Source organism: Solanum dulcamara, chromosome 5 (assembly GCF_947179165.1).
Source record: "Solanum dulcamara chromosome 5, daSolDulc1.2, whole genome shotgun sequence".
NCBI classification, from domain to species: Eukaryota; Viridiplantae; Streptophyta; class Magnoliopsida; order Solanales; family Solanaceae; genus Solanum; species Solanum dulcamara.
The window spans coordinates 3,346,227-3,418,315 of NC_077241.1; the positions used below are offsets into that span (position 1 = coordinate 3,346,227).

General features: G+C 33.8%; 4 protein-coding genes across 16 annotated transcripts; all 4 read left to right on the plus strand.

Moving 5' to 3' along the window:
- The first annotated feature begins 1,987 nt into the window (after positions 1-1,987).
- Positions 1,988-6,001, plus strand: LOC129888803 (disease resistance protein RPM1-like). The gene is made up of 2 exons (XM_055963817.1): positions 1,988-5,024; positions 5,713-6,001. The coding sequence occupies exons 1-2, from the start codon at positions 2,222-2,224 to the stop codon at positions 5,715-5,717; spliced, it is 2,808 nt and encodes a 935-aa protein (XP_055819792.1). The 5' UTR covers positions 1,988-2,221; the 3' UTR covers positions 5,718-6,001.
- A 5,026-nt stretch (positions 6,002-11,027) lies between these two features.
- On the plus strand, positions 11,028-13,339 carry LOC129888804 (CAX-interacting protein 4). Its single transcript, XM_055963818.1, has 2 exons — positions 11,028-11,164; positions 11,994-13,339. The coding sequence occupies exon 2, from the start codon at positions 12,017-12,019 to the stop codon at positions 13,004-13,006; it is 990 nt and encodes a 329-aa protein (XP_055819793.1). The 5' UTR covers positions 11,028-11,164; positions 11,994-12,016; the 3' UTR covers positions 13,007-13,339.
- Positions 13,340-24,212: 10,873 nt separating this feature from the next.
- LOC129888805 (protein Brevis radix-like 1) lies at positions 24,213-34,412 on the plus strand. The gene is made up of 6 exons (XM_055963819.1): positions 24,213-24,553; positions 26,612-26,777; positions 30,577-30,965; positions 31,683-31,812; positions 32,860-33,173; positions 33,774-34,412. Exons 2-6 carry the CDS (start codon positions 26,670-26,672, stop codon positions 33,850-33,852), a joined length of 1,020 nt encoding a protein of 339 aa, XP_055819794.1. The 5' UTR covers positions 24,213-24,553; positions 26,612-26,669; the 3' UTR covers positions 33,853-34,412.
- A 21,429-nt stretch (positions 34,413-55,841) lies between these two features.
- LOC129888806 (uncharacterized) lies at positions 55,842-68,554 on the plus strand. Of its 13 annotated transcripts, XR_008766719.1 has the most exons (7): positions 55,842-56,471; positions 57,308-57,452; positions 58,488-58,573; positions 59,104-60,549; positions 62,285-62,335; positions 63,371-63,456; positions 63,987-64,199. XR_008766719.1 is itself a non-coding variant. In XM_055963829.1 (6 exons), exons 4-5 carry the CDS (start codon positions 59,355-59,357, stop codon positions 62,305-62,307), a joined length of 1,218 nt encoding a protein of 405 aa, XP_055819804.1. In that variant the 5' UTR covers positions 55,842-56,471; positions 57,308-57,452; positions 58,488-58,573; positions 59,104-59,354; the 3' UTR covers positions 62,308-62,335; positions 63,987-64,199. The 13 variants fall into 13 exon arrangements, 10 of the variants coding, with proteins under 10 accessions (XP_055819804.1, XP_055819803.1, XP_055819795.1 ...); XR_008766718.1 differs by lacking the exon at positions 62,285-62,335; XM_055963829.1 differs by lacking the exon at positions 63,371-63,456.
- Positions 68,555-72,089: the final 3,535 nt, after the last annotated feature.

Here is a 72,089-nt window from a genome sequence, read left to right on the forward strand (position 1 = left end):
TAATCAATTATATATAGCAGATAACTTATTTTATTTTTCAGATTTCTATTAAAGTTGGACACTATTTTTCATATAGTTATCTTCTATAATGATGTCAATCATCTTGATAAGCTTTCAAAGTCATTTAGGAAATTAGTAGAATATTATCTTCTAGTTTTAAAAAGAGATAAAGGCATTGGACATACTTAAATTATGAAATTGTCAATTACATATATAAATTATGTTGGAGTTTTATGACTTTCTTGAATTACCCCCTCCACTAATATTTATCTGATAAAAAAAAAGTAAAAATGTAGCATAAGCAGACACGGGCTTATTCAATACTAGAAAAAAGCTTCTTAATGATTTTTTTTAATTTGATTCTTTCATATCCGTTTCATTTGTAAAATTTAGAATTTCATGACAATAACTATTTTTTAGTTATAGGGATTGAAAAGTGACAATTTAATTCGTGAAATTTACCTATTCAAAACTGGATAGATGATGAGTCCACCCCTTTATCGTTCTCCACTTAAATATCATATTTTTAGCTGCAATAGGGTTCGAAATTATGACATGCACTTAATCTACATATCAAACATTGTGCTCTCACCACTTTACCAAAGCCTTGGGGGTTCTTATGTTACATTTTATCAATAGCGTTAAGATGGTAATTAGGTTTTCATCCCAACTCTTCGTCATGATTTACTCTTTATCAAACAACTTTCCTATTTTGGGGTTTCTTAGTTCTTGTTGAGAGCAAGAAGGGTCCAATTCCAAAAATTGGATGTCCATTAACTCATCAAGCTGGAGAAATGATGAGTTATGTTGCTCGGATTATTTTAAAATGTGGATGAGCTAGCGCACGTTGTCACTAGGAGTGTATATAGATCTGGTTGGTTTAGATATTTTAAATACCAAACAAAATTATTTGTGTCGAATTTTTAAATCTCTAAACCAAACCAAACAAATAAAATTTGAATTTTTCGACCTCAGATTTTTTCGGATTTTCGGATTTTTTCGGTAAAGTATTCATACAAATATATATCAACTTGTGTTTCAAATATTTCTTTAATCCTACCCGAATACAATTATCTAAGGTGTTTCTTAAGAAAATAATACAAATATGATATGAGTGATGACACTAGAATATTCAACAAAAATAATAATGTAATTGCATAAAACAAATATTGCAAATACATAAGTCAAAATAAAAATGATTATAATTTTAAAGTAATAAATCATGTTAAAATAAATCTAATAAGTATTAATTATATGTCTAAACATTAAAGAAAACTAAATTAGGTTATGTATTTTAATTATCCAAACCAATATATAACTAAAGAATAAATATTTAACATTAATTATTGTATTCTTAGTATTGGGTTGATTTCCTTTGTTAGCAATAGTATTGATTTGATTTTGATTTAAGTTTTATTAGAGTTACTAATATCTATGTAATATAACTTTTATTGGACTAATCAAACTTGAAATAGTATTGTTAAAAGATAAAAATTATGAAAAAGTATAAGAAATATTTATAAATTATATCAAAGTAAATATTTTTTAAAAAATTATATGTATGACGTTAGGTTGGATTGGTCTCAGATTGACTTTTTAAAGCTAAACCAAACCAATTCAATGTAGTCGGTTTTTTTTTCTCGGGTTGACTCGATTTGTGATTTTCGATTCGATTTTGTTCACCCTAGTTGCCAGTATTAAAAAAAGTCAGATACCGACCTAAAAAGGTCGTTTTTTGAAAAACGGTTTTTTAAAATTTGTTAATTTTTAACTCCAAAAATCAGGAAAATAAAAACCTACCTGGATTTCACAAAAATAATAATTAAAGAAACAAGCACAAATATACAATATATACTAGTGGTAGAAAAGCATCCTACTATAGTAAAGATGACATTCTATCCTCGAGTGATGCATTTTATAATTGTGTAATTTTAAAAAATCATTTTTTTACAGGCTTTAATCTTAGTTCCCTTTTTAATAGTGGCAAGAGAGTGTGACATTTTTTTTGGAGTGTGATTAGTGTTATATGGGCCATTGTGATTATAAAAGAATGGAAAGAAGATATTTATTCATTATTTGTGGAACTTGGTGGAGTTAGCATTGGTATTTTTTCCCCCAGTTATATAGAATTTATACATGTAAATGAACTCTTAGCTTTATACATAAGTATAAGTATTTGTCTTGTTCCTTTTGAACAACAATTTCTGATAAAGAATAAAAAATGGCTGAATCTGCCGTGAAAATCTTGATAATGAGCATCGAGTTTGTTCTTGACAATCCAGGATATGTGATTGGAGGAGTTCGTCGAGAGATCTCGAAGGTGAAACTTGAGCTAGAGAGCATAGGTTCATTCATAAAAGATGCTGAGAAGTGCAAGGACCAGAATGAAGGTGTGTGTGTTTGGGTAGTACAGGTTAGGGATGTAGCATTTGAAGCTGAAGATATCATCGATGAGTTCTTGTATCATGTGGATAGCATGAAAAAGGGCGGTTTTGGAGGGCGTCTAGCTGGTGTGTTTTACCTTCCAAAGGTACTATGGTTGAGGTACAAAACTGCCCTGGAGTTGAGTAGAATCAGATCTGAGATTAAAGACATTGCGAAACGAAGCAAGAGGTATGATCTAAGTCACATGGAAGCATCCTCGAACGTTGGATCAAATTCACATAATTCTTGTAGTTGTGTGCAAAATATTGGAGAATCTTCACTTTTCATTCAGAACGACGAAGTTGTAGGGATTGATCATGTGAGAGACTCATTGCTATCAAGTTTGGAGGGAGAGGAAGCTCACCGTATTGTCATTTCTGTCGCGGGTATGGGTGGTTCAGGTAAGACAACTTTAGTCGCGAAAGCCTATACTAGCCTGACCGTGAAGAAGAATTTCGACTGTTGTGCTTGGGTTTCTGTCTCACAAAATAACACAATTGAGGACCTGCTAAAAAAGCTGATCTCGGAGTTTTTCGATGAGAAGGAAGATCTGATCCCGAAAAACTTGAAGTCAATGGACTATAGGCAGTTGGTTGAGACTCTTGTGAAGTTCTTGAACAAAAAGAGGTATATTGTTGTATTTGATGATGTATGGAACAATAATTTCTGGAGACAAATAAGTGTTGCTCTTCCGGATGATAAAAACCGAAGCAGGATCATAATAACAACGCGAAATGAAGATATTGCAGCTTACCCTTATGGTCCTGGTGGCACACATGTTTTTGGTTCTAAACCTTTAGCTGATGACTATGCGTGGATGTTATTCTGCAACAAGGCTTTTTCGAGTCAGCCTAATTGCAAGTGTCCTCCTGAACTGGAGAAAATAGGCAGGAAATTGGCGAAAACATGTGAAGGTCTACCATTAGCACTTGTTGCTCTTGGAGGACTAATGGGGTCTAAAGATAGGTCGGAAATGAAATGGAGAGAAGTTTACGATAGCTTAAGTTGGCATATCAGCAACAATAAGTTATTGGATGAGGTTAAAACTGTTATGTTGTTGAGTTTCAATGATTTGCCTTACTATCTTAAGAACTGTTTTCTGTATTGTTGTCGTTTTCCGATGGGAGAATGGATTGGAGCTGGTAGACTCATTAGAATGTGGATGGCTGAAGGTTTTCTGGAAGAAAAGAACAGCTTGAATCCGGAAGAAGTCGGGAAAATCTATCTCAAAGAACTGATTTCAAGGAACTTACTCCAGGTTGTAAAGCATCAGAGTTTTATAAGGCCCAAGGTTTGCAAGTTGCACGATCTGATGTGGGAGCTAGCTCGTTCGATCTCAGAGAAGGAGAAATTCTTGTCTATATGTAGTGAAGTAGAATTGGAGAAAGACGAGATAAGAGCACGTAGATTGTCCGTGCACAATGTTGATGGAACACTTAAGATGAACGGTGATCTAACACATGTTCGATCTTTCTCCATGTTCAATTTCAAAGGGGAATCTAAGTTTTTGTTGGATGATCTTTTATCCAGGTTTAGACTACTGAGGGTGTTGGAGTTGAACGAAGCCAAAGTTGATACTTTACCTAACGAACTAGGTAAATTGTTCAATTTAAGGTACTTAAGTCTGAGTGGTACTGGAATAAAAGAGCTTCCAACGTCTGTGAATCGACTGAGGAACCTACAGACGTTAGATATTAGACGAACAGAAGTGAATGTACTCCCAAATGGAATCACCGAGCTGCATAATCTGCGACATCTACTGGCATATGGTAAAGAGATAGCAGCGGAACATTTTGCATACGTTAGAGGGGTGCAAGTTCCAGGCAAGCTGTGGAAGCTGAAGAACTTACAAGTACTTAATTGCATAGAGGCAAGCGCGGATATAGCACATAAGATAAGGAAAATGACTAAGCTTAGAAGGATTGAGCTCACAAATGTCAAAGAAGCATATATGAAGAATTTATGTTCGTCCATCGACAAACTTAAATTCCTTCACCATCTACTTTTGATGACAGTGGATGCAAATGCAATTCTTAAATTAGACGATCTCTCTGAGACTCCATTAATTTTCCGGAAGGTTACTTTGGTTGGAAGAATGTGCAAAGTGCCTCGTTGGTTTTCTTCGATGCCCAACGTTATGCATTTGCATTTGCATTGGAGCCAATTGCCAGAAGATCAGGATCCTATTCCCTGCATCAGTCAGCTTCCGAGTTTGGAGCATCTTGTGCTGGTTAATGCCTACACCAGCAAGAAACAGCTGCTCTTCAAATCAGGATTCCAAAAGCTCGAGGACCTACACGTTTCGTGCTTACCAGAGTTGGATAAAATGGTATTCCTGGAAGGAGTTATGCCAAAACTCGCTCGCCTGCATATACACGATTGTCCTAAACTGAAGGAGGTTCCTCAAGGACTTGACTATCTTACCCATTTGGAACAGATGAATCTGAAAGCAGCTTCATTAGAACTCGTTGAGAATATCCGTGGCAAAGGAAGTAGCAATCGTTCAAAGGCTGGACGGATCCCATCCATCAAACATTACTATGAGGTAGATGGTGTTAATTCATATGAAAGCCTGGCCTCTAACACATTGTGTCCAACAGGTACTTCATTTTCTTCTTCAATTCATATAGCATTCTGAGAAACTGATTGTTAAGAGTTAGGTGCTCCATTGTATTTTCCCATTGAGGCCGAACCTAAACTTGTGCTCGAAAATAGCTATACACACACTCATAAGGGATGTATGGATTCTCGAGAACAGACGAGCCATGGATAGCTATCTTAGTTGCGTGCACGTGCATCACACAAGTCTATGTTGCATCAACCTATACTAATGACTTGATAACAACAATTAATCGTCAGCACGTGCATTACACACAACACGTTTTCTCTTGTTTTTCGCGTAATTTGAAGTTCACAATCAAGGCATATAATCATGTTGTAACATCCAAGCCTCATAACTTAAAATCTCTTTTACCAATCTACTTTAAGCTTGCTCTGTGTACTTATTGAAAATTCAAGCTTCTCTTATCACCTAATCACAAAGATAACTTTCGTGGCACAAACTCTACTAATGCACTATGTTGTTCGAACATTTCAAAAATGTTACTATACTCATGTTGGATACTCCAAAAATGCACTATTTTTGAACTATCAGATGTACCTCATAGAATTTTTGAAGAGTCCGAGCAGCATAGCTAATGCATATCAAAAAAAAATTTTCAATGACGTAGTATGTGTAGCCTCATTGCTCGAGATATGTTAGCTCTGACAATTTGTTGTAACATACAGATTGACGCGGAACATTGCAATAAATCTCCAACATCTCTTATGGTGAACGCGTCGTCCTTCCTCTGGTTTTAGAAGTGCCCTTCTATCTATTTCTCTAGCAATAATTCTTGAAATTGGTTGTTCTTCCTGGTGTTTATTTAGGTGAGGTACAGTGGTGCTTGTTGGGATCGGCCATATGAATCCTCACTGTCCATGTTACTTTTCTATTTGCATTTATAAGTAATACTAGTATGAGTTGTATTATGAACAATTTGTTGCATAAAACATGATGAATCATTTGTTGCTGCAAGCCTGCAACTGTCAACATGCCTCTGCCAGGGGCGGATTTAATGTGTCTGTAGTGAGTTCATCTGAACCTAGTACTTTTAACACATAACATAAATTTATGTGTAAAAATTCAATAAAATTGCAATTAATATATATGAAGCCGTAACTTTTAACAATATATAATGAGTTTGTTGCTAAATCTTAAAGATTGAACCAATAGAATTACCACTTTTTTTTGTAACCTAGAGAACTTTACAACAAAATGTAGCATAATTATTAATTGTTGAAGTTTCAACCAAATTCTCAGAGTTTGTCTTTTATCTTGTAGATGTTTCTGTCAATTGCAAGTTTATCAAATAGGACTAATGTTGCCTAATGATGATTAATGTGTTAAGAAAGGTTTCATCTAGAGCATTCAAGGTGCAAGACCACTTCTTTGCAATTATGACATTTTTACGTATCTAACCAGAGATATCGGGTTCGAGCTTTTAAAAATGGAATTTTTTTTGCTGTGGGCGTCGCCCAAATAGACATAACATGAATTCAGATTAGGTCGAGCCTGAATACATATACTAAACATTGAATCAAAAAAATCAAAAAAAGACATTCATTTATCAGACACTCAATCAAAAAAAAAAGGACATTCATTTCATAAAATTTAAGTGTCTAATATGAAAAGATCACCATAGAGTTCATCATATGATCACATAGTAGGTAAATTCCTCATAATTTTCTGACTTGTTCACCATTGGTGATATGTCACTAAAGTTTTAAGTTGTTGTTTGGCCACAAATAAATTTGGAAAAAATCTAGAAAATTTTTGGGAATTAGTATTTTGGCCATATAACTTGTCATAACTTGACAAATATATTTGGCAAACATCATAAGTTCCCAAGTTCTACAGAAAACTAGAATTTGGGCAAAATTTTAGTATTTGAAAATTTATAAAAATTTATAAATTACCTCAAACTTTTGCATTTTATAAAAACATGCATCATTTATAGTTTAAGACTAAATTTCAGCCCTATTTTGTTGTACAAAATTTATACCGTTATATACATATTTTATAAAAAATTTGTCCAAGCTTGCTCTCCGAAGTTACTTCCTATTACAAGTAATAATAGTAGCTTCTCGTATACAAATCAATGGTATTTTCCCTTTATTTGCTTCCTCTTTTTTTCAAATTCATATTAATTGTGTTCGTTTTCATAACTTTCACGAAACTTATTCATTATAAAATGATAATGCAAATTTATGGATATTTTTAATAATTTTTAGAACGTATAGATATAAATCATATTTTTTTTAAAGTCAAATATTTCTCCCAAAATCTATGGTCAAATGCATGGTGAAATTTCACCCAAAACTTCACCCAAAAATACTTGCCAAAAATATTTGGAAATTTATGGCCAAATACTAACTAATTTTTGTTCTTAGTGATAAATGACTTAACACGTTTAAACTTTAATTTATTAATGTGTGCTTTTGGGTATCTTTATATAAGAAATATATTACACTTAGATTAAATTTAGAATTATTATATTTTTAAATATAGAGTAACAATACAAGCTAACATAAACATTGGGTAGACGAATGCTGACATGGTATATGATTTGTTAAATTTGTGATGATTTTCTTGGATCAAAACCACATATTTCAATTAATTAAAGATTAAATATATTTAATCATTTATTACATAAACACAAATTAGATTTTGTCAATATTTGAGGAACAAAAGGTGTAAATTCTCCTATTTGAATTCATGACCTTCCATTCTAATTGTAGCGTCTTAGCTAGATAAATGATTATCCGCTTAGATTGTTTACATCAATTTAATAAATATATGGCAAATCACCGCAGATGTCATCACAAAATCATAGCTATCATTGGTCGATTCGTAGTCTAACTCTTGAATTGTTATTTTTTTTCCGAGTTTCACATCCTAACTATTAGTTATTTTCTTTTTCTACCTAAACTATTATCATTTATATATAAAAACACTCCCCAACTATCAATTATTCTATTTTCCTACTAAACTATCACTATCTATAAATATAGTAGTTGTATCATTTTCCTATATGAACTATCACCGGAAAAAGAGAACAACTGTTAGTTGAGGTATACAGCTCATGAAAAAATAATAATTCAAGCGTTCTTTTTAATCGTTAACTCACACATAAAAAGAGAAAGTTTGCATACGTATAGAAATCAATTTATGATTTCTTCTTTTAATTTCTTATAGCAAGATTTTTTTTTAATTTCTCACTCGATATATGATCCTCGTATGAGATCTTACTAATTTGAATTTCCATCAAAGAATTTTATTTTTATTACAAAAAAATGATTTCACTCTCAACATTCCAATCTGAGATCTCCTATTAAAAAATGGGGAAAAGGGTCTGATATATTTCTCTACTTTGTCATTTAAGAGTTGATACATAGGGCACACATATATCTACATTTTTATAAAAGTGGCTCACATATACTCCTACCATTATAAAAGTGGTTCACTTATACCCTTTTCATCTAACGAAAATAAAAAAAATATTTAAATTTGTTTTGATTTTTATTTTTTAAAAAAAAAATCCATGGAGGGTTTAAAATAACGGAAAAGGGTCAAAATTACCCCTGAATTTTGAAAAATAGTTTATTCATGCCCTTCGTTATACTTTAGGGTCAATTATACCCTTATTATTATACTTTGGCCAAATATGCCCGGAGTATAACAGAGTGTCACGTGTCGGCCTCTCAGTGGACAACTTATTTTCCCTTTTAAATGTGTTTTTTTATTTGTTTTTAAATCTGTTTTTTATTTGTTTTTAAATATATTTTTAAAATTTATTTTTTTAAATCTATTTTTTTAAAATATGTTAATTTTAAAAAAACAGATTTTTTTTTAAAAACGATAAAAAAAAGATTTTAAAAAAAGAAATATTTTAAAAACAAATAAAAAAACATATTTTAAAAAATAGATTTAAAAAAATAAATTTTAAAAACAGATTTAAAATCTTTTTATTTTAAAATCTGTTTTTTAATCTTTTTTTTAAAAAATCTGTTTTTTATCTTTTTTATTTTAAAATCTGTTTTTTTATCTTTTTTTTAAAAAATCTTTTTTTTAAATCTGTTTTTTTATCTTTTTTTTAAAAAAATCTGTTTTTAAATTAACATATTTTAAAAAATAGATTTAAAAAAATAAATTTTAAAAACAGATTTAAAAACAAATAAAAAACAGATTTAAAAATAAATAAATAAACATATTTAAAAGGGAAAATAAGTTGGCCACTTAGAGGCCGACACGTGGCACTCTATTATACTCAAGGGCATATTTGGCCCAAAGTATAATAATAAAGGTATAATTGGCCCTAAAGTATAACGAAGGGCATGAATAAACTATTTTTCAAAGTTCAAGAGTAATTTTGACCCTTTTCCGTTAAAATAATCCATCTAGTAAAGTCTGGAGGTATACTTGATCTTTTTTACACATGAATTGATTTCTTTGATTATCATTATTTGAGTTATTTTTATTTTTTTTTTATTTTATTTTTTAATATAAAAATTAAAGAAAAAAGTGTGAATGGATAAAAAGAAAAAGTAAGAAAGAAATTTAAATTATTATGTAATGAAAATAAAATATTAAAATCAAATGGAAAAAAAGCAAAGATAGAGAAAAACACAAAGTAGTAATTATTTTTGAGCGTACTGTATTGTGGAATGTCCATATAATTATAGGCATAGGATGACTTGGAAAACTTATATTTCTACGGTAGACTAGACATCGGTGCCCGTGCTAGCACGGCCCAATATATGTTATTTTTGTGTTTAATCTATGTGATATAAATAAAATTTAGAAAATTAATTAAATTTTAATTTGATTTTTAAATATTTTAAATTATTAATTATTGTGAATTATAGTAATTTTTTACTTAATTTTTAAATAATATATGTTATTCTCCTTGTCTCAATTTATGTGGCACTGATAAAATTTTGAAAGTCAAAATTTTTTATATGTCTTTTAATTTTTAATTTTTTAATTATCGTGATTTTTATTACACTTATGTCATTTTTAAACAATATATGTTATTCATCTATTTCTATTTATGGGACACTGATTCGAGTGTTAGTTAAATTTTTTATATGTCTTTTAAATATTTTAAGCTGTCAATTATTGTGATTTATTGTATTTTTTAGATATATTACTATTGTTAATTATCTAGGTTTACAATACTTTTTACATAGTTTTCTAATTAAATAATACATATTGCTTCTTTTGTCTCATTTTATGTGACGTCGATAGATTAATTTCAATAATCAATTAAATTTTTTATTTATTTTTAAAATATTTTAAGTTGTCAATTATCATGATTTATAGTATTTTTTATACTTTTATGTAACATGTTTTAAAAACTATTTAAGTTGTCAATCATCACGAGTAGTATTTTTACACAATTTTTAAATATATAAATCATTAAAAATAAGACAAATAAATTAAAACAAAAAAATTATTCAAAAATTATAAATATATCCTCAAACTGCTTAAGCAAATATGTCGATTTACTGCCTGAGCACCTCAAGAAGCAACGTGATAAGCAAGCATGACGATGAGTCAACAGAAACTCCTCATTTTTACTTCTAATATAGTAGGAAAATAGTAGGGCCCATTGCAAGGCATCCACAAAATACATTATTTACAATATAAGTTTTTTTTTTGTTATATTATAATTTAAAATTAGTTTTTTTCGTAATTATATTATAATTTAATTTTTTTATTTGTAAAAAAACTGGGCCATCTATAATAAACTTTACAAAAAAATTAGTGAAAAAAATTTAATTATCAAAATAATAAATTAAAATTATTTGTTGAGTCAAAAAAATATGTATATCGGAAGGATCAAATATATTTCTAGATGGATTTTTTTAATAAAACATTTGTTCCACTTGCGCTGGGAAAATGATACATGTGACATGTGAGACACTTTATTAACTAGAGGTATATGATGACAAAGTTTAGGGGTATAAAACGACGTCGTACCCGGGTCATAAAATCTATTTAATTCGCGATGAGATTCCTTCGATTCTCCTCTGTTTTTCATTATTTGCAATTTCGAAATTGAGAGCTCCGACTCAAAATCACCGGACATAGGTTTCAGATCGTCGCCGGAGAAAAACTGATAGAATCGCCGGAAGGGTAAGTTTCAGATCCCAAAATTTCACTTTATATCTGAAAAAACCTAGAGAAATAACTGAAAACCCCGATTTTGTTGTTTCGTTCTTTTTTTTCATTTTTTTAATTGATTGTGCAATCATCGGTAGCTTGTTTAACGGGAGATGGAATGGAATTGATATTTGATGATGAGCCGAATCGAAGTAGTTTGAGATTGAGGTGAAATTGTGTAATCTGTACCTTTACTAACCCTACTAGTTTGAGATTGAGGGAAAATTGTTATTGATGATTGTGATGTAATCTGCACTTTTATTAACAGATCATATATGGAAAACCTTGAGAAAAAGCATAAAAAGGCACGATTTTATGAATTTGAAAGCTCATCTAATATTCTGGTTCAAATTGGGAATTGGTTAAAAGCTAGGGCTCTAATTTTTTTTTATGCTTAACTATTGCCTTTTGGTGTACACATCCTACTACTGTTCTGATTTTAAGATCCGCATTTTGATCTTCGAAAAGATAGGGTTGGGAATGTTGATGATGCTTACGTTGTGATCTTCAGTGTAAACAGACACTTAGGATTTTTAGCTCTGAATATGGAGCTCTGAAAGGCTGCTAAGGTTTGGAAGTCTGGTGTTTTAATGTTAGAATTTTAGTGAATACAGCTTTTTCACATCTGATTTTAGCACCGAATTTGGAGCTTTAAAATGCTTCCAGGTTTGGAAATTTGATGCTTACATGTTGATTATGTATATACAGCTATTCAACTTCTGATTTTGGCTCTAAATTTGTTACTGTGAAACTATTCTTTTTGAATGTTGATGCTTAAATATTAATTTTTTGGTGTATGCAGCTTGCTGGTGAAAAACAGTAAACATGCCGGCCACAGCAGGTAGGGTTCGCATGCCTGCGAACAATAGGGTTCACAGTAGTGCAGCCCTACAGACGCACGGCATCTGGCAAAGTGCTATTGGTTATGACCCATATGCTCCTAGCAAGGATGAAGACAAGAAATCATCTACCCAGAAAGCGTCGTCGGCTGCAGATCCCGAAAATGCTTATGCGAGCTTTCAGGGTTTGCTTGCACTTGCTCGAATCACTGGATCCAATGCTGATGAGACCCGTGGAGCATGCAAGAGGTGTGGGCGGGTTGGCCACCTCACTTTCCAGTGTAGGAATTTCGTGAGTGTTAAGGATGACAACAAGGATAAGGATGCAGAGGCAATTGAAGCTGCTGTGTTGTCTGGATTAGAGAAGATTAAGGGACATTGTTCTAAGATGAAGGGGAAAGCAGAAAATGAGGAGAGCACTGAAGAAGAGGAGGAGAGTGAGAGTTCTGATTCGGATTACGATTCTGAAATGGAGAGGGCAATTGCTGAGAAGTATGGTAAGAAGGTGAGTAGTAAGTTAAAGTCATCATCTAAGAAGCACAAGAAGAAAGATTCCGATGATGATGATGATGACGAGTCAGACTCTGGAAAAAGGAAAATGAGGGGTAGATCAAAGAGGAGGAGGAGTGGGAAGAAGAGAGGACACAGTGATTCGGAGGATGATGATGAGGATAAGGAGCGCAGGAAGAGGAGGAGGGAAAAAAGGAGGAAACGGGATGACTCCTCAGATGAGGAGGAGGATCGTCGAAGGAGGAGAAAAAGTAGGAAGGAGAAGAGGAGGAGGAGAAGTCATAGACATGTGGACAGTTCTGCTGAATCAAGTGATGAATCTCCTCCAAGGCACAAGCGTAGGAGCAGAAGAGCAGCAGCCTCAGCGTCTGATTCTGATGCCAGCAACTCTGATGATGCACGAGTAGGCAGGGACAAAAAACGTTCTGAGAAGAGGAGCAGGAAACGACATGATGATGAAGAGTAGTAATGCACTCGTGAAAGGAGATTTATTGTCTACTATCTGGATTGCAGGTCCATTCCTTTCTATGGAACTGCCTAGGTACTTTGTGTGTATCTGTCAATGTCTATTTTCATCGTTTGCCTCAACGAATACTCGTCTGCTTGTAATTTTCCCTTCATGGTCTTGAGTATTGTTCAATATTGCATCAGTTATTCAGGATATAGCTATCCTTGAACTTGCATCATGTTATCCTTTTGAAGGTTTTGTGGAGTGACTAATTGCAATCCGTAAATTGTGCAACTTCTTAAGGTATTAAGTTGAAGTGATATATGAGCCTATATTTACCATAGCCTTTAACATTTGTCTATGCAACACCCTTTTTTATTTTGTTTCACATTTCAGGGAATTGTATTTGGAATATGGTTTATACATGCTGATTTCTGGTTATGCTCAATATTGTCTATTGCCCAAAAACCATACGTCAAAAATAAATGATATGATCGTAGGCTCGAGTTGGCCAAAGTTGCTGGAACACACCACTCCAGCAGTAGAACAGTTCCCTTAACAAACCAAAAGCCAGAAACTACTTCATTTGCATATATGGGAGTTGCAAAAGAAGAGTAGCTTGACACATCAACACTTCCAGACACCCAAAATAAGTCTTCTTCCCTTCTCTTCTGTAGCACTTCTCCAGTCCTGGATCTGTATTCTAGCCGGAGTCAACAAAAACTGATATCTTTCTAATTAAGTCTATAAGTGGGTGCATACTTTAAGAGACTGGGGTTAGAATTCCTACAACAGGTTATTTCTTCTCATATGTTTTTACCTTGGTAAGTTGAATCAGTCGTACCTGTGTTGGTGGAAAGTAACAGGTATTTGGTGAAATAGACGAGGTGTGGGGTTTGGAGCCACCTATTAGGAAGGGGATTCAAAATTAATATTGTTATAGGGTAAAAAACAATCTCTTTGTGTTTGTGTAGATGTTGAATCATCTTGACGTCAGGAACTTCTAGTGTTTTGGTAAAGGTGGTTCAAAAATTACTTTAAACAGTAGGTTGAGATCCCGAGCGTGTCAAATCTTATACAAGTATGCGCAGCCGCAAACAAGGAAGAGGATTCAATTGAATCCTTTTTATCGGAAAGTTATACTGCGTAAGTAGGGTGAAAACAAAGTTTTAAAGTCATGAAGCCCCCCCTAACATAAGAGAAATACAGGTCCAAATATATCACATGTAACATTTCTGGATTATTTTTTTTGGAATTCCCTCGTCAGAATTCCTAGTTCCGCTACTGCACAGTGTAGTTCAAGAGCTTCAAGCACTTGGTCATGAGTTAATAAGTGATTCTTTATGCTTAATGTGACTTGTAATCTCCTTGTCAATACCCAAAGTAGTATAAACTCTTCTTCTTACACGCAGTATGTTGAAGTACATTACTTTTCTTTGTCTATAGAATCAGAGATCTTTTCTAAGAATCTGGACACCCTTCAACCAATACACCAACATACTGAGTGTAATCTCACAAATGGGGTCTGGGGAGGGTAGGAAGGATGTACACATACCATACCTCTACTTTTGCAGGGTAAAGCGGTGGTTTCCAATACTACACCCTTTAACCAATGTGGGACTTAAATATGAAATTATTCTTTAACCTTATATTTGTATTAAGAATTTCATAAAGTATGTATAAATAGCTAATTCAAAACCCATCATATACAACTGTGGGTCATTTATGTTGCTTTCTGAGAGCTACCTTTTTACATGCAGAAAGTAAAGGAACATTAGAGAAGATTTATATTAGGAAACTACGTAAATATACAATATTAAGAAAATATTTACCATCTATAGCAATTAAAAAAAATTCACTGAACACTTATAATACATTTATAATATATATTGAAGAGAACTATTTATAAAACATATATAATACAAGTTTTATAGATGGATAATACATTTATCACATACTTTAATAGACTTATAATACATTATGTCAGTTTCTTACTACACAAACATAATATATATTTTAAAACACTTATAATACATTTATATTGTATGCATAATTCACTTTTAATACAAGTGTATATTTATCATAATATTGTTATGTATTGCTATAAATTGTAATAAATAAAAAATATCGTTAAAATCAATAATTAATTTTTAAAAAGCACTCAATTAAGTAATTTTTCCTTTATATTAATGTTACCAATAACTAAAGCTCTGGGTTCAGTAGCATGCTCAGAACTTCTAATCCTTGTTCCGCCTCAATCGTAGATATAGATAGGTTAAAAGGTCTACTAGTTAGTACCACTAAATGGAGTAGCTTAGTAGTTAATGAAGTGGATGAAAATGATATGTGAGTTTTTCCCATCTGCCTTCTTCATTGATTTGGGGGAAAGGGAACCGTCTACCAGTTGGGAAGCTAGACATCAAGGCCTAAGTACCTGATATCTATGTTGGTGGAAGATAGCACGCGCAACTGGCCTCGATACCACCACCATAGCATTTCTTCAAAAAAAAAGTTGACTAGGCCTAGGCCTTACACCAATTTGAAGAGTATAGTTTGATTAAGCCCAGTTAACCTTAAAGAGCAATCACCTAAAAGCTTAATTGGTCCAAACAAAGTGGAAAAAAACAGTCTTAAAGTTGGAACAATCTTAACAAGCAAGATCTTAAAAACTAGTTAGTTGCTACAAGAACAAAGTGACAAAAGAGAAAAAGAATTAATGGCACCTGGTCTCTTCTTTTAACAATGTTTGTGCATTTTTTCTTTTATAAAAAAAAAAACAGAAAGAAAACCAGAAAAAGAAGCTAAGAATATAATCAAAGTGTAAATGAAAGAAACCTTGGAAATGGGGAAAGGACCAGAGAATTTGAGAGATCAATTAAAAGGGATATCTTATTATATACTTTACAGTTTGATGATCAATGAATGGCTTTTCAAATATAAATCACTTTTTTTCAAACTTTGCATACAATTGTTTTTTATCTTTGTTGCAGTATTTCTAAGCATTCCTAACGTTAGAAGATAGTCTAATCTGTCTATTCTCCAATTGTTAAACTTTATGTACTTTTTTACAATTTAGGAAAAAGGCTTCTTCTAAATCACTTGTTGATTCTCCTTTGTTTTTTTTCTTGTTCATTTTTGAGGTAAACTAAGAAGTAACTCCCACCCCCATCGTGAAGCTACGGTGGTGTCAGGGTGATTAGTGGAACACCCTTTGCTAGAAAATTATATTGTATACATAGGTTAAATATTACTTTATATTTGTATATATAACATTTTGAACACCCTTTGGCTCAGCGGTCAAGGATGTTCATAGAGCTCCTGGACACAGGATGCTCAGGTTCGATTCCTCGCGTGGTCCACTCTTAGTTATATTATTATGTACAACAACAACAATATATCAATAAATTCCACTAAGTGGATTTGATGAGGATAGAGTGTACACAAACCTTACCACTAGCTCGTGGAGGTAGATAGGTGGTTTTCAAGAAACTTTGGGCTCAAGTGCATCAAATCCAAGTAACAGAAGAAGAAAACAATGGAGAGAGCATAGTAATCAATAAGAAAAGCAATGAAGAGTTACATTATTATGTAACCTTTCAATATCATAGTTTATTTACTATTCAATGGTTGAACACCCTTTGTGAAATTTTCTACCACGCTTGATTGCGCTCAGTTATTCAATGCAGGTTATTTCTTGTAGCACAAAGTATATGGTAAATTTGTTCATCAAGACTTAAACAGATAAGAAGATATCTCTTGGTGCTCCTTTTTGCCCTCTACTATAATTTGAACATTTTTACTTTTATGAATCAATGAAATACCTATGATTTGATACGTAATAAATCATTTGTTGTTTTCTCTATAGACAATAGACTTATTTGGTACAAGGGATAAGAGATAAGTAATTTTAAGATGAGTTTATTCTATGTTTGATTAGGAAATCGCGGAATAACTTATCTCGAGATTGTAGTGTTATTTTTATTCCACATTGAGAGTGCGATAATTTGTTTCCCAACCAAACAAGCCCTAAGAGTTAAATTCTTCTGAATCTTCATCATATCCGAATTTCGTTATCTTGGATTTATCAATCGAAGTAAGAGAAAATATACCTTGATATTTTTTATCATACTTTGATTCAAAATATCGTTCTATCTCAATTGAAAAAATAAATAATGTTTCAATGTCTTCCATAATTTTCATCGCACTTCATTGACCATTACATTCACACCCTTAGGTGCATTGATAATCTATTGTTTAGATATCTATACATATATAATAAAATAGCAAAATCATGGAAAACTTCTGTTTTTATATATATATATATATATATATATGTAGTAAAATAGCAAAATCATGGGAAAACTTCATCCTAAAGCAAAAAAAAATAAAAATTGATCAAAATGTTGAGGTGATCAGGGGAATAACTATAAATTGAGGGGAGAAAGGGAAGTAGAATTAATGAAAAACTTGATCAAAATGTTGATCCAAAAGCTCTATTTTATAAAATATTCATGTACAAGCAGAATGAATAAAGCTTTAACAACAAAGAATGCACCATAATCAGTTAATCACTAATAATAAAAAAAGATAATTTGTAACTTTCGTGTAATTTATGATATGACGCTTAATCCCTTGTTTTAATTTTTATATAACATTTTATTAACTTATTTATTATTAATATAAAGAAATTATGATGTGACTAATGTGTCCTTATATTTATAAAGATTTTTCTCATAACACATATTCTTTGTACTATCAATTACATATTCATATTCCGGAAATATAAAAACAAAGAAATTCCACGATCAAACTATCAAAAAAAATAGTAGAATGAACTAAATCTTAGAGCTCTTTGTTTTATTTGAGCCGGGGATCTATCAAAAATAACTTTTCTATTTTCTCAAGGCAGAGAGGTAAGGCTGCCTACACATTACTTTTTCAAATTCTACTTGTGAAATTACACCAAATATATTGTATAAATAAAAGTTATAAATGATTCATGGAAACGTTCTTTGATTGGGAAAGTTCACATCATTACTTAATGATTGTGTTAAATTACTACTACTTGATTGTGTTTAATAATTAGCCAAAACCCGATGTTTGAAACTTTGAATTAAAGGCATTTATTGGCATTTGCTGCAAAAGCATATAATATATGGCTGAGATTATTAGGTCCCATTTACTAATATATTGTTTTGTCTTTGCCACACATTATTGGTCACAACACTTTGCCACAAATCTAGACAAGACAAAGAAGCATTTTCTTTTTTGATTATTCACTCGGTATTTGTTATTTGTATTAGAGATCGATTAAATTTAAATTCTCGTCCTATAAGGTCTATTTTTGGGTTTTTCATTCCCAATGGCTCGAAACTTTAACCATCTCACTATAATACATGTTGGTCAAAGAAATATTTTTTTTAATTTTTCACTCCATATTCGATATCTGCGTTAGAGTCTAACAAAATTTAGATTTACTCATTTCAGGATATATTTTTGGAGGAGGCATTTTCAACAAAAAATTTTCATTCCTAAAAATCCAATCTCGAGACTTTTAATTTAAAAAAAAAGAAATTTCAACAATTTCACCACAACTTATATGGGTCAAAGAACCATTTGATAAAGATAATGTGAATTTGAAAAAATAGTATATTTTTTTTTCCATCTCTTTCTCATTCAAATAATTGTTGGATTTGAACTAAAATGGTAATGTTAGCTAGACAAAGAGTTGAGGATGTCTGAAAGAAATATACTTTGTGAACTTTTGACTATGCTTTTCTTCTTGCCTAAGAAGATCTTGTATGAACCCTCTCTTTAGAGACAATAAAGCGTAAAGTACCATCACACATGTTGCTACGTGGCGTAAATAACTTACTTGTATTCGATATTTCTATCAATTCTATAATTATAAAATTATTACAGTATCGAGCTTTAACGATATTTATCATGTACTTGTGGAACCTGAGACACTTCTCCGGATTATCATGAGTTTTCAAAATAATTATAAAATTAAATACGTTTTTTACACTTTTAAAAAAATATTCTTTAATTATAATTAAGTGATATGTATTACGCATAAAAACTTTTATTTCATTACCATAATTAGGTATACTTATTATCATTTTAATCTGTCACTTTTATGATATATTTTTGTGACTTTATAATAAGCTCCTATTTAACTATAGATTTTGGAAGTTTCTTTTTGAAAAAGAATTGAAAAAATATTGTTTGCAATGAAATTTGATCAATTTATATTTTTAAAACAATGAAGTTTCAAAAATTGATTCTGAATCGTTTCTTTCGCTCATAAAATTTTAATTTTTTTTTCAAATAAAATATATGTCTAAACATAATTTCAAGTTTCAAAAACTATTTCTAGCACAACTTGAAAAGCTCTCCTGTTTTTTTTGTTTTACAAAATCCGTGAACAAACGCTAGCTAAAATACTTGATTTGGTGTTAACATTGGATTGAATAATTGGCCGTTTGGTTATGAATATTTTCTACTTTTTTTATATTTGAATTTTTGAAATCATGTTTTGTCATAAAAAAAATAGAAAATTCCAAAATTCAACTTGAAATTAAGTTTTGAAATGATTCCAAATTTGAAAAATATCAAAAGGTTATTTTCATTTTTTCCACTTCAAATCACACACAAAACTTCAAAAACAATTCTAATTTATATCCATGATCAAATACAAATTGATTTTCAAATATCATTTTTACTTTAAAAATAAATTATTATTTTTTAAAATTTCATCATTTTCATAATCAGGCGTTAAATATATATTGTTAATGCATTGACACATATGGGAAAATTAACACATGGGGATTGAAACTTCTAGATCTTTTGGACCCCAATATCTTGAATTCTGAAAAGGAACTGAAAATCATCATTAATACAAAATGTACAAATAGCACTTGTATAGTAATTTAAAAAAGGTCGAAATTAGAATTTTGAATTTTAAAATTCATGATAAATATATTAAAATTTTGTTGAATCCAAACTCTATATTGTATTTCAGCCCTTGAGTTCAGAACTTGTTTTTTGAAAAATTGTTAATAGAATTATCTATCGTTTGTTCATAAATTTTGTTTGAGAAATTTGAAATAATATTTGGAGATTATTGCAAATCAGTGTTTGTTTATCGAATGGTCTTTATTATTGAAACTCCAAACTTAAAATATGGAATATTTGAAGTTTAAGAAAAAGGTTTTAGGAAATTTTTCAAGTTTTCAATCATAAAACCTCAATTATATTTTCATTTCAAATACAAATTCAATTTTTAAATATCATTTTTTCAACTTAAACCTATTTTGAATAACGTTTTTATCGAGTCGAGAGCCTATCAGAAACAAAATATCTACATCATAAATGTAGGCCTTAATCCACGAACACCCCACTCTTTCAAACAACACGCATGAAATTATACTAAATTGTAAAAAAAAATTCAACTTAATTTCTTTTCTTTCAAATATCAATTAATTCATATTCAAACGCCTACAAAAGCAATCATCATATATAGTATTAGTTTGAAATATACAATATATTCAGTGAAATTTCAAATAAATTAAAGAAACATAGTAATATGAAAAGAAGAAAAACAAATCAATAATATATACATTACATATAGGGATTTTTTTTCCTTTTTATTATTAAGTTAGGGTAAAGTTATATCACTAATGTTTTAATTTAATGACTTATGAAGAGGGGCATAAATTTCAAACAAGTTTGGTAGGAGGTTTATGAGTCCAAGAAAGTTTGGTGGCCAAGAAAAACAAAGTGTTGATGCTAGTAAAAAAAGATTAGTACTACCTTCGTCCATATTATGGACACTTTCAACTTTACATGGTGATTAAGAAATTATTAAAATATTAGAGGACTTTACCATTTTGCCCTTTGTTTATGTCAATGCAATATACATAGAGTATAGAAATAGTTAGTATTGAGAATTGTTTACATTCAAAAGGTCATATTAATTGTAGGGGTAAAGTACGAAAAATTTAATTAATACTATTTTGATTTAGTAAGTGATCAAGGAATATGGGACAGACATTTTTAATAAGTTGCCCATCTAATATGGGATGGAGGTAGTATTATTAGTAGATAATTGAGTTGTGTGTAATTTTATTTTATTTTTAGTATTATTAGTATTGCTTTTTTAATTATTTTATTCTTTGATTTATTACTATGTGTTGTTTATATTATATTTTGCTTCGGCCATCATAATATTTTTCATTGCTATTTTTATTTTCTCCATTATTTTTAACATGGCTTCTTTATTACTGTATTTCTTCTTCATACTATTTTTTATATGGGTTACATCGGTCGAGCGTTTATTTCTCTCTACAATCACAAGATAAGAATAAGATTATGTACACATTACCCTTTCAAAATCTCATTTATTAAATTATACTAAATATGCTATTGTTGTTAGTGTGTTTGTGAATGCTAATGAAAACGGGTTCATACATCAAAAAAATCTTGTAAGTTATTCATGTTTTATTATTTTCATACTTAAATTATAAAGTGTTGTTATTATTCTTTTGAACTATGCCTAAAATTTATCTAGCTTTTGGTCATGAATGTAGTTGAAACATGAAAAAATATAAGTTTTTGAAGTTGTGTTTAGATATGTATTTTCTTCGAAAAAATATATATTAAATTTTATAAGTGAAAGTAAAATTCTATCCAAAAATTATTTTGTGTGAATTTTTGGAACTTAAATCTTTTTAACATAAATTTTCAAAAAAACTAGCCAAATTTCATAAACAAATAATATTTTTCTTTTAAAATCTACTCCTAAAATTTATGGCCAAACAGAAACTTAGGCCATAAAAAACTCCATAAAGAAAAATACATTTATCACATGAATTACTTACTTTTCACGTATTTTTATTCTATAATTTATTTTTACATAAAATAATATATAATTTTATAGATGCTAGTTAATATCATCATCAAATATTACATCAATCATACGAAGATTTTCTTTTCATGTGAAAACTATACATTTGTATTATCTTACTCAATATTCTATGCTAGATTAATTAATCTAATATAATCAACCAAACGTGAAATAATCCCTAGAAAGAAGGAAACTTGATTTTCTGTAAATTTGGAATATATATATAAACCACCATTACGTATCTTATTGTAGCAAGAATGATATTAGTGAAAAATATTAATTTTGATTATAAATCACCAATCATTTTGGCAACAATAGAAATAAATTTTCAAATTCATCCAAGATGATAATAAATATCTCTTTCTAGCCATTATTTATAGTCAGAAATTTCAAGTTCGAGACTTGAACAGAGTCATTATTGATAAAGAACGTTTTATTTCTCAAAATAAAATTTTTGAATTTAAATTTAAATTAATTAAATCTCATAGTGGATATTATCCTTTCAATTTCATTATTATTCTTAAAATCAAAAATATATTGAAAATTTATATCCTAAAATTTATGCATATTTTATCTTCATATTAAATATATTATTATCATTATTGTCAAAACGGATACCAAATATCCGATGAAAACAAATTTGTTAGATCCCCTCATGGTTGACGAAAAGTGAAATATTCACCCTCATAGTTTTACACCACTCAGATGTTGCCACGTGTTCATATGTTTTAACATTATTTTACCAACTAGACAGGTGGGTCCATTTGGTCCACCCCAATCAAGACCACATATATAACCTAATAGTCCAATTATCAACTCCACTTGAGAAAACGTCCAACCTCTTAAGAACAACGTACAATCAACCAATGCACAACTCCCAACCCTCCCCTCAACAATAACTTATTCAATATAATCTCATATGTGAGGTTCTAAAAGGATATGAGAACATACATTTTATTATTATCTTCATGATGGTAGAAAGATTTTTTACGCTCGAAACAAATATAATCAAAACATGATAAAAAGAAAAATAGATAACAAAATAGCAAAATAAATAAAACAACAGATAATCGTGAAAATTAAGAAAATAACATAACTAATTAATACACCCTCCGTTCATTTTTATTTATTCATTATAACAAAAATATTTTTTTCACTTTTATTTATCATTTTTAATATATCAAGAAAACATAATTGTATTTCTCATGTTTTATCCTCACTATTAATTATTTATTCTTAAATCATTTTCAAGAACTAATACTAAACATACGGTGGGGAAGCGATACAACTCAGCAATAGTGTGTCACCTTAACGTGGTGAAAGCCATCAATTCGAGTCTAATTTTTTCTAACCCTTCAATTAATATTTGTATTACAGTAAAATACTCATATCAATCATTATTTCTTAAGAGACAGACGTGCAAAATTCAAAATAAACAAATAAATAAAAAAAAAACTACCTATTATCCTTAACCCCCCCCACCCCCACCCCACCCCAACCTCATCCTCATATCCTAAAATACCTCCGTTTTATTTATATGTCACCATTTGAAATTTCACGTTCCTTGAAAAATTAAGTAAGCTTACCATTATACCCTTATTTAATATTCTCTTGAAGTTAGTTTTCAATAAATGAACATAAATTAATTTATTTTAATTAATAAAATTGACCAATGAATATGAATTAATCATATAGCTTTTTTATGCTGGTGAAATTCATACTTTCAGAGATAATAACCTTTAAAGATAAAATAAAAAAGAATAATGTTATTTATATATTATTTTTTGTAAAACGATAGATATTACTCCGTCCGTTCATCTTTACTTATTCACTATATTAAAAATAGATGTCCAACAATATTTGTTCAATTTATGAAATGAAGAGATAATTTAAATTTAGTAGTCATTTTTTTATTATATTTTTAAAAATATTGTATTTATTATATTTAAAGAATTATATGATAAAATTACTTTTTTATTTAGAGTTTTTTAAGAATAATGCAAAGTCAAATAATAAATAAATAAAAATAGATGAAAAAAGTAAAAAATATATATATTTTTTTGTAAGAACGATATATAAATAAAATCGCGGCCGTGTATATAAAATACACATTTTCCTTTCGATAACGACACAATCACACTTCCTTTCTTTCTATAAATACCTTAAACATTATCCCGTCTTCTTCTCTACTTTGTCTCCATTCTATATTTGTTTCCTTCTCAAAATTACACACACAAACACACTCACTGTGGGTATTCTATATATATTTATATATATATAAATATAAATTATTTATATATATAAATATAGTATCTGCAGATTCTGATTTGTCACTGTAAACGTAAAACCTGGAGGAAAGAATCTGATTTTTTTCCCGATTTCAAGAGCAGTAGAATCTCTACGAAAATTCGCCGGCGGTGAGTTGCGACGGCGCCGGCGAATATTCCAATTTTTTTGCTGAAGATTCGTTGGAAGGGATTTTCCTCACAGCTCATTGATTTGATTTGATATTGTTTACGATTTACTTAGGGTTTTGGGTTTTCATTTTTGGCTCATAATACCAGAAAACAGAGAAGAGAAGATTAGAGATTTGAATGCTAAATTCAACTGATTTCGAGTGGATTTTGGATGAATTAGAGCTTTCGTGACCATTCGAGGTATGAATTTTGTGATTAGTTTGTTTTTTTTGATCAAATTCAGCTGGGTTTGAACCATTTTTGTTGGAGAAGAGTACTGTTTTTGTTTTATCTGTTTGTTGTTTTCAATTAAATCACTCGAAAATTTTAATAGCTTAATTGATTAGTTAACTTTTGATTTCTAATCTTATAATCTTCTCCGCATTTATAAGAAGAACAGTTACCATAACAATTAATACGATAAATAATTTTTTAAAAATTAAAATAAAAGAATAAGGTAATATTAAACTTTATTTACTTTTCCTTTCCACTAATACTTGCATATGTATAAGCAATCTACGTCATATTGCGACTTATTTTCAAATTTTGCGTGAAAATAATATGTTTTATTCGAGATTCTATATTTTAAGTTGAATTTGAAAAAAATAGTATTTGTGCATGAGTTTCTCTAGAAAAAAGATAATTATAATTCTCTGTCTCAATTTATGCAATATTTTTTATATTTCTAAATTCAAATTATATAAATTTTTCAAGCGTGTTGACATAAGAAGATTTTTCTTCATGTTGAAAATTAGTTAAATTTATTTTAATTTTTAATAATTAAAATGGGTCAGTTATATTGAAACGAATAAATATTTTATAGAGTCATTTTAAAAGAATGTAGAAAGATTTCTTGCTGTTTTATTTTATTAATTTAATTTTAGTCTTTGCTTTTTTTATTTTTTATTGGGTGTCTATAAAGCACATAGGAAGTCACTTTGGGATTGGAATTCAACAAGTGACTACTATTTCAATCTCTTCTCCCAAAAATTCCAATTCTTCTTTTTTTCCCCTTTTAATATCACTTCCTCGAATTTTGAACTTTTTTTCCTTTTTTTAATGCTGTTGTGATAAAATATTCAAATCAAATTTCCTAACTAGTAGAATTTTCATCGAGCGCATTATAAAATTTGTCTATTGTGATTCATCTCTTTTATATGGTATGTACGTTATTATATTGAAATGGTATTTATTTTATGCATATTTAAAAAATAGTGACTATCGACTCTCTTGTCATAAAAATAATAATTTATTTACTAGTAAAGTACAAAATAAAGGGATTGCACTAGCATTGGATTTCCACACTTCTTTTCTTTGTGGAAATAATTTGTTTTTTGGTCTTTTTTTCAAAAAAATATTTTTCCTTTGTCATGTTGACACCACCTTTTGAATTAAAAGCTTTAAAAACTACATATTCATTTCACATATTTTTTTAGGCAAATTGTGGTTTATGTTATATATTCCGTCAATGTTAAAGAATTTACACTATTGAATTATTTTTATTTGTTATAACAAATAATTTATCGAATTTTTAAAATTATGAATCTTGTTTTTTATGAAGATTTACTTTTAAATATCTTTTGAGGATGACATGATAATATAAATATTTGTTTGCTGATAATATGTTTACTAGAATTGGCACATTCAACAAAGAAAAAAAAAAGTAATTCTTGCTCTCCTTTTTTATTTTATTTTATAAGAATACTTGTTCGAGACAAAAAGACAAACTCTTAAAAAGTGATATGTGTTGATAAGAATAGTGTTAATTTTTCCCTTTATTTCCTCATATTGATTTGTGGATGGTGACTTCCTCTTGAATAAATATTGTCTCTATATTATTTTTGGGTACACATTTAAAGCCTTATATTACAAGAGGTGTCATATCATTTCACATTTCTTTTTGTATGTTATTAAAATCTATTATACATTAAATTTTTCAATAAAAAAGAAAAAGGTGTGACAAATTTTGTAAAATCAATAATCTTTTCCTAAGAAATCAAACCAATATGAACATACAAATATTGATAAATTATTGTGTTTCTCCGGTTATCATATTATATATGTTGCTACTATTTTTTTTCTCTATTATTTTTAACATAATTTTTTATTACTATACTTCTTTTTTATACTAATTTTGTTATGCTTTATTTGAATTGATGGTTTATCAAAAATAACTTATATTTTTCTATTTATGAAATACACTAAATATGTTACTATTATTATTATTGATAATTTAATGATTAATTTTTTTTTTTGCAGGTACCAAGGAAAAGAAAGTAAAAATAAAAAAATAAAGTAGAAGAATAAATAAAGGGAAATGCTGACGTGTATAACTTGTAAGCAAAAAATAGATGATGATGGAGGAGAAGAAGGTCCACGTGGGACCCCCAATACTAAAGAATCAGTCAAAAGCTTGACTGCCCAGGTTCGTACTAGTTTGATTATTTCAAATTCGCATAATTAAATTTATTAAATAAATAAAATGATCTTTTAAAATATGAAATAGAAAATCTATTTTTCAAAATTTAAACTCGAGTTAGATAAAGAGTGCTGAGATTTTAATTATCCCAAAGGAAATTTGCAATTGTGTTATTTTAAACATGTCGATTCGGCATTCAAGTGTGGTCTATTGATCAATAAAATGGATTAAAAACTATGACATTTTAAGTTTAAATTTCTGTGAACACAAAAATATAAGGTGATTTCTTTTCATATCTTGGTTCTTATGTTGGTTAGATGTAGTAGATATTCCATTAAATTATTTGAAGTGTGCCGTGTGCAAATTAACCTGGACACCATCGTTATAAACTCAATTGAGTTTAGGCTATTTTTGGAATAGAATGAAAACTTTGGGCTACTTGGGTAAGTGTGGGGAGGACCATTGAATGTGTTTGATCCCAAGAGGTCCAAAGATCAATAAAGGCTTTTATTTGTAGGCACTATGATATCAATAAAAAAAATTGATTTATTTTACCCTACAACTAGGTCCATTTTTATTTGTTTTTGAGATCATAATTATGCTATTTCTTGGATCATGTGTTTAATTTTTTAAATTGGTCCCATGATGTTCTAACTTTAGTTTTTCTTTTGATTTTCTATTTCTTTCTTTTCATCATCATTCAATTATAAGAGTCTTCGTCTCCATTATTTTCTATTTTGAGATGAGATACTCGAGCTGAGCATATTTTTCAAATAGTTTTTTTATCTTTATAAAGTAAGAGTAAGATCTGTATATATTCTATCTTTCTCATATTTTACTTGTGAGATTTCACGTATGTTGTTGTCTTCATTATTTAATGGGCAAGTTAAACATTTAGCCTTTAAAATAATTACATTCGCTAGTTAAATATATAAAAAGTGTATATTATTTTGTATCAATAATGTATATTTTATGAATATCATGCAATAATAATATTATATATGTGTGTGTGTGTTAGTTATTATTTTGATGTATGACTATTTATGTCAATTTCTCTTATATAATTTTGGCCACAATGTTCTTTTTTTATTTTTATTTTGTGGTAGACTATATAATATTCATGACATAAAATTATTTATTGAAAAAGATCTTAGTTGGAAGTATGTCTTATAAAGTATTCACTAACCCCAAATATCTTATCAATTTAGAGTCTGTAATTCGAACTATCGTATCACGGGTTTAATTTTCAGTAATCACAAGATAGTTTTCTTTTAAGAATAGGAGTTTTGATGGAATTGGTAAAGTACTAAAGTTGATGTTATGTGATGAGAATGTTATAGGTTCGAGCCGTAGAAATAGCCTCTTGTAGAAATACAGAGTAATATTAGGTATAATAGACCTTTGTGGTTTGATCCTTCCTCTAGATTCTGCGTATAGCGAAAACTTAGTGTACTGAGCTGTCCTTTTTTCAGATCCTCGATTTTTATTTTTATTTTTATGGATTTAACTCACACCTATTAATATTTTTGAAAAATCCTAACTACATAATTTAAAATCACTTTTTTTTTAAAAATAATATATATTCTAAACAGTCATCATTAACTAAAAAACACAAAATAGGTTGTGACGTGACAAATTAACAAATAAATTGTAAGTTGATTTAACTGGACTATTTAAGAATTAAATAGTATTACGTGGTGATTGTGTTTTCGAGATGATGTAGACAAAACATAGTGCCACCTGTGTGAAAGTCTAAATCAAAAAGAGATTGATAGCAGCACATGCTACACACTCTTTTTTTTTTCCTTCTGAAAAAATAAGATAGTGTTGGGAATCAGTTTTCACACATTTTATATTTTATTGAGTATTTTTCATATTTTATTAGATGTTGAATAATTCTATTTACTATGATTAGATATATGAAAAGAAGCAGTAAGTGTTTTAATTTAATCTCCCATAGTTTTCATTGATCAGTAATCCACTTAAGGACGGAGCTAAAGTTATAATTACAGATTTGGTAGAGCTTAATAGCTTTGATCAAAATTCTATATTTGTATTTAAAAATCTACTAAATATATATAAATAATTTATTCAGAAACTCAAAAAAATTCTACAGCCAAGTCCGCCTTGCTGCACCTTTTATCTCTTTTCGTTGAGCGAATCAATAATTTATGTTTTTTTTAAAAAAAATAGAAGCATGGTGTACTAAAGCTTTCGCTATGTGTGGGATTCCGAGAAAGTTGTGGATGATCCGTTACGTTTAAGGGTAAGTTCAAAATAATCTGTTAAGTATGCACCAATACTGACAGATATAGTTTGCTTAATATTTGGCAGAGACTAACTTTTGATAAACTTAAAGAACTAAAACTATTCAATGCATACTTAAAGGGACTATTTTGAACATACCTTCAATATCTTAAGTATGTACTAATACCGACAGATATAGTTTGGTAAATATTTGCGGAGACTAAAAGTGTTAACTTTTTTGATACGCATACTTAAGGGACTATTTTAAACCTACCGAGAGATTGTTTTTGTCATTTTTCTCCAGATTAGTACACTGCACAACATTGTATAAATCTGCCTCTGTTCTTTTCCAATACAACATAGATTTTAGTTAAGATTAAAATAATCTTTTATGTCATGTCTGACTTAGCCCATCATGAGATGGTTGATTGAGTTATTCTTTAGCATGTTTTTATCTGATTATTTTTTTTTGGTCAAGTCAATGTATAGTAATCTTTGATACCACAAAATCCAAAGTAGAAGAGATTCTGAGGAAAAAGACAATATAGCATGTCTGGAAAAGCCATGTCTAAGTTTCTTTTACCTGACCCACTGTTGAATTTTTGTCCCATGATCTACTGTTCTCCAGCCTTCTGCTTGCTCAATCATCTTGCACACTTTCAATTATTAAATTGATTAACACCCAGTGGAGTTAACTTGTGAAAGTAGGTGACTTTATATGTATTTGTAAGGACAACCAAATAATGTCACTGCTTTTGGACCAATCAGGTTTTACTTCTTCTTTTAGCAGCAGTGTTCGGGCCAACTTGTGCATAAATAACTTAAGCTGAACAAAGTTTTAAAAGATTGAGAAAATCACCCACTCCTATCCTAGTTTATTTGTCATACTTTGCTTTTTAGTCTGAAAAAAGAACGGTGTAGTTTTTAGAATTAATTTAAAATGTTAAACTTCTTATTTTATCCTTAAAAGATGTATACACACAAATGCTTATGATGTGGTTTACATCACAAGTTTCAAAAGTATTTCTCTCACATAAATTGAGACGAAGAGAGTAGTAGTATTTTTGTCTTGTGAAAATCAGTCAATAATGCTACTGCTTTTGGACACTCAGCCAACTGAAACCAGAATTCAAATACCAACAAATACAAGAAAACAACTGGTGATTTTCTTTCATTTATCTAAGCTTAATTTGGACTTGGTAGAAAGAGTTACTCGATAACAATGCTAGTGGAAGGTAACAAGGTGAAATAGTCGAGGTGTGTAGAGGTTTGATTCAAATGCCACGGTTAAAATGTAATTACAACAACAAACAACAGTATTTTAATATGTAATTCAATTGTTAAAACACAGAAGTATGTTAACTTATAGTCCAAACTTGAAGTTTATCTTGTGCTTGTTCCATACGAAAAGTTTACCAAATTTAGATACTGAACTCTGCTCTTATAATCTTGGACCTTACTACTTTTAAGCTAAGATATTTCTATTGATCTTCTAGCAAAGCATTCATCTTTTTCACTTTTTACTTCTTGTAAAACTTATGGATGTACAAATTTGCAGATCAAAGATATTGCATTAAAGGTCTCTGGTAAAAGCAGCAAGTCTAGTACACCAACTAGCAGTTACAGGAGAGGAGGTAGCAGACCATATCCTGATTTTGAAACAATTTCAGAGGAAGTTCCATATCAACCAGGAAGTTCAAGTTCTACTCCAGCTTGGGATTTCACCCGTAATCATCGAACTCCTCGAGCAGATCCAAGATTTGTCGGAGGATATAGTGGTGGTGGTGATGATGAAAAGAGAGAATCCGTCTACTCCCAGACAGGTGATATGGTGTTGCCAGATGAGGAGGGGCCAAAAGAGTGGATAGCTCAGGTGGAACCTGGTGTTCAGATTACTTTTGTCTCTCTTCCAACTGGTGGAAATGATCTAAAACGGATACGCTTTAGGTATATATCAAGAACCTTTCTATCTTGAAACTTGATTATGTGAAATATTCGATGTCTTGTCTTATATAATTAAACTTTCTTTAGAATTTTCATCTTTCACACCCTTCAAAATATAAGCATGACCATCTTCAGTCCTTTCCATTCATCAATGAATGTTGAGTTCTTTCTTAAATGTAGAATCAATGCACACCTATTCTTAAAAAGGTTGTCATGAATGGTAAAGTTTGCATATATTCTACCCTCCCCTGTCGTTGTTATGTTTATACTTCCGTTCATTCTTGTTCTTTTTGAAGTTTTGATGTAAATATTCCTATACCAACGCAGTTAACTCCATAAGTAGTCCGAAGTCTTTAGTGAGTACATGCTGCATGGACCCGAGAACAGGTATATATCTGGTACAGATGTTCAAGAGTCAAATATGTACACACAATTTTTGCTAGTTTTAGTGAAGTTTGGAAATTTTGCACGAAATACCCACAGCTTATGCTACGCATCGACATTCAAAGCAGACGAAAGATAATTTACCATAGGATGGTTTTCTTTTGTTATGCTAATGTCTTGCATGTTTACTATTACCATTCTTTTTTGTTATTTATGAATTAGGTAACATTGATTTACTAGCTTAGTTGATTGAATGCTTTCCAACTGTCTCTTTAAGCTGCAAAACATAAAACTACCCCAAGTGTACTGACATTAGTTTCACATGTTAACTTGAAGTCGGGATATGTTCGATAAATGGCAAGCTCAAAGATGGTGGGGTGAGAATTTTGACAGAATTATGGAGCTCTACAATGTCCAGAAATTTAATCAGCAAGCTATGGACACTCCTGGGCGGTCTGAGATTGGAGTAAGAATGCTGCTCCATTTATTCGTATTTTATATGTGTAGAACTCATCTCCAACTTGCTTCTGCTTTGATATACATCACCTATTTAGCTTCTAAAAAGTATTAGCTCAACTGGTATTCATGAACTATTTCAAGTTACCACTGCAGATTCTGCTTTCTTAGTACAAATATTTCAACGTCTTTTACTCGAAAAGTTCTATTTATCATTACATTGGACTCTACAGCAAGAATCCGCAAGTTGGGGGAATCTTTTCTGTTTCAGTTGCCCCATTTTCATTAGATCTTGATTTTCTAGTCTCTATTCAAAAGTAAATGGCTAGGGCCAGTACAACTTGGATTGCACAGTAGAACAAATTTATACTTCACTATTGGAAATTCAACAAGTTCTACAAAGGGATCAGTTTAAAGTACTCAAATACTGATTTGAATGAAACAATTTCTTATGGTAACAACTTGAGAGTGACTTCATTTGCTGTCCATATCATTTGCTTTATACCATTTTGTACCTTAGGCTCAGCGGGCCTATTAAACCGTAAGCACAGTTTCAGCTATAAAATTTTACAAGATTATGATCCCTTGCAGAAGTATAAGTACCTCCAATTTTGCCTAACACATCTCAGTATGAAGGCATAATACATAGATAGACACTTCAACTTGGCCTCAACCGGCAACGGAACACTCCAATTTTGAGTATGCACATCTAGACACCTCAACTCGTCTCGACTGTGCCAGTTGAACACTCCAACTTCCAAAATGATCATCTAGACTCCTCCAAAATTTATGTGTCACATTAGCGTCTGGTGGGGACGAGTTAGAGTGTTTAGTTGTCAGTTGTGGCCAAGTTGACGTGTCTAGATGTCCACTCTCAAAGTTGGAGTGTTTATTTGTTGAGGCCAAGTTTAAGTGTCTGTTTATGCATTATGCCTATAATGAATCACACGCCAATTTTTTTATAGTTCTGCAAAAGAAGCTCAGATGTACCAACTACTAGGCAGTTAGCTTTCACTAAGATTTTGAATTTCATGTTGTTGTTTTTTGTTATCTGCAGAGAGATTCTAATTATTCAAGGCTTGGATCACCTAGGGAAAGCAAAGAATGGACTCAGAGAAATTATAGACCATCCAGCAGCAGCCAATATAACTATGGAAGGCCCAGTTCTTATGCCCCCGGCTTTCCAAAGGGTGAGATGTCATCTATGGATCCTTCAAGGATGACAACTGACTCAAGAGACGACGCTTCAGTATCCATGAGTGTTGCTGGTGATGGAGAGTCAGAATGGATAGCAGAAGATGAGCCAGGAGTATATATAACCATCAGACAATTAGCTGATGGCACTAGAGAGCTACGGCGTGTAAGATTCAGGTATTTCATATTTCTAACTCTTTTCTAGCTCCCTAGTTAGTGTGATTACTTTAGGCTTAGTCTTTTTAGAGATTTATATGTCCGTAAAAATGCGGAGGACATTTTTTTTTTTTGATAACCATAGTGTAGCATCGTTGCCGGTTAAAAAAATGCAGAGGACTTGTAATGCTAGGAAAACTATTTTTTCAAATAACATTGGACTTACATGGGTTTATAAGGAGCAACATGAACAATGATTCATGTAACTGACCCTAACTTGTTTGGGATTGAAGCATGGTTGATATTGTTGTTGTTTTCAAGATCTCTTGTTCTAGCATGCTGGATTAGTTCAGTTGAACAAGAGGCGGGGCGTTGAAAAGCTGGTTTAGACATTCCGTTGACAGGGAAATCTTAATAGTTCGGTTGGTTTAGACATTCAGTTGACACAAATCCTTTGGTTAACTAATGTAATAGGAGTAAAGAACAAGAAGTTTGAGTGCGAATTGAACAAGTTTTTGGAGTTCACATTAGATGTTTCAAACATTGCTGGAACTTAGAACCTTAAATGTTAATGTTACTCACTTAAAATGGCTTTTTCTAACTTCTTTTTCGTGTATGCAGCCGCGAAAAATTTGGGGAGGTGAATGCGAAGCAGTGGTGGGAACAGAACAGGGATAGAATACAAGATCAATACCTTTAAAGCATGTTTGTTTTCTCCATACTAAGTTGCTGGCAATATCCTAAGAATATGATCAAGGTATTCCCTGGGAAATGCAACATTTGAGATCTAATGTAGATTCAACTTTCGATTCACTCGTGTGATCAAGGCGGTCCAGGTTGGATCACCACAGCTCCTCTCTTCTCGAGAATCCATACATCATCAGAGTATTAACTTAAAACTCACCTTGCACGATATCGTCGGGCGATTCAAGCACCATTCTTGGCAGTAAAAGAGATTACACCAGACTCATATTGAAGTATATAGTTTTTTTTTCCAGTTGGGATTGCTTCATGCTACAGAAGAAAGCTCCTAGTCACTTTTTTTTCATGGCATTTTTTTGATCTCTAATTATACCTGATTTTTTTTTTGTTTTTGGCAAATTCTTTTTTTGGGCTTTAATTTGCCTTCAGTTTTTTGGTTGAATGGCTTGGCGGATCTCCTAGTTTTTACTTAGATGTTTCTTTTTATTGTTTTCTTTGTAACACAAACTTTCTATTAAAGGAAATGGAATCAAAAGTTCATCATGCTTTAAGAACTTATTTAATTTTTCCAACTATGTATAACCGACTCTGTTTGAGATCAAATTTTATGGATTCATTGGTGACGATCTATTAAATGTTAGTCACTAGTCACATTTTTTGGAGTTTATATGTCAAGAAATATAAATTCAGGTTTATCTCGATTTTTGTGTATACAAGCCCATTAATTTTCGGAATATGTGTGACCAACTCTATTTGACTCAAATTTTATGAGTTCATTGGTAAGGACCTATTTTATGATACTCACTATTTTCAAAAGGTGGAATCCGGTTTTTTATTTGGAGTTTATGTGTCACGAAATAGAAATTTTGGTTTATATCGATTTTTCGTGTGTATTAATTCATGAATATTTTGGAATATCTCTATTTGAACTCAATTTTTTTGGGTTCATTGGTGACGACCTATTAAATGATACTCATTATATTTGAAAGGTGGGAGTCACTTTTTTTTTTGGAGTTTATAGTGTCACCATATAGGAATTCAGGATTACCTTGATTTTTATGTGTATTCATAAATTTTTCGAAATATGTGTGATCAACTTTGTTTAAGCTCATATTTTGTGGATCCACTGATAAGTATCTATTAAATGATATTTGCTGTTTTCGAAAGGCGGAAGACGCTTTTTGAAGTTTGTGTCACGAAACAGGAATTTAAAATTATCTTAATTTTTCGTGTGTATTAATCCATAATTTTTTTATAATATATGCGATCAACTCCGTTTGAGCTTAAATTTTGTAGGTCCGTTAATGATGAACATTTAGGGGTCACTCAAGCGGAATTAAATAATTTTCTCATTTTTCGTGTGTAAAGCCCATGAATAGTTTGTTTGGTGGTATGACTTCCAGCCAATTGTTTTACAAAACCTTTACGAGACACTCCGTAGGTAACAAGAGGAGAAGTATGTGTAGCCTCGACATGATCCACGACATATTTATAGCATTTAGGGGCACTCAAATAGAATTAGGAGATTTTCTCATTTGTTCGTGTGTGTTAACCCATGAATATTTTGATGGTATGACTTTCGATTAATTTTTTTCTGAAACCTTTATGGGACCCTCCGTAAGTACCTAGGGGAGCATACGTGTAGCCCCAGCACGATCCACCACATATTTATAGCATTTAGGGAATATTCAAGAGAAATTCGGTGATTTTTTAAAATTTTTATGTGTGTTAACCCATGCATATTTGGGTAGTATGACTTCCGGTTAACTTTTATCCGAAACCTTTACGGGACCCTCCGTAAGTAACCGGAGGAGCATTACATGTAACCTCGACACGATCCACCGCATATTTATAGCATTTAGGAGCCACTCAAGCGAAATTAATCGATTTTTATTTTTCATGTGTGTTAGCCCATGAATATTTTGGTGGTACGACATCTAGTCAATTGTTTTCCAAAATCTTTATGGGATTTTGATAAGTACCAAGGGGAGAAGTACATGTACTCTAGGCACGATCCACGACATTTTTGTAGCATTTAGGGGCTATTCAAATGAAATTAGGCGATTTTCTTATTTTTCGTATGTGTTATTCCACTAAAATTTTTGTGGTACGACTTTCGGTCAAATATTTTCCAAACCTTTAAGGGACCCACCATAAGTACCCTTAGGAGCACAATGTGTAGCCTCGGCATGATCCACGATATATTTATAGCATTTAGGGGCCAATCAAACAGAATTAAGAGATTTTCTCTTTTTCCGTGTGTGTTAGCCCATAAATATTTTGGTGGTATGACTTTCGTTTAATTTTTTTCCGAAACCTTTACGGGACACTCTGTATGTACTCAGGGGACCAATATGTGTAGGCTTGGCATGATCAACGACACATTTATAGCATTTAGGGGTCACTTAAGCGGAATTAGGCGATTTTCTCATTTTTCGTGTGTGTTAGCGCATGAATATTTTGGTGGTATGGCATCTGGCCAAATTTTTTTTCAAAACTTTACGGAATCCTCCGCAAGTATCTAGGGGATCAGTACGTGTAGTTTCGGCACGATCCAAGACATATTTATAGCATTTAGGGGTCACTCATGTGGAATTAGATAATTTTCTCATTTTCGTGTTGTTAGTGCATGAATATTTTCATGGTATGACTTTCGGATAATTTTTTTATGAAACCTTTATGAGACCTTCCATAAGTACCCGGGGGCGTAGTATGTGTAGCCTCGGCATGATCCACACCATATTTGAAGCATTTAGGGGCCACTTAAGCAAAAATTAGATGATTTTCTTTTTTTTGTGTGTGTTAGCCCATGAATATGTTGGTGGTATCGTATCCAATTGATTTTTTTTCAAGACCTTTAGGAACCTACGTAAATACTCGAGGGAGTAGTATTGTATCCTCAGCATGATCCAAGGCTTATTTATAGTATTTATGGGTCACTCAAGCGGAATTACGAGATTTTCTCATTTTTCGTATGTGTTAGCCTATGAATATTATGATGGTAGTGTCACGCCCCGGGAGGGTACCCTAGACGTAACCGGCACTCAGAAACCATTTCTGGCTCCCAAGCGAACCACATAGCCTGATCACACATCCATTCGTTCATTCATTTAGCAGAAAGTTTAAAAATAAAGAATAGTTTAGCGGGCAACTCAAATCACCCATCCAACTCAAAGAATAAAGGCCATGGGCCGACAGATCAACTAAAATATTTGTCATTTAAAAATAGTTTGACAAGAATAACTCAAGGATAGAAATACTCAATCGACTCATCACTATCTAGTCTATGAAGCCTCTATCACTACTATCTAATTGGTGCCAATGACATGTTCATGGCTACCTCAAATCAAAATGAAAAGGGCTAGCTCGATGCAAGAATACACAGACGGTGTCATCCGAATGTAGGGGAGGACTCACCAATACGCTGAGTGCGAATAGATCCCCAATGATGCTCCTATTTACGATTTCTTAAACCTATCTCTGCATCATGAAATGATGCAGGTCCAAATGGACGTCAGTACGTGGAATGTACGAGTATGTAATATGGCAGAATGAAACATACATCGAGGAAGAATAACATCGGTCCACATATCTCAAATCAGAAAGATAAGAGGGACTCAAATAAAGCGTCGTAAATCTAAAGTAAGGATACAGTTTAGACAGAGACCAATCATATACCATACAATCAAATCCAATTATGTATAATACAGTTCAATCAAATCATTTACAATTCGATCCCTTTCAATCATGTACAATCCGATTATATACACTCAACTCAACAATCAACTTAATAATCAAATCCAATCTAGTCACATACCATTCTATTCAATCCAATCACAATTCATCTACTCTAATCCGACCATATACAATCTACTCAACATTCAACTCAACAATCAGCTCAAAGGACTCAACTCAGTAAATATGCAAATTAAATTATGCAACATTTTACAATTCAACTCAAAGGACTCAACTCAATAAATATGTAACAACTCACTCAAGTGTCCTAAGTCTAACAAGAAATAGTTTAGACAGGACTAACTCATAAGCATATAGCAACTCACTCAAATGCCCTAAGTCTAACAAGAATAGTTTAGACGGGACTAACTCATAAACCACTCAACTCAACTGACTCAGAGTACTATCAAGACCTAAATGGGAGTTTCTCTTATCCGACAACCATCACTTATGAGCTAGTGATAGTACAACAATCAGACGTTGTTGCCACGTCCGTCCATACCTTGCCAGGGCATGAACGCCTCCCTAATCATGGATACCATCGATTAGTCAAGTCCTATCATTTCAGGACAATAAAAATGGGAAACATCCGACTTTAACGGTTCGATCCCACGGGAAGCATCCGACTTTAACGGTTCCATCCCTACCTACGTTGGCGGCGTAGTTTCTGGGGTTCAAGTATGGACTATACTCTCACCCTCTTCGGTGCTCGATACTCCTCCCATGACTCTATGCTCATAAAACTCAATCCAATCATCTCAAATAAGCCCTCACGGCTAGTTTCATTTAGCATATTGCTAACTCATCAACTCCATTCTCATTTCAACTCAATCAAGTCATAATGGCAAATCTCATTGGACTCTTTTCAAATCTCAACTCAAATCCGGCCTTATTGGACCTTCTTTCAAATCGACTCATCTCAAATCATCAAACTCTTCTCTTTGAAATTTATACAATCTCAACTCAATGAATGCAGAAAGTATTATGTACATTAAAATATAATTTCCACTCCTCAACTCAAACTCAAAATAGATACTTTAATGTAAAAATACTCAACTCATTTAAAGGCTCCTCATACTCAACTCATACTTAAACTCCTTTCTAAATCAAAGATGAAAACAATTACTCTTTAAACTCAAAATAGTGTATAAATAGTTTATGCAAAAATGGTTCCAAAAATCCTTTATTTTCAAATTGCTCATAAGACTCCAACCACATCAAATTAGGTAAATCACATATCACATAATCACATTAGACTCCAATCCACTTCATCACACAACATCCTCATCAATATAACCTATTCATTCACATCATCATCAAACATCATCATTCGCATCGTCACCAAACATCATTATCACATCATTATCATATATCATCATTCACATCATCATCAAATATTTACTCCAAAATCCTTATTTTAGTTCTACGTTTATTTTATAAAAGCAAAAGGGCATTCTTAACTATCCAATTCACTCCTTTCAATCCAATCAATACACATATACACAAAACCATCCATCTCAACTCAAGAGAAATTATGACCAAAGAAATCTCATCTTGGGTTCATGTGAATGAAACATGAATCCATACTCTCAACAAAACTCAACTCAAGAATATAGTCAACATCTATATACAAAGATACATTTATAATCAATAATATGAAAGATAACTATTTAGTAATTCAAATCATTAAAATCATCAATCAACCAATAGTGTCTAAAAACATTCTATAGTTTAGGAAAACTTTTAAGAAAACCTTCTTAGAAGATTCAACTCTTTCACAACTCCTATTCAACACATCTATGGGCATATGGAAGAACTCAATCCATATTTTAGGTTAGCCTTACTTACCTTGTTTGAAGACTTTGAAGAAAACCTTGTGTTGGGTCTTCCATGGAGAACTCAAATCTTGAAGCTCTTGGACTCTTTTGTTGGAAATGGAGAAGAAGAAGAAGAGAGAGAGAGAGAGAGGAACCCCTAGGGCTTTTCTAGAGAGAGAGTGGGGGCTGAAAAATGATCCTAAAATGGTCTATGGTGATACATATATAATTTGGGACAATTCCCAAATTGCCCCTTCTTAAAAGTTCTAAAAAATAGGAAAAAATACACCTGGCGCGATAGTGGCGCGTCGCGCCCTTGCAGCGCCAGGCTAATTACGCCTAAAACCTGCACACCTCATAGTGGCGCGCCGCGCCAAGGACCAAACTACTGAGGCACATTCTTGGCGCGATAGTGGCGCGTTGCGCCCTTACGGCGCCAAGGCTAATATTTTTTGGGTTCTGGAAATTGGCTTGGAAACCCTGCACACCTTATAGTGGTGCATTGCGCCAGAGCCCAAACTACTGAGGCATGTTTCTGGCACGATTGTAAAATTACAAGTCCTCCGGTCCGAGTCTACACTCACGTGAAGAAATACTCAAATCTTAGCGATAAATTTTGGGGGGGTGTTACAGATAGACTTCCAGTCAATTTTTTTTGAAACCTTTACGGGATCCTTTGTAAGTACCAGGGAAGCAGTCGACACAATCCGTGACATATTTGTAGCATTTAGGAGCCACTTAAGTGGAATTAAGCAATTGTCTATTTTTCGTATGTGTTAGCCCATGAATATTTTGATGGTATGGCTTTAGATAATTTTCTTTCCAAAACCTTTACGGGACCCTCTATATGTATCTGGGGGAGCAATACGTGTAAACTCTGCATGATCCACGACACATTTATAGCATTTAGGGTCCACTCAAGATGAATGCAATTTTCTTATCTTTCGTGTATGTTAGTCCATAAATATTTTGGTGGTATGATTTTCGATCAATATTTTTATGAAACCTTTACGGAATCCTCCGTAAGTATCCGAGGGAGCAGTATGTGTATTTTCAACACGATCCATCATATATTTATAACATTTAGTGGCCACTTAAGCGAATTAGGCAATTTTCTCATTTTCGTGTATGTTAGTGCATGAATATTTTGATGGTATGACTTTTGGATATTTTTTTCCTGAAACCTTTACGGAACCCTACGTAAGTACTCGGGAGCACAATACGTGTAGCCTCGGCATGATCAAAGCCATATTTGAAGCATTTAGGGACTCGAGTGGAGAAAGAGGGCTAGGCCCCCGGAGGGCTTTCAGGGACTGGTGGAATTAGTGATATTTTTAATTTTTTGTGTTTTTTAGCCCATGAATATTTTGGTGGTATCGTAGGCGGTCAATTTTTTTCCAAAACCTTTAAGGAACCTACCTAAATACTCGGGGGGGGGGGGGCAGTAATGTATCCTCGACATGATCTACAGCTTATTCATAGTATTTAGGGGTCACTCAAGCGGAATTACGAGATTTGCTTATTTTTCATGTGTGTTAGGCCATGAATATATTGGTGGTATAGATTTCGATTAATTTTTTTCAAAACCTTACGGGGTCCTCTTTAAATACCCAGGGAGAAGTATGTGTAGCTTCATCACGATCCACAACATATTTATATCATTTAGGGATCATTCAAGTGAAATTAGATGATTTTATCATTTTTATGTGTGTTAGCTCATTAATATTTTGGTGGTATGGTTCCAGTCAATTTTTTTCTTAAATCATTATAGGATCCTCCGCAAGTACTTTGTGGAGAAGTACATGAATCCTCTACATTATCCACGACATATTTATTGTATTTAGGGTCCACTAAAGCAAAATTAGTTGATTTTCTCACTTTTGGTATGTGTTAGCCAATTATATTTTGGTGGTATGACTTTTGGTCAAAAAAAATTCAAAACTTTTATGGGACCCTATGAAAGTGCCCGTGGGAGAAATAAGTGTAGCCTCAACACGACATATTTATAGCATTTAGCGGTCACTCAAACAGAATTAGGCGATTTTTTCATTTTTAGTGTTTGTTAGCACATGATTATTTTTGTGGTATGGATTTCGGTCAATGTTTTTAAGAAATCATTACGGGACCCTCTGTGAGTACTCAGGGGATCAATACATGTACCCTCAGCAAGATCGGCCACATATTTATAACATTTAGGGGCCACTAAAGCAGAATTAGATGATTTTTCACTTTTCATATGTGTTAGCCATGAATATTTTGTTGATATGGCTTCCGGTCAATTTCTTCCCGAAAGCTTAATAGGACCCTCTTTAACCACCTGGGACAAAAGTAAGTGTAGCCTCGATACGACCCACGATATATTTATGACATTTAGGGGCCACTTACGCAAAATTAGGCATTTTTCTTATTTTCCTCTGTGTTAGTCCATTAATATTTTTGTGGTAAAATTTCTAGTCAATTTTTTCCAAAACCTTATGGGACCCTCTATAAGTACCAGGGGGATCACTACATTGTCACGCCCTGAAAAGGTACTCTAGACGTGGCCGACGCTCAGAAACCATTATTGGCTCCCAAGCGAACCACTTGACCTGATCACACATCCATTCATTCATTCAATCAGCGGAAGACTTAAAATAAAGAGGTGATTAAGTGGGAAACTCAAATCAACAATCTAGCTCAAGGAAGAAAAGCCATGGGCCAACAAGTCTTACTCCAATCTTTGTCATTAAATAGTCTGACAAGAACAATTCAAGAAAATAAAATACTCAATCGACCCATCACTATCTAATCTATGAAGCCTCTATCACTACTATCTAATTGGTGCCAATGACAGGTTCATGGAAACCTCAAATCAGAATGAAAAGACTAAACTCATCGCAAGAATAACACAAGTGGTATCCTCCGAATGTAGGGGAGGATTCACCAATAAGCTGAGTGTGAAAAGATCCTCAACAGTGCGCCTATTGATGATCTCTTAAACTTGTTTCTGCATCATGAAACGATGCAGGCCAAATGACGTTAGTACGTGGAATGTACGAGTATATAAAATGGTAGAATGAAACATGCATCAAGATAGAATAATATTGGTTTAAATACCTCAAGTCAGAAAGATAAGAGAGACTCAATCAAGGTGTCATAAGTCTAAAGTAAGAATACAGTTTAGATAGAGACCAATCATATACAATCTAATCCAATCATGCACAATCCAATTCAATCCAATCATTTATAATTCGATCCAATCCAATCATATACAATCCGATCCAATCTAATCTAATTGTATACAATCTAATCACATACCATCCAATCCAATTATATACAATCCAATCCAATCATGTACAATCCAATTCAATCATATATAATCTGATCCAATCCAATCATATATAATCTGATCTAATCCAATCCAATCGTATACAATCCAATCACGTACCATCCAATTCAATCCAATCATATACAATCAACTCAACAATAAAGTCAAAGGACTCAACTCAAAAGATATATAAATTAGAATTTAGCAATGTTTTACAATTCGACTCAATCATCTACAATCACAATCAAACCAATCATATCATGCACAATCCTTCAATATGGGAGTTTCTCTAACCGAAAAACATCACCTATGAGCCAGTGATGTACAACAAGCCGACGTTGTTGCCACGTCCGTCCATACTTTGCCAGGGTATGAATAAATCAACCAATCATGGATCTTTCAATCAATCAAGTCATATCATTTTAGGACAATGAAATAGGGAAATATTCGACTTTAACGGACCAATCCCTTCCTAAGTTGGCTACGTAGTTCATGGTATTCGAGTATGGATTATACTCTTACCCAATTCAGTGCTCAATACTTCTCCCAAGACTCAATATGCTCATAGCTATCAGGTGAGTAAAATACTCAAAATACGCATTAAGTCTCTTTGGACTTAGTTTCAAATCGACTCACTTAGTTTCATTGGACTCTTTTCAAAACTCAATCAATTTCAATCGTCACTGCATTCAATTAGACAATCTTTTCAAGACTCATCAGGACTCCAAGTCAACAATCATTAATGTTTTCATTTAATACACGCTTTCAACTAAATCATGTAGTAAATATTAAATATATTTAAAACATATTTTCACTCTTCAACTCAACTCAAAATAGACGTTTTAATGTAAAAATGCTCAACTCGCTTATATTCAAAATAATCATGCTCAAAATAATAATTAAGAGACTTCTCAAACTCAAATCATGCTTAAACTCTTTCTAAATCAAAGATGAAAATAATTATTATTTAAACTCAAAATAGTGCATAAATAATTTATTCAAAAACGTTCACAAATCATTTTTAAAACTCCTTCTCAAACAATCATTTATACTCAAGATCCTCATATGACTCCAATCAAATCAAATTATGCAAATCATATCATGTAGTCACATTAGACTCCAATCCATTTCATCTCAAAACATCATCATCAACATTACCTCTTCATAAATTATTTTACCTTTTTAAAACTAAACATCATTTACGTCATCATCAAACATCTTGCTCCAAAATCCTTATTTAATTATATGTTCAATTTATAGATACACAAAGGACATTCTAGCTCCACCAAGGTTTCGTTCCTATTTATTCCATTCACATTCATAGATATCCCAATTCCTTCTTTTCATTCCAATAAATACATATACATAATCATTTGCAGTCAATATGTAGCTACGGTTTCAAGTCTTTCACAATTTCCATCCAACACATCTATGGGGCATATTGGAAGAATTCAATCCATATTTTAGGTTAGCCTTACATACCTGACTTGAAGAACAAATCAAGGATTTGATGGCCTTACTTAAATAACTTGAATCCTAACTCTTCTTTTCTTCTCTAATTCTTGCTCTTAATGTTCTTGGATGTTTTTGGAGAGAAAACTCCTTAGAAACTGATATGGGGCGAAATTTAGTCCTAAAAACGCGTCCAAGATCGTATATATATAATAGGGAATGATCCAAGTTTCCCTTACTAAAATCTGGAAAAACTGGCCAAGTCCGTGACAGGTCTGCGTCGCGGACTTGTCGCGCACCTCTCCGGTCGACTTGGCATAACTTTTTACTCCAAACTTTAAAAAATACAATTTTGATGGCGTTGGAAAGAAGTTTCCAAGAAATTTAATTTGATAGGTCATAGGCCACATAATTTATTTTATTTTAGGAGATATGGTCATTTGAAGTTGACCCTTATACGAACTCATATGAAAACTTAGCCAATAGAAATTCTTTGGACTCGGCTTGGTGTTAGAGATCCCTTATGACCCTAAAATACATCTAATACACTTCAAATACTTAGGAATTGATCCTAACTTGTATATACAACTAGAAGTCACCGAATTCGATCCTACACGCACATGAAAAGTGGTTCGAGTCTTGGCGATTTTTTTTTGGAGTGTTACATACATGTAGCATCGGCTTGATCCACGATATATTTATAGCATTTAGGGGTTAATCAAGTGGAATTTTGTGATTTTTTTATTTTTCATATGTTTTAACTAATGAATATTTTGGTGATATGACTTCTGGTTAATTTTTTTCAAACAATTTACAGTACCCTTCGTAGGTACTCAGGGGAGCATACTTGTAATTTTGACACGATCCACGACACATTTATAACATTTTAGGGCCACAAGCGGAATTAGGTAGTTTTCTCATTTTTCGTATGTGTTAGTCCATGAATATTTTGGTGGTATGACTTTCGATCAATTTATTTTTGAAACCCTTACGGGACCCTCCATAAGTGCCCTAGGGAGTAATAAGTGTATCATTGCATGATCCACGGCATATTTGAAGCATTTAGGGCCACTAAAGCGTAATTAGGCAATTTTCTCAATTTTTGTGTCTATTAGACAATGAATGTTTTTGGTGGTATGACTTCCGGTCAATTTTTATCCTAAACCTTTATGGGACCCTCTGTAAATACTTAGGGGAGAAGTTGGTGTATCCTCAGCATAATACACGGCATATTTATAGCATTTAGGCCACTCAAGCGAAATTAGGAGATTTTCTCATTTTCGTGTGTGTTAGCAAATGAATATTTTGGTGGAATGACTTCCTATCAATTGTTTTTCAAAACCTTTATAAGACCCTCTGTAAGTAGCCTCGACATGATCTACGATATATTTCTAACATTTTGGGGTCACTCATGAGGAACTAAGCGATTTTCTCATTTTAGCTCATGAATCTTTTGGTGGTATGACTTCTAATCAAATTTTTTTTAGAGCTTTTACGGGACACTTCATAAGTATCCGGAGGAACATTATGTGTAGTCTCCGCATGATCCACAATATATTTATTATCTTTACGAGCCACTCAGGCAGAATTCGATAATTTTTTCATTTTTCGTGTGTGTTATCTCATGAATATTTTGATGGTATGACTTTCGGTTAATTTTTTTCTGAAATATTTATGGGACCCAATGTAGCAGTACGTATAGCCTTAGACGATCCATAGATATTTATAGAATTTAGGGGCCACTAAAGTTGAATTAGGCAATTTTCTCATTTTTCGTATGTATTATCCCATAATAATTTTGGTGGTATGGCTTTCGGATAATTTTTTTTTGAAACCATTACAAGACCCTTCATAATACCTAGGGGAGAAATACGTGTAGTCTCAGCATGATTCACTGCAAATTTGTAATATTTAGGGGCAACACAAGTGGAATTGGGAGATTTTCTCATTTTTCATATGTATTTGCCATGAATATTTCTGTGGTATGACTTCCGGACAATTTTTTTTGAAACCATTACAGGACCCTTCGTAAGTACTTAGGGGAGAAATACGTGTAGTAAGGGAACTCATGTTGACTTAAGAGATTTTCTCATTTTTTGTTTATGTTAGTCCATAAATATTTTGGTGGTATAGCTTACGGTCAATTTTTTTTGAAACCTTTAGGATCCTCCATAAGTTATCGAAAGAGCGATATGTGTAGCCTCGACATGATGCATGACAAATATTTAGTATTTATGGGCCAGTCAAGTGGAATTAGATGATATTTTTATTTTTGGTGTGTGTTGCCCATAAATATTTTGGTGGTATGGCTTCCGATTAGGTTTTTTGGAAAACTTTACGGTACCATCTGTAAGTACCCAAGGGAGAAGTGAGTGTAACTTTGATACGATCCATGCCATATTTATATCATTTAGGGGCCACTCACGCGGATGTAGGCGATTTTCTCTTTTTTCGTATGTGTTAGCCAATGAATATTTTAATGGTATGGCTTTTGATCAAATTTTTTTTGAAACCTCTATAGGACCATCCGTAAATATTCGGGGGAGAAGTAAGTTTATCCTCGACATGATCCGCGGAAAATTCGAAGCATTTAGGGGCCACTTAAGTGCAATTAGGCGATTTTTTTATTTTTTTTTGTGTGTGTTACACCATGAATATTTTAGTGGTATGACTTTTGGTCAATTTTTTTCAGAACCTTTATGAGACCCTCCGTATGTACCCGAGGACCAATACGTGTATCTTGGAAGTGATCCACGATACATTTTTAGCATTTAGGGGCCACTCAAGCGGTATTATGCGATTTTCTCATTTCGTGCGTAAACGCCCATTAATATTTTGAAGGTATGGATTTCGATCAAAAAAAATTTAAAACCTTTATGGGACCCTCTGTAAGTATTGGAGGAGAAGTACGTGTAGCCTCGGCATGATTAAAGGCATATTTATAGGATTTAGGCACCATTCAAGTAGAAGTAGGCTATTTTCTCTTTTTTCATTTGTGTTAGCACATTAATCATTTGGTGGTATAACTTTCGGTCAATGTTTTTCCAAAATATTTATGGGATCCTTCGTATGTATCGGGGGAGAAATACTTTTAGCCTCGGCATTAGCTACGGCATATTTTTAGCATTTCGAGGTCACTCAAGTGGAATGAGGTGATTTTCTTATTTTTCGTCTGTGTTAGCCTATGAATATTTTGATGGTTTGGCTTCCGATGAATTTTTTTACGAAGACTTTACGGAATCCTCAGTATGTACCACAGAAGCAGTACATGTAGCCTCGGCACGATCCATGACATATTTATAGCATTTAAGGCAATTTTCTCATTTTTCGTGTGTGTTAGCTCATTGATATTTTGATGGTCTGACTTTCGGTCAATTTTTTTTGAAACCTTTACAGGACCATCCGTACGTACCCGAGGGAGTAATATGTGCAACCTCTGTACGAGCTACGACAAATTTATAACATTTAGGGGCCACTCAAGCGGAATTAGGCGATTTTCTTATTTTTCGTGTATTTTAATCCATGAATATTTTGGTGGTATGACTTTCAGTCAATTATTTTCTGAAACCTTTACGGAAACCTCTGTAAGTACCTGAGGGAGAAGTACGTAGTGTTTTAACACGATCCACGGCATATTTATTTCATTTAGGGTTCACACAAGCGGAATTAGGTAATTTTCTCATTTTTCATGTGTGTTAGTGCATTAATATTTTGACAGTATAGCTTGCGAATAATTTTTTTCTAAAACCTTTACGAGATCCTTTGTAAGTACTCGGGGACACTGCACGTGTAGCCTCGACATGATCGACGCCATATTTAAAGCATTTAAGAGCCACTCAAGAGGAATTAGGCGATTTATTATTTTTTGTATGTGTTAACCTATTAACATTTTGGTGGCATCGTATGTGGTCAATTTTTTTTCAAAGCCTTTACATAACCTACATAAATACTTGGGGGAGCAGTACTGTATCATCGGCATGATCCACGACTTATTTATGTTACTCAAGCGGAATTACGAGATTTTCTTATTTTTTTTGTGTGTTTTTGGCCATGAATATATTCGTCGAATAGATTCTAATGAATTTTCTTTGAAACCTTTATGGAACCCTTTGTAAGTACTCGGGGGAGCACTACGTGTATCCACGACATGATCCACGATATATTTATATCATTTAGGGGCTACTTAATTGGAATTAGGAGATTTTGTTCATTTGTTCGTATATGTTAGCCCATGAATATTTTGGTGGTAGGGCTTACGGTCAATTTTTTTCTAACCTTTGCAGGAACCTCCGTAAGTACCCAACAAGAAATATGTGTAGCCTGAAACGACCCAATACATATTTGTAGCATTTAGGCGTCACTCAAATGGAATTATGCGATTTTTATATTTTCGTGTGTGTTAACTCATGAATATTTTGATGATATGATTTCTGATTAACTTTTTGTCGAAAACCTTTATGGGACCCACCGTAATCACCCAAGTGAGCAGTATGTGTCACCTCGACATGATCCACGATATGTTTATAGCATATTGGGCCTACTCAAGCAAAATCCAATGATTTTCTCATTTTTCGTGTGTGTTAGCCCGTTAATATTTTGGAGGTATGACTTTCGCTCAAATGTTTTTCAAAATCTTTATGGTGCTATGCTTCCAATAAAAAAATTCGTAGCCTTTTATGGGACCCTATGTAAGTACCCGCGGGAACAGTATTTGTAGTCTTAACACGATCAACAATATATTTATTTTATTTACAGGGCACTCAAGCAGAATTAGGCAATTTTTCTATTTTTCGTGTATGTTATCCCATCAGTATTTTGGCAATATGACTTTCGGTCAAAAAAAAAATTCAAAACCTTTACGGTACCCACTATAGCAGTACGTATAACCTCATCATGATCCATGGATATTTATAGCATTCAGAGGTCACCCAAGCGGAATTAGATGATTTTCTCATTTTTCATGTGTATTAGCATATTAAGATTTTGGTGGTATGACTTTCGATCAATTTGTTTAAAAACTTTAACGGGATACTCCGTAGTAGCACATATAGCATCGGCATGATCCACAACATATTTATAGCATTTAGGGGCTACTCAAGCGAAATTAGGTGATTTTCTCATTTTTTATTTGTGTTAGCCTATGAATATTTTTTTGGTATGGCTTTTGGTCAATTTTTTCTGAAACCTTTACATGACCTTCCGTAAGTACCCAGGGGAGAAATACATGTAGTCTCGGCATGATCCACTGCATATTTGTAGCATTTATCGGTCATTCAAGCAAAATTATAAGATTTTCTCATTTTTCGTGTGTCATTATCTATTAATATTTTAGTGGTATGACTTTCGATCAAATTTTTTTCTAATTCTTTATCGGACCCTCTGTAAGTACTCAGAGGAGAAATATGTGTAGCTTCAGCATGATGCACGATAAATTTGTAGCATTTAGGGGCCACTCATGCAAAATTAGGTGATTTTTCATTTTTCGTGTGTGTTGCCCTATTAATATTTTAGTGGTTTTGCTTTCGGTCAATTGTTTTCCAGAACCTTTATAGGAACCTTTGTAAGTACCTAGTGGAGAAGTATGTGTGGCCTCAACATGATCCACAACATATTTATAGCATTTAGGGTCCACTCAAGCCGAAGTAGGTGATTTTCTCTTTTTCCGTGTTTATTATCCCAATAATATTTTGGTTTTATAGCTTCCAGACAATTTTTTTCCGAAACCACCAAAGGATCAATCGTAAGTACCCATGAGAGTAGTATGTGTAGCTTCGACATAATCTACGTAAAATTTAGACCATTTAGGGGCCACTTATGCTGAATTAGGCGATTTTCTCATTTTTCGTGTGTGTTGGCCGATTAATATTTTGAAGGTATGACTTTTAGTCAATTTTTTTTAGGCCTTTACAGGACCCTCTAGAAATATTCGAGGGAGCAATATGTGTATCTTCAGCAGGATCCATGATATATTTATAGCATTTAGGGGCCACTCAAGCGGAATTAGGAGGTTTTCTCCTTTTCGTGTGTGTTAGCCAATGAGTATTTTGGTGGTATGGCTTTGTCACGATCCAAGCCTAGAGACTAGATGTGACACGGCGAATGAGACACCTGGAGGTACCTCACCCAAGCCTCTTAGCATTCATTAAGCATTTCATTGGTAATGATAAACAAATCAAGTGGAAAACAAAAGGGATGTAGGGACTAAGGGGCTTCATATTTAATAAGAGTCAAAGACAACATAACATCTTTTTCAATGTCCAACCATACCTTCTACATTAAAGACTTAGTGGGGGCTAAGACATGTCCCCAGCTCACCCTCAAAATAAATGTCAAAAAATGCCTTAATAAAAGCCTTAATGTTCTACATAAGCTTAGAATAAAAATGATGTTGTTCCCGAGTCATGGGAACTCACCACAAGCAATCTTCAAACTAATTCAAGCTAGCCACGTGGAGGAGGTCGAGGAGCGATGTTGGTGTAATGACCCAGAAGGTCATTTTCGGAAATTTTGTAAAATGACCATTTTACCCCTCCCTTTAGTTGCCCCAATTCATTTCTGATTGGTACCGAGTGTTGATTTTTAGAAAATTTTGTAAAAACATAAGTCTTTGAAAATTTTGAGTTTTCATAAGCTTTAAATATTAAAAAGTGGTATTTGGGGTCAATTGGAGCTACAGATCTCGGAATGGAATTCCATTGATTCCAGCAGCTCCGAAATGTCGAAATTATCTTGGGAGATGTTATGGAATCAGTTTTAGAGTTGTAACGAAGATTTGAGACCTTAAGTTGAGAATTTGAGGAATTTTAAGCCAAGATTTGACTTTGGTCAACTTTTGGAGTTTCAATGCTCGAAATGGAATTACGACAACTCCGTTGGATTCGGGAGATGGTTTTTGGTATAGAAGAAGTGTTGGCTGAATTTTAAGAGGTCCCGAGCCCATTTTGGTACTTTAAAGGCCTAAGTTGGTTTAGTTGTGACTTTTCTAGTTTCGGGACAAGGAGATCTCGAATTCAAATTCTGATGGTTCCATCAACTCCGAAATGGACAAATTAGGTCAGTAGGATTATTGACATGACTATCGAGGCAATCGATATGAGCTTGGGGCCATTTGGCGCTTTTGACTTGGAAAGTTAGTCTATGGTTGACTTGGTCAATATTCTTGGAAAATGCACTCGAATGAAAATTCTGAATGCGCCATTGAGTTTGTAATATCGAATTTAGTAGGTTAGCATATATGGATTATTTTTATCGAGTTCCGAACGAATCCTGAGCACCCTGTTGGATATTTTGGACTTTTCCAAAATCAGTGTTGCAGAAAATCTGGTGCAAGCCCCTTTTTAGGTTTGGCCTCAACTTTAAAACCCCATAACTTGAGTTATATAGCTCCAAATTGGGTGATTCAAAAGGCAAACTTGTGAGATTTTTTGTGGAGAACGCATTGGAGAGTTGAAAACTAATTTGGAGCATTCGACTCAGGTAAAAATCTTGATTTGTTTTGCAGCAGTGTCCATTTTCAGAATGATTTTTTGAAAAACTTTGAGAAGTTATTTCTTGGCCTATATAAACCCGATTTTGGTGATTCAAGGGTCTAAATTTAAAATAATTTTGTGAGGAATCTCGTGATAAGCTCATAAATATGAGGGGAAGCTTCGTTTGAGGTACAAATGCGTGTTTAGTTACTGATTTAGTCTTTTTGGATTGAAATTTTGCTGAATTTTGGAAGAGTGTATTTTGGTCAATATAACTCCATTTTGAGTGATTCTTGAAGCTAGATTGTGGAGTTTTTTGCAAGGAACGTCGTGGTGTAATTTTTTTTGATTGAGAGATTTTCTCTTTTGAGAAATCAACGCATAAAGAGGCTGCCTTGTTTGTTTTCTTAGTTTGAAAAAGTGGAAATTGATTGTTTGATCATCTTACGTTATTTTCCACCCCAAATTGTGTTATAATTCTGAATTATGAGTTTGGGTGACGTTTGGAACCTGTTTTGGGGGTCAAATCCAAAATTTCGTATGCAGGTCTCATAATTCTCATTTTATATGCGGAAATTGGTCCGTCTCCAAAAATTATGAAACTAGTGTCTAAATGATCGTATCGATGTCATGGTTCTTTTTTTGATAGCGTGGCAGCATTCTGAGGCCGTTCGAAAGAGAAAAACCCCAGCACAGTAATTTGAAGCTCGCGTATTTAGCCTATAAGTAGGCTACGATTAACCTTTCTTTAGATTGAGATGAAATGTGTGAAATCATGTTGAAATAGTTGGAATTTTGGTTGGGTAGTTTTGGGGTATTTTGAAGCATGTGTATCTTATCGTTATTTGTTAGTATTATAAGGAGAGTTGAATGAGTATGTTGTTAATACTGTGGAGTATATTGGCCTTAGTATAGGATGTAAACTTGCTTTATATGCCCCGACGTCACTCCGGTGGACTTAGATCCTTGTGGAATGGTGTAGCGGGCTAGTGTCTAGTAGTTAACCTTAGCTAGGTGATACCCTTGCTCTTAATAAAAATTTAATCCATAACTCGATATAATCGTGACTTTCGTGATTCGTCGATAATAATAGATTTCGTGATCGTTGAATTTGGCTCCGGTTCAAGTTTTGGCGGTATATCAGTTGACTCATTAGGGAAAAGATTTCCGATAATAATGTTGTTTAGTTGGAAAGGATATATTCGGAACCATGGGATAAATTACCTGTGAGCATCCGGGTACCCAGTCCCGACCTCCATTTTGAATTATCAAGGAGTATCCGAGTACCCAGCCCCGACCTCTATCGGCTTGCTAGTATGATGAGCATCCGGGTACCCAGTCCTGGTCTCAATCATATCGATGTGTTACGGCGAGTATCCGGGTACCAGTCCAGGCCTCAACATCATCGATGTATTATGGCGAGCATTCGGGTACCTAGTCCCAGCCTCGACTGTGCTGATGTATTATGGCAAGCATCTCGGTACTCAGTCCCGACCTAGGCCACTATGAACATTTGGGCGAGCATTTGGGTCCCAGTCCCTATCTCGACCCTTAAGGCACCCCTAGTTCGTTGACTCTTGGAGATTCTGGATTTGGAAATGATACAGTTCTTTGATTTCTAACCTCGCAGATTCTTGATTCCCAGCCTTGGTAGTTGTAGTTATTTTGTGTACTTGACGGCTTATGGGAGTTCGTCTGGGTTTTTATTTAAATTACGCACGAGTGTTCCTACTGGGCTTATGGGGGACCAGTTGGGTATAGTAAGCTGTAGCTCTCGTAGATAGTACTCTTTTCACTTGTGATGCTTATGAGCCCATTTGGATGGCTTAAAAAAAATAACTTTTATGTATGAAGTGTTTTTAGAACTTTAAAGTGCTGAAAGTTATTTTTATAAATAAGCAGTTGAGTATTTGGATAAAAGTGCTTAAATGAGGAAAATGATATGAATTTTAGGATTAAAAGAATAAAAAGGGTAGTTTGGAAATTTAGTTAAAATATAAGGAATATAAAAGTAATTTCCAAGGTCAAAGAAAATAACTTTAAGCACTTAGAAAAAAAAAAGTTAGGAATCCTAACTTTTCATTTTTGACTGACTTTAAGAACTTTATGTCTTAAAGTTAGCATTAGGCAAACACGTCCAAAAGTTAAAAAGGGGCTTTAAGTTGATTTTGACCAACTTAAAGCCCATCCAAATGGGTTCTATGTTGACTCTTATTTAGGCTTATTCCTCTTTTTCATATTATTTTTAACTTTTCTGCTCAGTCGGCCTATGATGCCTACTGGTTACCTGTTGTCTTGGTACTCATACTACACTCTGCATCTACTTTCGTGATGTAAGATCAAGCACCAGCTACCGTCACAAATAGATCGAGTCTGTTGCAGTCAGATTCGGAGACTAGAGTGAGCACTTGGCATTTCTGGATCACTCATGTCTCCTTTAGTATGTATGGCCCATCTTTTGCCTTTTGAGACTAGCCAGTTATTGTATATATATGTTCGGTCCACTTTCGGGACTTGTACTCGTCTTTTATTTTATAGCAACTCTGTACTTGTGACTTTCAGGTTCTGGGAGGGATCTTTAGTTGTTTATATCATGTTTTGGTTTACTTTCGCTTAATCTTTCTACTTATCTTTATAATTTGCCAATCTTGTTTAGTTTCTGCCCTCAAACCCATTACTTAAAGTTCCGGGTTGACGGGTTGGCTTACCTATTGGTGGGTTATAGTAGGTGCCATCATGACCTAAGGAATTGGATCGTGACAGTCGGTTCCTACATGGTGATATAATGTAGAAAAAAGTATGCGTTAGTACTTTGAATGTACTAAGTATGTGAGTATGCTATGTAATGAAGAACATAAGAGAGACATGAGTAAGCAATATGCATAAGTGAATGCATGAATTAGACATCATCATATGAAACACTAAAATATTCATTTTGTGGAAAAGTGACCATAACCGACATTTAAGACCATGCGAGCTATTACATGGAATCCAACATAAGCTCCTACGTTAGCACGGGGAGACTACTTGTCGGGTAGAACTCCATTAGGTTACATTCAATTATTTAATATTTGGTGGCTACAAAGGCCTAGCCGACAAGGGCTCCTATGGTGGCACATAGTTAATGCAACATGAGACTTTACTTCAGGACCCCTTAGGTCGAGTCCCATCTACATGATACATTCGGTGCTAGGTCAAATCCCACGGAATAACGTTTGAACATAAATATAGCAACTTTAACATTTAAAACGTCAATCAGTGGAATAGCTCATTAAAACCTTTGATTTGTAATATCATCATGGCTGTCATGCCTTATTTACCATTCTACTAATAAACCTTTATTTATAAGAAAATTAGGTCTACAATTAGTGATGGTATGCCGGGTACCATGCTAATCGGACCTTTCTTTTTGGAAAAATATTCAAAAGCATTGACTGCCAATAGGGATGTCATACATGTCATATCATAGCCTTAAACATTTCATTTGATTCAATGTGAGAATTGTCCTTTCACATTGAAACCTTACTTTGGCTAAGAAACTATTTCATCAATCAATCATTTCATAAAGACTCCCCTTCATAAACATTTACTTCATAACATTCATTGGAGTCAAACTTCATTTCAACTTTACTTTACCATAGGAAACTAGGTGGGTTCAAAGCAATCAACTTTCAAATCATTTAAATCAACTCTAACATGCATGAGAATGAAAGAATTTATCATTCAAACATCTTAAAACTAACCCACCAATATAATTCGAAACTACTTTCAAGCCTTCATAGAAGGACCTTGATAAATCATTTATTTCATGTAAATAAGAATCACCATAAGTCAACATAGACAAATAAACTTCAAATATTCAAGAATCTATACATTTGAAATCGTAGTATGAAAATCCATAAAAACTTATCACTTGAAATTGAGAGTCAATATACATATATATCAATAGGAGTAAATAAACTTAAAATATACCATAATCTATGCATTTGGAACCATCATGTAAAACCCGGAGGATTTCATTATTTTGAATTGAAATACAAAGTTGAGAAAAACATTTGGACCCCATGGGTGGAAGAACTCATGGATGAAAACCCACATACCTTAGAGTGAAACTTTAAGAAAACTTGATTCTTGGTATTCAATGAGGAGCCTTGAATCCTTTGAGTTTGATAGAAAAATTGGAGGGGATGATGTTATGACCCGTATTTTTCACATTAGGACAATTTGGGGATAATGGTAATAAGTCAAGGGCAAGGCTATGGTTGACCTTGTTGGATACAAAATTCTTATGACTAAATTGAAATGTGGAAATATTGGAAATTTATTAAGGGTAAAAATTGAAATTTCTCATGTGGAAATACCATAAAAGATTAAGGACAAAATTGGAATTACTCATGTGGAAATACCATAAAAGGTTAGGGGTAAAATTGGAATTTCACATGTGGAAATACCATAAAAGGTTAGGGATAAAATTGGAATTTCACATGTGGAAATACTATAAAAGGTTAAGGGCAAAGGTGGAATTTCAACTTGGAAATATTAGGAAAGGTGAGGGGCAAAATGGAAATTTCACATGGGAGCCTTAGTCATAAAATCCTAGAATTCTCTACACAATTTGAGAAAGAAGAAGAGCAAAGGAAAGAAGAGAAATCAAGAGAGAAAATCGGACAAGAAGACCAAAAAATTACCCCTTCAAATTTCATCCCAAAAATTATAATTTTCTAGTATTCCTACTAAGTCAAGGGTGCTCTACAACATGGTGTAGTTTTTTTGGAAGATAGGAGGCTTGTTTGGTTGATTTGAAGCTTTGGTAAAGTGAAGAAGTTGGAAGGAAAAGGTAAGAATTAATCCAATTTCTTTGTGTTATGAAGTTTGTTTATATTGTAGTAAGTAGAGATGTGTAGAATCCATGGAAATATGGAAGTTATATGGTTGGATTTGGACATATGAATAAGTTATGTGTATGTAAGATTGTTGGCAAGAAGACTTGAATTTTTGTGTAGTATTTTTGGTGTAGTATTTGAATAGTAGTATGATAAATATTTGATGTTGAAAATGGAAGTTGGATGAAATTAATTGAAGTTGGAAATATGGGTTAGGTGATGAAATGGAAAAAAAATAAGTTTGTATAATTTGTTAGTTGTTGTTATGATTTTTGGGATATAAATAAAGTTTATATGGTGTAAGTTGGTATTAAAATGGTTTGTACGAATTATGTAATTTTAGTATGATATTATAAGAATATGGAGGTAAGTTATTAAAAGTATGGATTCTTGTTGTTGATTATGAAGTTGAAAGAAGGAAATGAATTTGATTATGAAGTTGAAAGAAGGAAATGAATTTGATTATGAAGTTGAAAGAAGAAAATGAATTGTAATAGTTTTGTTGCATTTATGGAATTTTTGGGTGAAATATGGAATTGATGAATATTGAATAGTTTACTTGGAATATTTTTCACCTATGTTGGAATGAGTTGAAATTAATTATGAACATGAAATATTCATATTTATTTGGAAATGCAAAGTTTGGTTGAAAGTTGTTACACTAATTGGAAAATTACATCAATTTATGTTATGGTGTGTTTAAGTTGATTATTGATGGAATTGGTGTTGATGTTGGCTTGGTTGTTGATATTGTGGCCGAGTTGTAATCTCGGGGTTGTCATATATATAGGGGAGATGCTGCCGAAATTTTTGTAGACAAGTATTGGAAAAATTGAGTTCTTAAAGTCTTATGAATAGTAATTGGTAAATGTGACCAATTGTAGATTTTGGAGGAAACGGGAATTGAATTTGGACAACCGTAAAACGTCAAAAAGGTATGTAAAGTTTTACATTTTCTTCTCTTGGCATGTCCTAGATGTAATAGGAGTGAATACGAACCTCGGGGATCAATCTACTCTTCGAAATCGACGCTCGAAAATTTCCCTTTTCTATTCAATAGAATTGAATTAGGTAATTATGAATAATTTTAAAAAAATTGTCTAAACTTCTAGATTTTGCACAAATGAATTTTGAATACCTTGAAACTCTTCTAAATAATATTATGAAGTCTAACGCACGTGATTTGTATGTGCCACCTCATTTGACCGAGGTGGGCCCCACTATTCCGAATTTTTCGTTGTTATTCCGTTTGGATTATGTTAGGGAAAATTTGAAAGAAACTTTTTGCTATGCTTCCTAATATTATATAAATAATTACTCCGTTAAATTTCCATAATATATTTGGAAGTATTTGTACTATTATTATTATTCAAGTTTCCTTTTATGATTTGTTATCGAAATTATGCCATCGAGTCTGTATAAATATTTTGTAATTTAAATTGCATTTAGTTTCTCACTACTCTATTCGTGCATACTGTAACCATTCTTTCACTGAGCCTGGGCCAGGATATGTTTTCGTGCGTATTTCTCTGCATTATTCGCCGTGTCCCGACGTGAGGGGGCAGGTATGACATGTACATGGGGTGGTAAATGTTATGCCACGGAATTATGCTGTGCCATGTACATATATGTTTGTGATATGATATGATTTGATATGGCCATCTGATATGATATGATTTGTTACGGAGATATTCCCTACTCTGATGTTATGATGTGTTGTGGCGCCAATGACAGGAGGGCGACCACGTTTTGTTCACCGAGTCCCATAAAATGGGGCCGGATACGGCATATGTATTTGCATATATGATTTGGGATTATGAAAAGTATTTTGAAATTCTGAACATTTATTTTATTTTCTGCACATACTATTCAGATTATGATTTTATTTATTACAATTCATACTTTACATATTCGGTACATTTTTCGTATTGACCCCCTTTCTTCGGGGGGGCTGCGTTACATGCCCGCAGGTACCGAAGTTCGATTTGCTGATCCACCTGTTTAGGATATTTGCAGCTTCGTTGACAGTGCTCCCTTGTTCGGAGCTTGTATTTTGGTACTGACTTTATCTCTGTATATTTGGATATGTTGGTCAGGGGTACGACGGGGCCTTGTCCCGTCATATGACTATGCTATCATCTGTAGAGGTCTGTAGACAGAGTTATGTTGTGGGTTTTGTATATATGGTTTGGATTTTTGTGTGTTTTGTGACAACCTTTCAACTCTCGTGCGTATATCTACTTTTATGATATATTTAGCAATTTCTACTAATCACTACATTGGTTTATTCAAAAAAAAATAGACTAATTTGGGATAAGGGTACGTTTGGGTGCTCAAAATTGGGCACTAGTCACGGCCCACGGGGTTGGGTCGTGACAAAAGTGGTATCAGAGCGGTTGGGTCCTCGGAATGTCTACAGACCGTGTCTAGTAGAGTCTTGTTTATCGGTGTGTTGTGCACCACATCTATAAGCAGGAGGCTACAGGACATTTAGGATATTACTTTTTCTTCTTGTCTTAGATCGTGCGATAGAGCTATATTATTAGGATGATTCTTTCCTAACGAAATGATTGTCATTATTTTCAGTAATGCCTCCGAGGAAAACGACGGCTAACCAAAAGGGAAAATCAGTAGCACCCGGTGAGATTGGTCGGGCGCACAGAGTTACCAGGGCCCGATCGATGCCTGAGAGGGAGACTGTGCCCCCGACAGCCAGCTCTGCTACACCGCCAGAAATTATGGCGGCCCCAGGTGAAAATCAGAGGGCGGATTCACCTGTTTTCGGAGCCCCAGCACCCGAGCCTCTAGCTCCATAGCCAAGAGCTGAGGAAAGGGCTATGCAGGATGCGGTCCAGCTGTTGACTAGGTTAGTGGCAGGCCAGGAACACAGACGCGGTTTGGGCGGAGATCAGGTACAGAGGCCTGATAGTTCGAGGGCTCGTGAGTTTCTGACTTGTAACCCTCCAGAGTTCTTCGGGACAAAGCCCGAAGAGGACCCCCAGGAGTTCATTAGGGAGATGCAGCGCACTTTGCGTCTGATTAAAGCTTCCACGACAGAGTCAGTTGAGTTGGCTTCGTATAGACTGCATGAGGTAGCTGCTAACTGGTATGAGTCCTGGGAGTTGTCCAGGGGTAGACTAGCTTCTCCAGCTATATGGGATGAGTTTACGGAGGCGTTTATTAGTCATTTCCTTCCTCCTGAGATGCGGAGAGCCAGAGTGGACAGATTTTTACAATTGAAGCAGCGAGGACGCAGTATTCGTGAGTATAGTCTGGAGTTTGACTCATTGGCCCGACACGCACATGTATTGGTAGCTGACATGACTGACAGGATGCACAGATATGTGATGGGCCTAGATCGGTACTTGGTGGATAGTTGTTTGGTGATGGCTGCTCAGCCAGGAATGGACATCGCCCGTATTCAGGCATATGCTCAGGGCATGGAGGAAAGACATAGAGGACACCAGTCTGACCGATACTTTAGCGGGAGTCAACCCAAGAAGGCCAGATCAACCGGGTATTCTGGAGAGCTCCGGGGCAGACCATACCAGCAACAGAGTAGTGGACAGTCCACCCAACCAACATGGAGTATGCCTCCACAGTCCGTAGACCGGAGGTCAGGTGGCACAGGATATTCTGCAGTAGGTTCGAGTTTCAAGGTTTCCAGTTCGCAGCTAGACAGAGGATCTGGTCAGACGAGGCCACCTAGGCCTCAGTGTTCTTATTGTGGCAAATACCATCTAGGGGAGTGCTATCGTGCTACAGGGGCTTGTTTTTCTTGTGGAAGTCAAAGCCATATGATGAGAGATTGTCCGTATAAAGGTGGGTTAGCCAACACAGAACGGCCTACCGGATCAGTTGCTGGGTCATCATCCTCTTCGGTAGCTATGCGCCCCACGGGGCAGGGTATATCTACACCAGCAGGCCGCGGTAGAGGCCGTGGCGGAGTCTCTAGTTCTAGCGGTCCTTCGAATCGCCTTTATTCTTTGGCCACCCGGCAGGATCAGGAGGCGTCTCCAGACGGGATCACAGGTAACCTAATTTCCTTATTTACCTATGTTGGTTAATCAATAAACTATGTGCAGTAGCAGGAAAAAAAAAAAAGAAGGGAAACTCCGCCCTAAGATATTCATAAAACCCCTATAGGATCAGTTTAACATTCGGGGACGAATGTTCTAAAGGGGGGAAGAATGTTATGACCCGTATTTTTCACATTAGGACAATTTGGGGATAATGGTAATAAGTCAAGGGCAAGGCTATGGTTGACCTTGTTGGATACAAAATTCTTATGACTAAATTGAAATGTGGAAATATTGGAAATTTATTAAGGGTAAAAATTGAAATTTCTCATGTGGAAATACCATAAAAGATTAAGGACAAAATTGGAATTACTCATGTGGAAATACCATAAAAGGTTAGGGGTAAAATTGGAATTTCACATGTGGAAATACCATAAAAGGTTAGGGATAAAATTGGAATTTCACATGTGGAAATACTATAAAAGGTTAAGGGCAAAGGTGGAATTTCAACTTGGAAATATTAGGAAAGGTGAGGGGCAAAATGGAAATTTCACATGGGAGCCTTAGTCATAAAATCCTAGAATTCTCTACACAATTTGAGAAAGAAGAAGAGCAAAGGAAAGAAGAGAAATCAAGAGAGAAAATCGGACAAGAAGACCAAAAAATTACCCCTTCAAATTTCATCCCAAAAATTATAATTTTCTAGTATTCCTACTAAGTCAAGGGTGCTCTACAACATGGTGTAGTTTTTTTGGAAGATAGGAGGCTTGTTTGGTTGATTTGAAGCTTTGGTAAAGTGAAGAAGTTGGAAGGAAAAGGTAAGAATTAATCCAATTTCTTTGTGTTATGAAGTTTGTTTATGTTGTAGTAAGTAGAGATGTGTAGAATCCATGGAAATATGGAAGTTATATGGTTGGATTTGGACATATGAATAAGTTATGTGTATGTAAGATTGTTGGCAAGAAGACTTGAATTTTTGTGTAGTATTTTTGGTGTAGTATTTGAATAGTAGTATGATAAATATTTGATGTTGAAAATGGAAGTTGGATGAAATTAATTGAAGTTGGAAATATGGGTTAGGTGATGAAATGGAAAAAAAATAAGTTTGTATAATTTGTTAGTTGTTGTTATGATTTTTGGGATATAAATAAAGTTTATATGGTGTAAGTTGGTATTAAAATGGTTTGTACGAATTATGTAATTTTAGTATGATATTATAAGAATATGGAGGTAAGTTATTAAAAGTATGGATTCTTGTTGTTGATTATGAAGTTGAAAGAAGGAAATGAATTTGATTATGAAGTTGAAAGAAGGAAATGAATTTGATTATGAAGTTGAAAGAAGAAAATGAATTGTAATAGTTTTGTTGCATTTATGGAATTTTTGGGTGAAATATGGAATTGATGAATATTGAATAGTTTACTTGGAATATTTTTCACCTATGTTGGAATGAGTTGAAATTAATTATGAACATGAAATATTCATATTTATTTGGAAATGCAAAGTTTGGTTGAAAGTTGTTACACTAATTGGAAAATTACATCAATTTATGTTATGGTGTGTTTAAGTTGATTATTGATGGAATTGGTGTTGATGTTGGCTTGGTTGTTGATATTGTGGCCGAGTTGTAATCTCGGGGTTGTCATATATATAGGGGAGATGCTGCCGAAATTTTTGTAGACAAGTATTGGAAAAATTGAGTTCTTAAAGTCTTATGAATAGTAATTGGTAAATGTGACCAATTGTAGATTTTGGAGGAAACGGGAATTGAATTTGGACAACCGTAAAACGTCAAAAAGGTATGTAAAGTTTTACATTTTCTTCTCTTGGCATGTCCTAGATGTAATAGGAGTGAATACGAACCTCGGGGATCAATCTACTCTTCGAAATCGACGCTCGAAAATTTCCCTTTTCTATTCAATAGAATTGAATTAGGTAATTATGAATAATTTTAAAAAAATTGTCTAAACTTCTAGATTTTGCACAAATGAATTTTGAATACCTTGAAACTCTTCTAAATAATATTATGAAGTCTAACGCACGTGATTTGTATGTGCCACCTCATTTGACCGAGGTGGGCCCCACTATTCCGAATTTTTCGTTGTTATTCCGTTTGGATTATGTTAGGGAAAATTTGAAAGAAACTTTTTGCTATGCTTCCTAATATTATATAAATAATTACTCCGTTAAATTTCCATAATATATTTGGAAGTATTTGTACTATTATTATTATTCAAGTTTCCTTTTATGATTTGTTATCGAAATTATGCCATCGAGTCTGTATAAATATTTTGTAATTTAAATTGCATTTAGTTTCTCACTACTCTATTCGTGCATACTGTAACCATTCTTTCACTGAGCCTGGGCCAGGATATGTTTTCGTGCGTATTTCTCTGCATTATTCGCCGTGTCCCGACGTGAGGGGGCAGGTATGACATGTACATGGGGTGGTAAATGTTATGCCACGGAATTATGCTGTGCCATGTACATATATGTTTGTGATATGATATGATTTGATATGGCCATCTGATATGATATGATTTGTTACGGAGATATTCCCTACTCTGATGTTATGATGTGTTGTGGCGCCAATGACAGGAGGGCGACCACGTTTTGTTCACCGAGTCCCATAAAATGGGGCCGGATACGGCATATGTATTTGCATATATGATTTGGGATTATGAAAAGTATTTTGAAATTCTGAACATTTATTTTATTTTCTGCACATACTATTCAGATTATGATTTTATTTATTACAATTCATACTTTACATATTCGGTACATTTTTCGTATTGACCCCCTTTCTTCGGGGGGGCTGCGTTACATGCCCGCAGGTACCGAAGTTCGATTTGCTGATCCACCTGTTTAGGATATTTGCAGCTTCGTTGACAGTGCTCCCTTGTTCGGAGCTTGTATTTTGGTACTGACTTTATCTCTGTATATTTGGATATGTTGGTCAGGGGTACGACGGGGCCTTGTCCCGTCATATGACTATGCTATCATCTGTAGAGGTCTGTAGACAGAGTTATGTTGTGGGTTTTGTATATATGGTTTGGATTTTTGTGTGTTTTGTGACAACCTTTCAACTCTCGTGCGTATATCTACTTTTATGATATATTTAGCAATTTCTACTAATCACTACATTGGTTTATTCAAAAAAAAATAGACTAATTTGGGATAAGGGTACGTTTGGGTGCTCAAAATTGGGCACTAGTCACGGCCCACGGGGTTGGGTCGTGACAAAAGTGGTATCAGAGCGGTTGGGTCCTCGGAATGTCTACAGACCGTGTCTAGTAGAGTCTTGTTTATCGGTGTGTTGTGCACCACATCTATAAGCAGGAGGCTACAGGACATTTAGGATATTACTTTTTCTTCTTGTCTTAGATCGTGCGATAGAGCTATATTATTAGGATGATTCTTTCCTAACGAAATGATTGTCATTATTTTCAGTAATGCCTCCGAGGAAAACGACGGCTAACCAAAAGGGAAAATCAGTAGCACCCGGTGAGATTGGTCGGGCGCACAGAGTTACCAGGGCCCGATCGATGCCTGAGAGGGAGACTGTGCCCCCGACAGCCAGCTCTGCTACACCGCCAGAAATTATGGCGGCCCCAGGTGAAAATCAGAGGGCGGATTCACCTGTTTTCGGAGCCCCAGCACCCGAGCCTCTAGCTCCATAGCCAAGAGCTGAGGAAAGGGCTATGCAGGATGCGGTCCAGCTGTTGACTAGGTTAGTGGCAGGCCAGGAACACAGACGCGGTTTGGGCGGAGATCAGGTACAGAGGCCTGATAGTTCGAGGGCTCGTGAGTTTCTGACTTGTAACCCTCCAGAGTTCTTCGGGACAAAGCCCGAAGAGGACCCCCAGGAGTTCATTAGGGAGATGCAGCGCACTTTGCGTCTGATTAAAGCTTCCACGACAGAGTCAGTTGAGTTGGCTTCGTATAGACTGCATGAGGTAGCTGCTAACTGGTATGAGTCCTGGGAGTTGTCCAGGGGTAGACTAGCTTCTCCAGCTATATGGGATGAGTTTACGGAGGCGTTTATTAGTCATTTCCTTCCTCCTGAGATGCGGAGAGCCAGAGTGGACAGATTTTTACAATTGAAGCAGCGAGGACGCAGTATTCGTGAGTATAGTCTGGAGTTTGACTCATTGGCCCGACACGCACATGTATTGGTAGCTGACATGACTGACAGGATGCACAGATATGTGATGGGCCTAGATCGGTACTTGGTGGATAGTTGTTTGGTGATGGCTGCTCAGCCAGGAATGGACATCGCCCGTATTCAGGCATATGCTCAGGGCATGGAGGAAAGACATAGAGGACACCAGTCTGACCGATACTTTAGCGGGAGTCAACCCAAGAAGGCCAGATCAACCGGGTATTCTGGAGAGCTCCGGGGCAGACCATACCAGCAACAGAGTAGTGGACAGTCCACCCAACCAACATGGAGTATGCCTCCACAGTCCGTAGACCGGAGGTCAGGTGGCACAGGATATTCTGCAGTAGGTTCGAGTTTCAAGGTTTCCAGTTCGCAGCTAGACAGAGGATCTGGTCAGACGAGGCCACCTAGGCCTCAGTGTTCTTATTGTGGCAAATACCATCTAGGGGAGTGCTATCGTGCTACAGGGGCTTGTTTTTCTTGTGGAAGTCAAAGCCATATGATGAGAGATTGTCCGTATAAAGGTGGGTTAGCCAACACAGAACGGCCTACCGGATCAGTTGCTGGGTCATCATCCTCTTCGGTAGCTATGCGCCCCACGGGGCAGGGTATATCTACACCAGCAGGCCGCGGTAGAGGCCGTGGCGGAGTCTCTAGTTCTAGCGGTCCTTCGAATCGCCTTTATTCTTTGGCCACCCGGCAGGATCAGGAGGCGTCTCCAGACGGGATCACAGGTAACCTAATTTCCTTATTTACCTATGTTGGTTAATCAATAAACTATGTGCAGTAGCAGGAAAAAAAAAAAAGAAGGGAAACTCCGCCCTAAGATATTCATAAAACCCCTATAGGATCAGTTTAACATTCGGGGACGAATGTTCTAAAGGGGGGAAGAATGTTATGACCCGTATTTTTCACATTAGGACAATTTGGGGATAATGGTAATAAGTCAAGGGCAAGGCTATGGTTGACCTTGTTGGATACAAAATTCTTATGACTAAATTGAAATGTGGAAATATTGGAAATTTATTAAGGGTAAAAATTGAAATTTCTCATGTGGAAATACCATAAAAGATTAAGGACAAAATTGGAATTACTCATGTGGAAATACCATAAAAGGTTAGGGGTAAAATTGGAATTTCACATGTGGAAATACCATAAAAGGTTAGGGATAAAATTGGAATTTCACATGTGGAAATACTATAAAAGGTTAAGGGCAAAGGTGGAATTTCAACTTGGAAATATTAGGAAAGGTGAGGGGCAAAATGGAAATTTCACATGGGAGCCTTAGTCATAAAATCCTAGAATTCTCTACACAATTTGAGAAAGAAGAAGAGCAAAGGAAAGAAGAGAAATCAAGAGAGAAAATCGGACAAGAAGACCAAAAAATTACCCCTTCAAATTTCATCCCAAAAATTATAATTTTCTAGTATTCCTACTAAGTCAAGGGTGCTCTACAACATGGTGTAGTTTTTTTGGAAGATAGGAGGCTTGTTTGGTTGATTTGAAGCTTTGGTAAAGTGAAGAAGTTGGAAGGAAAAGGTAAGAATTAATCCAATTTCTTTGTGTTATGAAGTTTGTTTATGTTGTAGTAAGTAGAGATGTGTAGAATCCATGGAAATATGGAAGTTATATGGTTGGATTTGGACATATGAATAAGTTATGTGTATGTAAGATTGTTGGCAAGAAGACTTGAATTTTTGTGTAGTATTTTTGGTGTAGTATTTGAATAGTAGTATGATAAATATTTGATGTTGAAAATGGAAGTTGGATGAAATTAATTGAAGTTGGAAATATGGGTTAGGTGATGAAATGGAAAAAAAATAAGTTTGTATAATTTGTTAGTTGTTGTTATGATTTTTGGGATATAAATAAAGTTTATATGGTGTAAGTTGGTATTAAAATGGTTTGTACGAATTATGTAATTTTAGTATGATATTATAAGAATATGGAGGTAAGTTATTAAAAGTATGGATTCTTGTTGTTGATTATGAAGTTGAAAGAAGGAAATGAATTTGATTATGAAGTTGAAAGAAGGAAATGAATTTGATTATGAAGTTGAAAGAAGAAAATGAATTGTAATAGTTTTGTTGCATTTATGGAATTTTTGGGTGAAATATGGAATTGATGAATATTGAATAGTTTACTTGGAATATTTTTCACCTATGTTGGAATGAGTTGAAATTAATTATGAACATGAAATATTCATATTTATTTGGAAATGCAAAGTTTGGTTGAAAGTTGTTACACTAATTGGAAAATTACATCAATTTATGTTATGGTGTGTTTAAGTTGATTATTGATGGAATTGGTGTTGATGTTGGCTTGGTTGTTGATATTGTGGCCGAGTTGTAATCTCGGGGTTGTCATATATATAGGGGAGATGCTGCCGAAATTTTTGTAGACAAGTATTGGAAAAATTGAGTTCTTAAAGTCCTATGAATAGTAATTGGTAAATGTGACCAATTGTAGATTTTGGAGGAAACGGGAATTGAATTTGGACAACCGTAAAACGTCAAAAAGGTATGTAAAGTTTTACATTTTCTTCTCTTGGCATGTCCTAGATGTAATAGGAGTGAATACGAACCTCGGGGATCAATCTACTCTTCGAAATCGACGCTCGAAAATTTCCCTTTTCTATTCAATAGAATTGAATTAGGTAATTATGAATAATTTTAAAAAAATTATCTAAACTTCTAGATTTTGCACAAATGAATTTTGAATACCTTGAAACTCTTCTAAATAATATTATGAAGTCTAACGCACGTGATTTGTATGTGCCACCTCATTTGACCGAGGTGGGCCCCACTATTCCGAATTTTTCGTTGTTATTCCGTTTGGATTATGTTAGGGAAAATTTGAAAGAAACTTTTTGCTATGCTTCCTAATATTATATAAATAATTACTCCGTTAAATTTCCATAATATATTTGGAAGTATTTGTACTATTATTATTATTCAAGTTTCCTTTTATGATTTGTTATCGAAATTATGCCATCGAGTCTGTATAAATATTTTGTAATTTAAATTGCATTTAGTTTCTCACTACTCTATTCGTGCATACTGTAACCATTCTTTCACTGAGCCTGGGCCAGGATATGTTTTCGTGCGTATTTCTCTGCATTATTCGCCGTGTCCCGACGTGAGGGGGCAGGTATGACATGTACATGGGGTGGTAAATGTTATGCCACGGAATTATGCTGTGCCATGTACATATATGTTTGTGATATGATATGATTTGATATGGCCATCTGATATGATATGATTTGTTACGGAGATATTCCCTACTCTGATGTTATGATGTGTTGTGGCGCCAATGACAGGAGGGCGACCACGTTTTGTTCACCGAGTCCCATAAAATGGGGCCGGATACGGCATATGTATTTGCATATATGATTTGGGATTATGAAAAGTATTTTGAAATTCTGAACATTTATTTTATTTTCTGCACATACTATTCAGATTATGATTTTATTTATTACAATTCATACTTTACATATTCGGTACATTTTTCGTATTGACCCCCTTTCTTCGGGGGGGCTGCGTTACATGCCCGCAGGTACCGAAGTTCGATTTGCTGATCCACCTGTTTAGGATATTTGCAGCTTCGTTGACAGTGCTCCCTTGTTCGGAGCTTGTATTTTGGTACTGACTTTATCTCTGTATATTTGGATATGTTGGTCAGGGGTACGACGGGGCCTTGTCCCGTCATATGACTATGCTATCATCTGTAGAGGTCTGTAGACAGAGTTATGTTGTGGGTTTTGTATATATGGTTTGGATTTTTGTGTGTTTTGTGACAACCTTTCAACTCTCGTGCGTATATCTACTTTTATGATATATTTAGCAATTTCTACTAATCACTACATTGGTTTATTCAAAAAAAAATAGACTAATTTGGGATAAGGGTACGTTTGGGTGCTCAAAATTGGGCACTAGTCACGGCCCACGGGGTTGGGTCGTGACAGATGATTTGAGAGAGAGGAGGATGAAGTTTAGGGTTTTGGGGAGGTGAAAGACTAAAAACAAAATGACCCAAAACGCGTCCAAGTTCGTATATATGTTATTAGGTAATTTTCTCAAGATGCCCCTACCAAAATATGAAAATTGGCAAACTCCGTGTCAGGTCCGCGATGCGGACGCGTATCTTTCTGGACAAAAACAATCTGGAAAACTGGCCAAGTCCGCGTCAGGTCCGCGTCGCGGACTTGTCACGGACCTCTCTATTCAACTAGGCATAACCTTTTACTCTGAACTCCAAAAATTGCAATATTGGTGGAGTTGTAAAGAAGACTAAAAGACCTTTAATTTGATAGATCATGGGCCAACCAATTTGTTATATTTTAAGAGATATGGTCATTTGAAGTTGACCCTACTACGTTCTCATACGAAAACTTAGTCGATGAGTTCGACCCCATACGCCTAAAAGAATGGTTCGAGTGTTGGCATAAAAAATTTTGAGATGTTACAGGCTTCTGATCATTTTTTTCTTGAAACCTTTACGAGACTCTTCGTAAGTGTTGAGGGGAGAAGTACATATAGCTTCGACATGATACACGATATATTTATAACATTTAGGGGTCACTCAAGGAAAACTAGGCGATTTTCTTATTTTTTGTGTGTGTTAGCCCATGAATATTTTGGTGGTATGACTTCTGGTCAATTTTTTTTTGGAGCCTTTATGGGACCCTCTGTTAATACCCGAGAAATCAATACGTATAGCCTAGTCACGATCCACTGCATATTTATTGCATTTAGGAACCACTCAAGAAGAATTAGAAGATTTTCTCATTTTTCATGGTTGTTAGCTCATGAATATTTTGGTGGTATGACTTCGGGTCAATTTTTTTTCTAAACCTTTACGGGACCTTCCATAGCAGTATGTATAGCCTCGGCATGATCTACGGCTTATTTATAGCATTTAAGGGCCCCTAAGCAGAATTAAGCAATTTTCTTATTTTTCATTTGTGTTAGCCAATGAATATTTTGATGACATGACTTCCGGTCAACTTTTTCCAGAAACCTCTACAGGACCCTGCATAAGTATCTAAGGGAGAAATACTTGTAGCCTCAGCATGATGGAATTGCATATTTGTAGAATTTATTGGTCATTCAAGCGGAATTAGAAGATTTTTTCATTTTGTTTGTCTAACGTCTATGAATATTTTGGTAGTATGGCTTTCCGTCAAAGTTTTTTAGAAACTTTTACATGACCCTCCATAAGTACTTGAAAAAGCAGTACGTGTAGATTCAGCATGATTCACGATAAATTTGTATCATTTTGGGGCTACTCAAGCGAAATTACACAATTTTTTTATTTTTCGTATATGTTGTCCCATTAATATTTTGATGGTATGGTTTCCGGTCAAATTTTTTTTGAAATATTTATGGAATCATCTATAAGTATCCGAGGTAGTAGTACGTGTACCCTTGACATGGTCTACGGAATATTTATAGCATTTACAGTCCACTCAAGAGGAAGTAGGTGATTTTCTCTTTTTTCGTGTGTGTTAGCCAATAAATATTTTAGTGGCATGGCTTTCGGTCAAATTTTTTTTGAAACCTTTACGGGACCGTCTGTAAGTACCTGGAGGGACTAGTATGTGTAGTCTCGCCATGATCCACGTTAAATTTGTAGCATTTAGGGACCACTTAAACAGAATTAGGCGATTTTCTCATTTTTCATGTCTGTTGACCAATGAATATTTTTGTGGAATGAATTTTAGACAATTTTTTCCAAAACCTTTACGAAACCCTTTGTAATTATTCGGGGGAGCAGTACGTGTTGCCTCGACATGATCCACGGCATTTTTATAGATTTAGGGACCAAAAAATCTTCTTTTTTTTCGAAGTGAAAGTACGCAAATTTCTCTTTTTTCATGTATTTTAGTACATGAATATTTTGGTGATATGACTTCCAGTCAATTTTTTTCTGAAGCCTTTATTGGTCCTCTGTAACTACTCGGAGGAGCAGTACATGTAGAATCGGCATGATTCACGATATATTTATAGCATTTACGGACCACTCAAACAGAATTAGGCGATATTTTCATTTTTAATGTGTGTTAACCTATTAATGATTTGGTGGTATGACTTTCGATCAAAAAAAATTCAAAATATTTACAGAACCCTCTGTAAGTACTAGAGGAACAGTACGTGTAACCTCGGCACAATCCATGGCATATTTGTAGCATTTAGGGGGCATCAAGCCGAATTAGGTAATTTTTTTATTTTTTGTGTGTGAACCCATAAATATTTTGGTGGTATGACTTTCAAATAATTTTTCTGATTCTTTATGGGACTCTTTCTAATTATCCAAGAGTGCAGTACGTATAGCCTCGGCACGATCCATGACACATTTATAGCATTTAAGGGTTACTCAAGAAATTAGGTGATTTTCTTATTTTCCGAATGACCTGCCAGTACATATAGACTAATCATTGTCTTGTCCATTTTTTAGCATTATGGTGACCCTCAACAAGAATTAAGCTATTTTCTAAGTTTTTCAAGTGTGTTGGTGAATGAATATTTTCTTGGTATGATTTTCGGGTACTTTTTTTCAAAACCTTTACGGGACCCTCTGTAATGACCTGGGAGAACAGTAAGTATAGGCTCACCATGATTCACTCAAATATTTTAGCATTTAGGGGACACACAACAAGAATTAGGCGAGTTTTTTTTAAAATTTTTCATGTGTGTTAGTCAAAGAGTTTTTTGATGATATGATAATCAAGCGTTTTTGGTGATATGATTATCCTCTGTAATGACCTTGGGAGAACAGTATGTATAGCCTCAACACGATCCTCGCCTTTTTTTAACATTTAAAGACTAATCAACAGGAATTGAGCGATTTTCTCAATTTTAATGTGTGTTAGTCAAAGAAATTTTTGGTGATATGATTTTCGGACACTTTTTCCCAAATCTTTATAGGATCCTATGTAATGACTGGGGGAACAGTACGTATAGACTCATCATGATCCATGCTATTTTTGTAGTATTTAGGGCTAATCAACATAAATTAGGTGATTTTTCCAATTTTTTTAGAATGTGTTAGTCAATGGTTTTTTGGTGATATAGTTCTCTGGCACTTTTTTTTTCAAAACATTTATATGATCCTTCATTGGGTAACATAAATTATAGCCTTATCATGGTCCATGCCATGTTTTTAGCATTTAGGGCCACTCATCAGGAATTTGAAGATTTTTCATGTGTTTTTGTCAATGAATTTTTTGGTTATATGATTTTTTGGCACTTTTTTCAAACTTTTTACAGGACCCTTCGTAATAACTTAGGAGAACAATAAGTATATCTTCACCATGATCCATACTATTTTTATTAGCATTAGGGGTCACTTAACAGGAACTAGGTAATTTTCTTAGTTTTTCGTATGTTATT

What these genes read in the sequence shown, in the direction of transcription:
- LOC129888806 (XM_055963820.1), top strand. Translation starts at nt 59,355, where the DNA reads ATGCAGGATGCGGTCCAGCTGTTGACTAGGTTAGTGGCAGGCCAGGAA. An exon ending in GTCTCCAGACGGGATCACAG is followed by an intron (nt 60,550 to 63,370) that starts GTAACCTAATTT and finishes ACATGCCCGCAG; the next exon opens with GTACCGAAGTTCGATTTGCT.
- LOC129888804 (XM_055963818.1), top strand. Translation starts at nt 12,017, where the DNA reads ATGCCGGCCACAGCAGGTAGGGTTCGCATGCCTGCGAACAATAGGGTT.
- LOC129888805 (XM_055963819.1), top strand. Translation starts at nt 26,670, where the DNA reads ATGCTGACGTGTATAACTTGTAAGCAAAAAATAGATGATGATGGAGGA. An exon ending in CTAAAACGGATACGCTTTAG is followed by an intron (nt 30,966 to 31,682) that starts GTATATATCAAG and finishes GTTAACTTGAAG; the next exon opens with TCGGGATATGTTCGATAAAT. An exon ending in CTACGGCGTGTAAGATTCAG is followed by an intron (nt 33,174 to 33,773) that starts GTATTTCATATT and finishes TCGTGTATGCAG; the next exon opens with CCGCGAAAAATTTGGGGAGG.
- LOC129888803 (XM_055963817.1), top strand. Translation starts at nt 2,222, where the DNA reads ATGGCTGAATCTGCCGTGAAAATCTTGATAATGAGCATCGAGTTTGTT.